At 39.5% G+C, this 72,089-nt stretch overlaps 1 pseudogene; it reads right to left on the reverse strand.

Moving 5' to 3' along the window:
- Positions 1-5,022: 5,022 nt before the first annotated feature.
- LOC149265723 (CBL-interacting protein kinase 23 pseudogene) lies at positions 5,023-50,627 on the reverse strand (annotated as a pseudogene).
- Between the last annotated feature and the right edge of the window lie 21,462 nt (positions 50,628-72,089).

Genomic DNA, 72,089 nt, shown 5'->3' on the forward strand with positions numbered 1-72,089 from the left:
TTAAGGCGGATTTGCCAATGTTTTAGCGGAGGAGAGGGGGCCTTTACTCTATCAGAGAATTGGAGATCCAGGGAGGCTCCCCATACAATTTCTTGTTCACTGAGATCCGTCATGTCTAGCTGGTCTCCCAAGCAATCTTTGAGATGACTTTTAATTTTTACCCAGGTTATCTTAGGATCGCTCTTCTTATCCTTAAAAATCCTTTGGTTTCTTTCCAGCCAAATGTGCCAGCAGATTAATTTGGGAAGGGCGAGCCATGCTTCTTTGATATGGGGGTTCTGAGCAGTGCCACCAGGGTACATTCGCTTCCAATTTGAGAACAATTATGAGCAGTGATTAGGGGGAACGAAATCCATGCTCCATGGGCTTAAAGCCTCCTTCCACAGATCTGCAGCAAATTTACAGAACAGCATCATATGGGAGGCATTTTCTTCATGTTCCCCACACAGCGAGCAGCGAGAGGGCCCTATAAATCCTCTTTTCCGGAGCCTATCCTCTGTCAAAATTCTGTGATGACATAGAAGCCAACAAAAGGAGTCGATTTTGGGGAACGTTGTTGATGACCAGATCCCCTGCCAGGGCTTCGGATCAGGCGGAACATTAGGATGTTGAGAGAGCTGATTATATCCCTGCGAGACAGTGTAATTTCCAGGGGTCGGGCCCCATCCCCGGGTGTCTGCTTTCCTTCTATTCATTGGGGCTTTGCCTTTTAGGTGGGAGAGAAATGTAGCGTAGTCTTTGACAAGATTCGGTGGCACCTCTAAGTTTTTCCATCGCTACCAGTCATCGTTTTCCCAGTGGGATAAATCCCACAGCGTTTTGATACCTGCGTTGTCCAACCATTCTTTCAGTGAGACCAGAGATCGGTCATCAGCAAGTGGATCGCTGCCCATAATGCAATCGTCCCATATTTGGATGCGCTGTCCATTACCAGGAATCCAGTGCGCATATTGCTTAATCAAGGCGGAGGCTTTTTCGCACAGCTTGTGAATCATCGATCCTGTGATTGTCTTAGGATTGTCCAGGCAGCGTGTTCTCTGCCCACAATAGTATTTTTTCCACAGTGCAAGCTGCGCCCAACCCGGCTTTGGGGCGATGATCCTCCATAGCAATTTTGCACCCATGGCTATATTTTGATTGCTGAGATTTTTAAAATTCAAACCGCCTTCCATTCTGGGTAGAGAAATTGTGTTCCAGCTTATTAAGGGGATTCTCTTCTTGTTAGCTTTGCCACCTTTCCAAAAAAAGTTTCTTATGTAATCCTCCATTTTCCTCATTATGCCAATGGGAGCCATCATCACTCCTGTCTGAAAAATGGGTAGATTGTTCAATACTGCTTTTATTAGCATTGTCTTGCCTGCTAGGTTGAGCCAGTTGTATCCCCAGGATTTAATTTTAGTTTTGAATTTTTCTAACAATGGCAGCCATTCTCTGCTGAGAGCCTTTTTTTGAAAGACAGGGAGCCCCAGGTACTTAAATGATGTCCAAGAAGAGGTGGTTGCGAAGCCAAAACAGTTAGAAATGGCTTGGAGCGATCTGGCAGAGGCATTCCAGCAGAAGACATGACATTTGCCTTTATTGAGACTGCTTCCTGAGTCTTCACAATAGGCGTCCACCACATCTTTAAATCGTTTAGCCAAGGCCAAGGAGGCAGCACCCAGCAAAAGAGAGTCATCCGCGAACAGCGCATGATTTATGCTTTTAACGCCTCTTGCAATGTTTATTCCCATTATTTCTTGTTCTGACTGTTTTTTATTCAAGAGGAAGCTGAGTACTGAGGCTTGGAGGACAAAGAGCAGGGGGGAGAGAGGACACCCTTGCCTCAGCCCTTTAGAGGCTTTGAAGAAGTCAGTGGCTCTCCCGTTCACCAAGGGGGCAATCCATGGCTCACTGATACAAGCCTTGATCCATTTGATAAAATTGAGACCAAACCTGAATTTGTGAAGGACATCCAGCAGGAATCTATGTCTCACCCTGTCAAAGGCGCTTTCAAGATCTAGTTTGACAACCATTCCTTTCTCTTTCCGGGCCAAGCTTGAATGAATCGCCTCTTGGACCAGGATATAGTTGTCCACTATCTGTCTTCCCTAAATAAAGCCCCCCTGATTCTCACGGAGGATTGTTTTCAGTCTGTTTGCGATCACTTTTGTTATCGGTTTGTAGCCTATATTGCGAAGAGATATAGGACGAAATCTGGAGAAGGAGTTGGCACCTCTTTCCTTGGGGATAAGGGCCAGGAAAGCCGAGTTGGTGCTTCCCCCTATTTTCTGACAGGCTTGAGATTTCTGGACCATTCTGCATAAATCTTTTTCAACAATCTGCCAACAGTTCTACAAGAATCTGGCAGTAAAGCCATCTGGGCCCGGGGCCTTGTCCGGCTCCATAGAGAAGAGGGCGGATTTGATTTCATTATTTGTGACTTCTGCTTCCAAAAACTGATTCTTTCTGGCAGAAATCAGGGTGGGAACCTCATTTACTGACGTTGAGATTTGACCCTGCCCCTCTTTTTCACTATATAGATTTTTGAAATGGAGGAAGGCAGCATTTTTTATGCTTTGAATGTCTCTATGGATGATGTTCTCTTCCTTGATTTCTGAGATGGAATTAAAATTTTTCCGTGCTTGGGCTTGCTTATGAAAGAAGGATGAATTCCTGTCTCCTGCCTTAAGCCAAAGCCTGTGAGATTTGGTCCTCCAGTACTCTTCCTCGGCCAGGCTTGCTTTAAGCAGCTTTTGCTGAAGGTCCGCCTCTTTTTCGAGAATTTCTTTTGTGATCTCTTCATTTTCTGAATTAAGGTGATGGATCTCAAGATGTTCTTGCAACTTTTTCCTTTCCACTGCTGGGTTTGGGAGTGATTTTGCCCAATTTTTCAATGCAGCCTTCACTCTCCTGAGCTTTTCCTCCCATACAAAGAACGCAGAGCCATTGACTGGTTGCTTCCAAGTATCTTTTACTAAATGCATAAAGGTTTGTTCCTTGACCCATAGGGGGCTGAATTTAAAAGGAATGGGGCCTTGATCCCAGTGAGCCAAGAGATCAAGTTTGATGGGCCTGTGATCAGAAACACTACAAGGGAGAATATGCATTCTAGATTCTAGACCAAGTAGAAGAAAAGAACTTTGAACAAGAAATCTGTCTAACCTTGCAGCAATATGGCCCGGGCCGAGTCTTTTGTTGGACCAGGTATATTTTCCCGACGAAGGTTTGATGTCGATCATGTCCCAGTCCTGGAGCAGATCCTCAACCCATTCTCGCGCTGGATCCCTTACAATGCTCCCTCCACGTTTTTCATCCATAGTTAAAGTGAGATTTAGATCCCCGACGATGATGATATTTGATATGTCCTCAAAGTCTGCCAAGCCTCTAATAGAATCCCGGCAATTTTTTTTTCTCCTGCGCTGACTGGAACATACACGTTGAAGAGACAAAGGGTCTCATCTGAGTCAACGTTCTTCAGCTTTGAGAACACCCAATGAGTGTTGGCGATCTCTTTCACCCTTGTAAATTTGTTTGCATTCCAGAGGGTGCCCAGGCCTCCTGAGGCACCCCTGGCTGAGACAGCTTGCCCTTCACTTCCTTTCCACAGATTTTTGCCAATATGGAGGAAGGCCTTGTCCTCCATTTTAGTCTCCTGGATGAGGAATATGTCAGGAGATTCAGATCTTATCAGACTTTTGATAGCTTCTTCTTTTATTTTGCTCCCCATACCCCTACAATTCCATGAGATGATCTTCATCACTTGCTTTTGGAATGGGGAGCTCCTTTAGAGCTCTGGGGCTAGTTTCTATTCATCTTCGGAGTTTTATCCAGGAGTTTCTCGAGGGTGGGTTGACTTCCTTGCAGTTTGTCTTTGTAGGTCTCCTGCTCTCTTTTTTCACGGGCAGATTTTCGGCCTCTCAAAGATCTTCTGGCCGAGGTTTGCGATTCACCTATTTCACCTTCTTCTTCTGAGTCCTCTGAGCCTTGTACTTCCTCAGCCTCTTCTGAGGGTATATCTTCCATTCTGTCTGCTTTACTATCGGCTTGCTTTGATCCCTGGGGGGGCTCTTTTTGGGGCGATCCTTCATTTTGTGTCTCCAGATCTTGGGTAACCTCTAATGTTGAACTTAGCTGTATAAATTTATTTCCTTGCTCTTCCATGTGTGGATTTTGAAGCCCTGAGCCTGTTTGGGGAGCTTTACCATTAGTATTTCCTGTTCTAGGGGCTTTGCTTTTGGTCCTTTTAACCTGCGTCCATCCTTCCTCTTTGCCTTTCTCCGCTTCAGTATTTTTTGGGCATCCTCTAGCAAAATGACCGTAGACCTGGCACTTCCTGCACTTGAACGGAAGCTGCTCATAATCCAGCTTTTGAACATGCGTCCAGCTTCCAACCCTGATCTTTATTGCCTCAGGCAGGCCAACCTCGAGGTCAACTTCAACACAAATTCTAGCACAGTCGTATTGATCTTTACTGTTTGCTCGATCAATGAATTTGCCCAGGGTATTCCCGATGTGCTTAAGGGACTCCCAGTTCCAACAATGCATTGGCAGGTTGGGCAATCTAACCCACACAGGAACGGTAGTGGGCACGTCAACTGCTGGATCAAAGTCAGGCGTCCACTTGTTGAGATACAGTCCCTGGGGGCCCATGAAATAGGGTCCATTACGGAGGATCAGATCCTTATCTTCCTTTTCAGAGAATTCAAACAGGAAGAAACCCTTCCCCAGGAAATACGAAGTGACTTTGCCTGATATCAGCGGCGCCCAGTTCCTTGCGACCCAGCTCTCTGTGGTTTTGGGGGAGGGCCAGAGTCCTGTGAACTGTCCCACCAAGGCGCGCTCAGACAAGGAAAGGGCGACCTGAATCGGTTTCTCAGGAGGGAGCGAGATCTCTGGGATATCATCCAGGCGTTTCACAAATTTCGCAGCCTCTGTTGTTTTCTTTTTTGGTAGAGAATTCAGAAGTTTAGCAAAGGCCTCGGCTTCGGAGAGGGGGGGCGCTGAAGACTCCATTAAAGAAGCCTTAGCTCGACCGGATCGAGCTCACCCAAACCTCGACGGGCATAGTCTTTCCAGTCTGCTCGGAGAAGCGATCCGTCTGATTGCAGGGGCAATGCACCGTAGGAACGCCTTGCAGGACGAAGCACCACTCGGGAGAGCCTCTGGGGCGGCCACAGGGCCGAGAATGGCCTCAGGCGCAGGCGTAGTTGCAGAGCGGCGTTCAAGCGCGGCTAGGTTTCGAAAGCATCCAAATTTTAAGGCTCACAACAATTTTAATATAAAAAGAATTTTTAATTAATATAATTTATAGCATTAATAGCTAAAATTATTTAGGAATATATTTTTATTTGGAGATGGAAATAAGATTATTTTTTTTTCCTTATAAATGAAATAACAATTTTTTTAAGGGAGTTTAAAGAAAGAGGAGGAAAGACAGGAGTGAGGGCGGAAGGCGGAAGGGAGAGGGGGTTAAGAAAAAGAAAGTTATGGATTATAGGCTTCCCGGAGTGGCTAAGCATATAGCCATCTTCCCTATTGAAATTATTGGGATGCTTTTCAATTTCTAAAACTTCCCTGATGATAAGGGAGTTATGAACACGTATATAAGCTTGGGGACAAACCTGATCAAAGCAAATGAGATGCTTTGTATTATGAGAGTGCTTAGCTATGACATATTTAGCCACTCTTTGGTGGGTGTTTTCTGCAATTTAGCCACTCTTTGGTGGGTGTTGTCTGCAATGTGCTCCTTGAGGTGGGCAAAGATTGAACATATATTCCTAAATAATTTTAACTATTAATCCTATAAGTAATATTTATGGGATTAATATTTCATGAAGAATATATGTTCAAGTCATTAATAATTTCAAATATTAATATTTAATGAGGAATATATGCTATAAAGTATTTAACCAATATGGATTAATATATGATAATATATGCTATAAATATATGTGATTAATATTGGTTAATATATGATAATATGTGCTATAAATGAATTTGATATGGATTCAATATTAGTTAACATATGATAATATATGCTATAAATATTAATAGCTTAAAGTGGATTCAATATTGGTTAATATATGATAATATATGCTATAAATATTATTAATTAAAAATATATATATATATTAAAATTATTCTGAGCTTTTTCCTCATGGGGATGAGGAACGGAGAGGAGGATGTTCTCGAGGGAACATGTGGGCACCTATGGTAATCACGTAGCTACAAGATGGCAGGTTGGCCTCACGGCCCTCCCATATTACCTTGAATATGAGAGACAGTAATATTGATGTGGGAAACCTCAAGTCACATTGGGTCTTGTAGAGGGTGGTGAGCGCATTAACTTTATGGAGGGTGGTGGGGGTGTTTGACAGTCATTCTGCAACGGTGAGAGTTTTGGAACCTCTATTTGGATTGTTGGGAGAAGATGAGGGTGTTTCAGAAGTGCTTTGGGCCAGCCGAAGGGTTGGCATTGTCATAGAAGGTTTTTCCACTGTTGTTGCGTGTGGGTAGTTGTCAATTACCGAATTGGGCTTGGAAAGAGCAAGTCTGAAAGGAACGTGGTGTATATGCATCTAACAGGGGTGGTTTGTTGTGGCTTTTGGTTTGCTTAGTGCGGTTTCAGTCTAGGTTGGTTGCGAATTTGCTTTTGGTGGAGCGATATTATTGAAGTGTGCCTCCCCAGCTAGTTCACAGGGTCTTAAGCTACAGGGTGGTGCCATTAGCAAGCCTGACGTGGGTTTTGGTTTGCTGGAATTGTGAGGGGTCACTTTAGGGGAGGAATATGTTGCTGGTTCGAGGTGGGAAATAGATTTGTAAGTTGTAGGTGTCCGGCACCAGAGGGACAGGAGGTTCAACCAGAGTTGGTGGTCTTGACCCCTATGTGGATTGTTTGGGAGCTATTGGAAGGGTGGTCTTCATCTTGCTTGGGTGGTGTCAGGGTTTCAAGCATGCAGTCGGTTCCTCACTCAAGGCGGTCCTCATCCCAGGTGTCGCCTAATTCAGGCAGGCCAAGTGTGGATAAGTCCTGACCTCTACTCGAGCAGTGGTGGAAGGAGTCTGGAAGGTCTAAGTGCAGCAGGTTCGAGCCGTGCAGCTTCAGGGGGCAGAGGTGGTGGTTGGTTGGGGCGTTCTGAACGTGCAGGATCAACAGTTCAAGGTGGTAGACACGAGGGCTCAACTGGGAGTCAAGACCACCTTGCTCCACTCGTTCTGCAGCGAGGGGGTTCGGTTCGTCATTGTGGTTCCGGGCGTCGTGTGTCGGTGCATAAGGGTGGTCGTGGTCAGTGACAAGGCTAATGCATGGAGCATTGTTGAGATGAGGTTCATTCAAATCTGGATCTTCTGGAGAATTCAGAGCGGGTTAGACAGCAGGAGCACGTCGAATTGATAGCAACTCTGAAAAAAATGCATTATTTCCAATGTCATACCTAGGAGCATGTTGTGGTGGTTTGGTGTGGCCAGAATTTGCTATCAGAGAAGGTCGAGAAACTGAAGGCCTAGATGGCCCAATTTGAGGAGCATGTCCAGTGCTCCTTTCATCCTTCGCCACCTCCTAGTACAACTTCAGACAACCCAACCTCCATCACCTCTAACGACTAGCATGGATACAAGTGTTTTATAAGTTATGTCTATTTACTGGGGCCTATGCCCTTTGAAATTCTAGACTATATCTCTCTTTTGTTTTTTATTTCATTGTCATATGCTTTCGGCAGTAGTCAAAAAACCAGGTTGAGGTGAGACTACTTGCGTTTTTCCTCTAATGTATTACCTTTTGAAACTATGAATAGAAATTTGACTTACAAAAAAAAAAATTGAGCCTTACTCAATTCTTACTCTTTAGATATATATATATATATATAGAGAGAGAGAGAGAGAGAGAGAGAGAGAGAGAGAGAGAGAGAGAGAATATATAATTTAAGTTCTAAATTCATGTTTTTGTGATCCATATTACATTAAGAAGAGTCTTTTCGGTAAAAATTACATAGGAGAAAATTTTGCCAATGCGTTTCGAACCAGCTATTGTGGTTCATCATCACCACCAAATGAAGATGCAGATCATGGCATGGGCTTAAATAAAGGGCAATGAAGAGACCAAAAGATCATATAATGGCTAGTTTATGAAAATTAATATTTTAATAATGATTATTAAGATCAAATAATATTCTTTGATAATAATAATTAAGAAAGATCGAAAAATGTAAACATTAATAAGAAACAAACAATCCAAGTCAACCAAATACAGGGAACGGAGCCTAAATAAATAAAATAAATAAGAGTCAAGACAATGAGTCAAGATCTTATAACAAAAATAATAATTAAAGGAGACTAAAATTAAACAAAGCAATCAAAAGGGAGGGTAAAATTATTATTAAGCCTTTGCCATGATCTGCATCTTCATCCCTGCTGATGAACCACACTAGCTGGTTCGAAACACCCACACTAGCTGATTTGAAACGCCCACACTAGCTAGTTCGAAACATGTTGCCAAAATTTTATCCTATGTGATTTCTACCGAGAATCTTCATAATTTAAGTTATTAATCTAAATATATATTTTTAGGTTATTATAAATAAATTTATTTATAAAACTTTCTCCTTTGTCCGCTATCATTTAGTCTATTTATTATAATTTAGATAAACTATTAACCATTTAATAATATTTAAATTTGCATTTACATCGACAAGCTAGAAGGTTGTTTAGAGGAAGCAAGATGTGCTAGCACGATCTTAGCTGGGATAGTTATCATCCTTATTCTCTATGCTAACGATATTGTTCTTCTCACAAGGTCCCATCTGATCTTGATAAGCAACTTATACTTCTTAAGGATTTCTGCTCTTCCACGGGTATGATTGTTAACACTGACAAAACAAAAGTTATGATTATCAAATCCAAGAAGGACACTTATGCTAATTTTATGTATGACAATAGTAACTTGTAGGAAGTGTCTTCCTACAAGTACCTAGGAATTGATATTCATCACAAGATCAACTGGAACTATAGCATTGAGAAAAAGATTAATGGGGGATGGAAAGTTTATTTTGGTCTTGAAAATAATTGTAAAACGGCAAACCTCGTAATGTGGGATAGAAGGAAGTTCCTCTTTGAAACTTTAGTCACTCTGGTTATCTTATATGGATGTGAGGTTTGGGGTTGTAGCATCTCTAGAGAATCCTGGAGAAAGAGTAAGCAAATCCATAAGCATTTTATAACGTATAACCTCAAAATTAAAAGCAACACACCCTATCCTATTCTCCTTATAGAAGTGGGTCTTTCCCCTATCGCTAGGCTTCTGTTGTACAAGCACAAACTCAATAACATAGGAGACCATAGACTTCCTATGCTAGCTTTAATTCCAACCAAAACCACCTAAGGCTCAAATGAGGTTGGTATAAAGACAATAGGGCCTGGTTAAGCCATTGGGAGATCGACGAGAATGTTGCATTGAAAAACATTAATAACATTAAAAATATTGTTACTTCTAAGTTCAAAGAAAAAATGTGGTGTGAGAAAGATTTAGCAGCTAAAAGAAAATTAAGATATTATAAGGAGGTCATCAACCCCACCCTAGAAGATCAAAAGTATCTCTCTATTTTAACTAGCTCAAAGAAGAAAATTAATATAGCCAAGATTAGAACGAACTCTCATGAGCTCCATAGTGAAACGGGTCATTGGGCAGTTCCTAAAACACCATGGATGGAAAGGTTCTGCCATCTCTGTGAGAATACGAACATCGAGGATGAAAATCACTTCCTCCTAGAGTGCCCCGTGTACAACCACATTAGATCTCAGTTTCAAAGTCCTTGTTGTGATACTGGCCTTCCTAGCCTTTTACGTTGTCAAAATTACAGTGAGCTCGGGAGGCTTCTCTCCAAGATTTTTGAGCATAGGAATAAAATCTTAAATCAAACTAAATAATTCGTTTCTTTAGGTCCTATACACTAAAGTTTGGTCTGAGTGGACATTAACCACCACCACCACCACCATCATCAAAATTAATAATATATATATATATATATATATATAGATATATTATATCTTCAATGTTTGACATTCTTCTTATATTAAAATTATTCTTTGTTTTGAATATATATATATATATATATATAAAATTTAGGCTATTAATCTAAATATATATTTTTAAGTTATTATAAATAAATTTATTTATAAAACTTTATCCTCTGTTCCTTACCAATTTAGTTAAACTATTAATCATTTAATAATATTTAATTTTTTGGATATATATATATATAGATAGATAGATATATGTATATAATTTAAATTTAAATTTCTATACCAAGTTTCAAATAATAATTCTCAATAATAATAATAATTTATCGGTGAATCATAATGGTTAATGGAATATACTTTCTTAATTTTGATCTAATTCTCATTTATTTATTTATTTCGGTATGCAATTCTTTGACTTTTAAATTTGTTGGCCCTCCATCTCTAGACCATTCATAATTTTTAAATTTTTAAATAATTATTAATATTTTCGCTTGATTGAGCATTATGCCAGTGTTTCATTATTTAAAAGGTTGATCAGTTATCACGCTTAATATCTATGTGCTTTTCTAGTACCTAAAGATGGGTGGAGTGTCCACTAGAAACGTGGGGCAAGGAAAACCTCTACACAATTCATATCCAAAATTCTAAAGCAATATGAATAACTGTAGAAATCTCCACTATCAAATAAAAATTTAATTAAAATATAATTAAAAAATAAATAAAATATAAAAATACAAAATACAAAAAACTTAAAATTAATCATTATAAATATTGGTACTAATACTTTCTTAAGGATTAGCTTTATTTGTGAATCATAATTAATGTTTAAATTATGTGATGAAAATGTAAAGAAGTAGAGTAATTAAATGATTGCAATTGTTAAATGCATTGAATTTGCAATATATAGAAGCAACCTAGATATATCTTAATTTCCTATCTACTAAGTGTCGAAAGGGATCAAACTTGTTTTTGTATTCAAAACTGATTTGTATAACCAGGATTTGATCCCTAGAAGGCTTGGTGGATCTGAAATTAAAATGGATCTAGGTTGGTTTTATTATTAATCATAAATAATTATATTTATAATTATAACTATAATTATTATTATTTTTCTTTTTGTTTTGATGTAATTTGACCAAGTCATAACTCATATATATATAATTTATTTTCACCTAGTCAAATATTTTGATTTTGAAATGAATTATTGTTTTTGGGCATGTGGTATTGATAAGCCATGGTATTGTAACAAAACCTATTTAGAAGTGAGTAATATCCATGGTAAAATGAGGGTGAATATTCATAGTTAAGAATCTTGTTATATTGTAAGATTTTTGTAATTATTAAGTTTTTATAGCTTATTATTTAGATTTAAATATGGTTATAGAATCATTATTTTACACCCTATACCTTTTTGCTTTTAGATTTAATTTTAAAAATGCTATAAAATTAAATTAAAATAAAATATTTAAAAAATATTGGAGCAGATAAGAATTTTTACAAAAAGAATAATTTTATTTGTAAACCATAATTAATAATTAATGTATAATTATAAAAATTTAGTGAAAATTAAAAAATTAGAAGATGTTAGAGATGAAAAATGCTTAAAGATTTATAAAAATGTTCATAGAAATATTATGAATAAAGTTAAAAAAAAATATTATTTAACCAAAAAAATATAATTTTGATGGTCATATATCATCACATACATTATAAAATATAAATGGACATAGAAATCTTTATTTAATATAGTTCCTCTTTCAATTTTTTTCCCTAAAATTTCAATATTCCTTATTTTGTAATTATGAATACACACGAGAATCTTTATTTAGTATTATTTCCTTTTGAAAAAAATCCCTAAATTTTTTGTGTTACTTGTTTAGTAATATTCAATTTTTTTTCAAGGGTGGCAAAGAGGGGAAGGGGTTATACACGACCCTCATGGAAAATTAGTGATCAGTTATTCCTGGGGACTAGGTCAACTTTCATTAAAGATTTACACATTCAAAATTTGGCAATCTTGGGGGACTCTCTCCTAACAATCCAACATTTGTAAAAGGACACTTGGGCCCAAGGAGGGACAAGAAAGTTTTTGGAAAAAGGAGAGATTCAAATAATATTAGGATGATGAGGCTAGAATGCCACAATTAGAAGATTACCATGTTCAAAACTAAGAGGAGCGAGAATCAAAGGAAGAAGAAGAGGTTTTTCATTCACCAAAATATCCTTGAAACCCTTAAGATATATCTTCAACCACAAATGAGAAATCTAATGGTGAGATCGAAAGAGACGCTAAAAATTGGTGAGCCAATAAGAAAATAGGTAGGAAATTTAATGTTTATCTAGATTTATGAAGGAAGGAAATGAAATACAGATTTAAATAGAAACACAGAGATATAGTGAAACTGAACTTCAATTAATAAATAACAAATGTTGAAAATCGTTTACGTGCAAAATCAAAGCAAACTAGCTTAGGTAATGGTAGCATATCTCTGAGAAGAGATGTGATGACTACATGTCTTCTGAACTGTGTTATAATGAGGTTCGTAGGCATTTTTATTATGAAGAAACAATGAGAAACCCTAAACATACAAAAACCTAACCCTAGGAGATGAAGCACCAAAATTTATGGGCCCCGATGGGGTTAGTTCGAATGTCAACTTCTCGGGGTCGTGACTTTGGCATATGATCTCTATTTTGCATACATGATAACCCATTAGAAAATTCTATCCGAGGACAACAACTTTTGACTGCAAACATGAATCTTGTTTGTTTCCCCAAAAAATTTCATTGAGGGCCTCAAAACTACTCCAAAAGTTCAGGACCCAAAAACTGCCAAAAATAGAAAATTGTGATGAAAGAAACTGCTAGAAAATAGTGTTGGGAGGTCCAAGTGGAATAGACGGGGGCCACCAATATCCACTTGGATCAAATGTAGATCTATGAAATGAAAAAGCTAATAAGGATAAATAAATGGGGACTCAGTTGACCATTAAAATAACTTTGAACAAAGGTATGAGAATGCCAAAGAAGTTGAGTGGAGCAATCCCTGCATAAGGCGGTAATAAAAAAATCCTCAAGTAAGTGATGAAATTAGTCTCCTAGAATTCTAAGGGGGTTAGAAATGACAAAAATATCGTAGAAGTTAGAAGATAAGATGAGGCTTAATAGAAATAACACAAAATGAATCATAATTAATGGGCAAATTTTCTCCTCCTTTGACAAAATTAAGGAGGTTTCCTATGATAATATTGGGAATTTATACTCCAAGGTGGCAGGAGGGGGAGGGGCATTATTTAGCATCAAAAAACACTTGGAATTTAACTTTGCATGGGGTCTTAGATGAGCAACCAACAACCAGGCGAAGTTTTGGGCCCTTTGGAAAGCCTTGGAGCTAGCTAAAGAGTGAGATTTCAAAAGTTTGATGATTGTGTGTGATTTGTTGTTGGTTATACAACAGGTCATGAAATCCATTTCAGGTCTATGACATGATATCCCCCCTATTGCTCAGATAATTTCCAATCTCATGCATCATTTCAAGGACTTCCACCTAATTCATGTTCGGAGATAACACAATTCAGTAGTGGACAACCTGGCAAACCAAGGCGCACGCCTGGAGTAGGGGGAGTTATTGCTGCAGAACGATGAAATGAGTTGGCCGCCTATATAATCTGACTTAAACAAGAACGCAACAACTTATAGATATAATCATAAACACAGAGATGCAGCAGAAATACACTTCATTTCATTAATAGAAAAATATTGAACTATGCTTACAAACAGAATGGAAATAAGATAGCTCAAGCGAAGGTAGCTTATCTCTGAGAAGAGATGTGTCGGCTACATGCCTCTGAACTATGTTACAATGAGGATCAAGGGCCTATTTATTATTATAAAACATGAGAAAACCCTAAACAACCAAAACCCTAACCCCAGGAGATGTAACACCAAGAGTTTGTGGGCCCCATCGGGGTTACTTGGGCAACTAACTTCCAGGGGTCATAACTTGGTCATATTATCTCCTTTTGGCGCATATGATACCTTGTTGGAAAGGTTTCTTTGAGTATTATAGGTTTCATTATAGGCCCATACGTATTTCTATGGGTGTATCGTGGACCAAAAAAAAAAAACGTCATTTAGGGGGTCAAAACTGCTCCAAAAGTTCAAGACCCAAAAAACTGCTAAAAATAGTAAATGCTGAAATGAAGAAGGAAACAGATGAAATTAACTAGGGGTCTAGGTGGAATAAGCGAGTTGCCACCAATATCCACCTTGATCATTCTGCCCCCTTAGGAAGCAATGGTCCCCATTGCGTGCAGAGCCTCCATGAGGTGAGGAAATTTATGTTAAACCTAGTCCCTGGTGAAGGAGTTGGCCTACTTTGAGAACACGATATAGCTATATCCTTTGTTGGCGACTGTTCTCGATCTGAGTGTCCATGATCTAATCAGTTGTGGCATGTTCCATGTAGTCTGGGTTGAGCTCTATTGGTGTGAGTTGTTCTTCAATGTCAGATGTGTCCAACAATGGTGGAAAGTATGGCCGAAGGTGATCTACATTGAACATTGGGTGCAGATCAAGGAACGGTGGGATGTTGAACCCAAAGGCACTGTAACTGATGGCCTTGGTGATGGTTTATGGCCCATACTGTTATCACAAAACCAGTACTAGGGACTGCAACCAAGCAAGGTCTCATGTAACTGTTTCAGACCATACTTTAGATTAGGAATTAGCCTTCCTAATCAGAGAGGGCTCTCTCACAACTCTTGACAAAATCCTTCAAACACTAGATGGCTAACTCTTTATTTAGTATTTACTTATGAAAGCATAACTGGTTGGAAACACATCAAACTAGCTCTCATTGGGCTATGGAGTCTATAATATCAAGTAAACAAGGAAAACACAGTGACCTCATAGAAATCAAGGCTCTTAGCATTACATGTCAAACATATTTCACCAAAACATAGCTTGCTGTATACACAGGAAGTCAGAGCATATATTTATGAATTCTGAGTGATTGCATACAACAAAACCATAAAATACATAAAGTACCACACATCATCACTACATTTGATCATGACAATCCTTCGAGAATCTTGAGAAGAGAATAACTCTGTTTTACTGTTACTGTCAAAAAAGGTCTTACAATGGCCCAAAGCAACACTGTTTTTCTATTAAGTATCCAACCCTTTCTACATCTAACCTTGGCCCATATATAGGCAAGCAAAACTAAAACACCTCGAGCTTCCTCCTCCAGCATGAGGGGAGCCTCGAAGGTGGCTATTAACTATTCCTATATGCTATTTAATGTATTTATTACAAAGTGCTGAAATGTAATTGCACACAATCCTAATCAAACTAAAACATTAATTCCTTTCTCCTCGTATGCTTGATGCTTTCTTGAATGCTGTGACAGCTGTCCTCCTTTAGTTAAGTTGAGATGGTTGAAGGAGAACGTACTGAATGAGCTGGCCTTGGATTCCAGTCATGTAGATGGCTTCATTAATTAACTAAGGGAAATGCCCTGTTTGCACGGCTTTTGTCTCCCATCACTCTTCATCACTTTAAAAACAAGTCTGTTGTTCTTTAATTCTTCCCAAACACCGCATATCACCACACCTTTCAAATGAGCTGGAAACTTTATGAGCTGGAAAGGTGTCTGCAGTTGTTTGTTGGTCCTTAACATAATATGTTTTCCATCACCCTGAAATATAGGGAGCTGTTCCTGTTTGTCGGCCCTTTGTCTCCCAACATTCTCCTAAAATATAGCAGCCTGCTCCCAAATCCTTTAATGACCCCAAGTATGGAGTAATGCCAGATTTATGATGTGCTGGAGGTGGTCTTTGATAGACAGCTGTTCCTCTTCCTCAACTCCCGCTCACCGTGTTAGACTAGCTGCTCTGCACTTTAAATTATCACCTACAGCAGTTTCGTAGCGCGCTACGAAACTGCTGTGTGATTTAAAAACACAGTCCCCCTCACTGGTTTTCTGCTAACACTGTGCTACATTTATTAATGATCTTCCTCATTCCAACAAATGAACAACAATTTGCAAATAATCCTGTTTAGCTGCCAGGCTTCAATGTCAATAGCTTTTCCTAAAAACAAACTCAAACAGCATGCCCGGATTCCTCTGCTTTCTGGAGATACTTTTAGGCCTGCCGAAAGGTTCTTGTAAAACTTGTGAAATTCCAAGGTATCACCTCCAGCCTTGCGGACTTCAACCATAAAAAGAGAAGGAGCTACTTCAAATACCTCTGTAGCTACATTCAAATGACCCTTTCTTCCAGTCTTTGAACCTTGCATCTTCATCTTGTAATTTCTCTTTTGCACATTGAATCCAAGAGGCTTTGCAGCTTCCTCAATTTTTGATACTATCTCATTTGCAGGGCGTTTAGATGCAAACCTCGTTTCTCGCTTAACCATACCCATGTCCATTTCAAAGAGATTGCCAAGATTGAGACCCTGGGACATAGAGATAAGTTCAATGCATTCATCACCTCTGGAGTTGTTTCCTTTTTTTTCTGTAACAAGATGTTCTTCTGAATCATTGAAAACAGCATCAACATCATCCAGATTTACATCTTCATCTTCATTAAACTTGGGTGGCTTATAACCTTTCTTGAACCATTCATTGTCTAAAATCTCAGGTACTGTAATTCGTGTCTTAGGGTTTGGGTCCAAAATCCTTGTACTTAATTTCTTTGCACCAGAAGAAAACCATGAAGGGCACGTAAAATCTGCTTTATATATCTTTTTATACAATGTCATGAGGTTTGGATCATCAAAAGGCAAGTAACCTGCTATTAAAACAAATAGGATGACACCACATGACCACAAGTCTGCAGTTGCCCCATCGTATATCTACCCTTTTTCCAGCCACTATAGTGAGCAAATGACTGCATATGGAGGTCATCATTCAGAGTAATAATATCAGCAATTACATGCAGTGTTCAACAGAGATTTAATAATTGTTTTTCACCTCCCAACACTTGGGTATACTCAGGAAATCAACACAAAGGTACTACAGTATTTAATCTAGCAAATTTCAACCCAGAAATGACAAATTCGTGGCACCTTCAGATCTGAGATCAACATGAAAATATCAGTCCCTAAGACAGATTTTTGGCCCACTAGTTGTAGTAAATTCGACCACAAGTTCAGCTCCAAATTTTGAAGATAGACTTGGCACAAATTCTTGAAATGCAAGTAAATCATTTGTCCTCCTCTAGGGTGTAATTAGCTGATCGAAACCTTGCTTTGAAAGGCAGCAATATGGACAAATATTCCAGAACTTGGCTGAGCGAATGATTTCTAGGAAGACCCTACACGGTCTCTCCAAAATTGGCACAACAATTCAACCTCAACTCCCTAAAAATGCACTTCGACTTCAACTACAGGAATATTACTTCATTCTTGGGATCTAAAATAATTAATTAGCTCTGCCTCCCTGAAGCAAACCGTCATCCCTGACTTGTTGAGACAGTGCACTTAGGCCAAAATCTGATACTTTAAGATTTCCATATGTATCCAGAAGCAAATTTTCTGGCTTCAAGTCCCTATGGTAGACACCCCCCCATTCGTTTCACCAGAAACGGATCCAATTCTTACGCTGCTCGATAGCCGAGGGATGAGCATCCATGGAAATATCTTTTCAGTGGCAGGCGCACCTCTGTGTCTTATTTGGAATAACGCCATTATCTAAACCGCGGTGAGCTAAACAAAAAACATCGCTCAGCACATCATCCTTATAAGTAGCATCTGTCGTGATTCTGGTGATTTTGCTAATGCAGGTGGCCATCAGAAGTGCCACATCTCAATCCCGGTGTCAATGGCGATCTTGTGGCAATCAAACCTTTATAAAGACCATTTGACACATGGCATTAATCACTGTATTTCATAAGAGCACTCTCATATCTTTAATATGCGCATTAATGCTGAACCAACATGCTTTATAATATTCATGACACTTGCATTTATATCGGTCATCTTAAAACCCATGTGCCTTGAAGAAACGGCTACAACGCATTTCGCATAAGCCAGGTAATTACGATAGCTCCAAAACATTTTTGTTTCAGAGAGTAATATCAAGAAGGAGGCGCTGTGTATCCCAGTCTAAAAAAATGTGATCCCCTGCAGTAATAAACACAACGCTGCCTCTCTGTAACACTGCCACAAACTTGCTGAGCACGCGCTTTGATAATGGTGGAGAAGTAATTTAAAAGTTCCACAAAGTAGTTCAACTCTTAATAGGGGTAATCTCTGTTCACAAGTGCATACCTTGGAGTATGAATGCGAAATTTTTGAAGGCGCTCACATTTAGCCAATTGGAAATGCTATTTGCAAGCGCAGCCCCTTTATTACCTAATCCAACTTTGAACACCAATACCCAACAAACGGGAACATGAACTTTATCATAAATATTTTTCAAATCTTTCAATCCATTGTGGCACCCTGCTTTGTGAAAGAAGTTATAGATTGTGAAAAGACAATCCCAAATATCAAACACTCTATGACTTATAAAATTTAATAGATTCTTTGTCTAGAGGATTCAACACAAAATCTCCTGCAATTCTCCCACATTAGTATGTACATCTTTCACAATCACCCATGAGCCAGAATCCAGAGATAACTCCCTTAATGTATTTGATGGCAATCCTACAATAGCTGCATCATCATAAGGTGTCTCCTTAAACATTCTGCCACTGCTCTCATCAACATTCCTGGAGGGAAGTAGAACTCTGTACAATAAGCATGCTAGGATTTGGACCTTCACTGAAAACTCAAACAAATCCCCAGTTTCGTAGCACGCTACGAAACCACTCAAACAGGTAGCGCTGCGAAACTGCTAAAAAGAATTCTGGCGCTGCGAAAATACCCTGACTTTAAGCCAAGCTAAAAAATTTTGACAACTGCATTTTCAGTGATGAGCTTAACGTGATGTGCCCCTTCTGCAATAGTTCCTAAATCTGCCTCTTGATCTCCTCATTCTCTAGAACAGAGCATCTATAGATCAATCCATTGGCCAGTGGCGCGCCAGGGGTCAGATCAATTGAGTGCTAGGGAAAATATCCCTGTACTCCTCCACGACCTTATCCATATGCTGATGCTATGCAGAAGAGCCTTGCCTAGAAGTTGTGACCACAACTTTCTTCTTGCCCTGGGGTGAATCATAAGGAAAACAAATTTCCTGGTTTGGGAAATGATCTTACTGCATTGCTTTGCAGTGATCAAAGAGATGGCGGTAGGCGGGGCTACCTCCGGTATCCTATACAACTTATTAGACAAACTAATAATCACAAAGTGAGGTCTAGACTCATATAAAACATGTCGCTTCCACAAGTATGGTTGTCCTAACAATACATCACAAACTTCAAGAGGAGGAGCGTCACTCAGTACCTCATCTGTGAAGCGCTTGATGTTGTAGGGCAGGCAACACTGTTGGTTGACGCAAAGATCTCGTCCTTGGTGAAGACACCCGATGGTGTACGACAGTGGATGTGTTGTATTCTTTAGGCCTCGCTGCTTCACGATCTATGTTGAAATGAGGTTCTTCTAGATCCCACTTTCGACAATGAACTGTAGTGGAGAACCCTTCACCCACATATGTGAGTGGAAGAGGCATTCCCCCTCCTCTAGATCTTCAAGCTCAATCTTTTGGATCTTCGTTGAGGCCACGGTGGCACTAGGCTCCGCATCAATGATCTTCTTCCCTTTGTAAGTTCCCTTATCGGGTTCTGATTCAGAGTCGGAACATGTGTCTATTTCGGAAGCCTTCATCTCAGCCACCAGTGATTACTTGGCCCGACACTCACTTGTATTGTGAGTGGAGCTCTTATGGAGCTCACACCATTTTCCCATGTCCTTCTTCATCTTCGAGGTTTTTTTATTTCCTTGCAGCTTTAGCGAGTTGTCCTGGGTAGCCCTGCCTTGGCTTGGTCCTTTGTTATGTGGTTTAGGGGCGCATTTTCCTTGATTTGGATTCGCAGATCAAAATTCCCGCTTCTTCTATTTAAACTTCTGCTCAATCTTGACAGTGTACTGATACATCATGCCAGGTGAGGAAATGTCCAAGAACTCCATCTCGTCATGGATGTACTTGTGTAGACAGTCATGGTACTTGAGCACAAAATGCCACTCAGCATCCTTAATACCCAGCTTCGTGCGAAGGGTATGGAAAGTATTTGTGAACTCTAGCACATCTTGGTCCCTTCCTTGCCATAACATGGTCCACTTTATGTATTTGTCTTCATAGCTCTCAACAGGGTAATATTGTTCCTTGATGACGTCTCGGAAAGAATTCCAAGTGGGTGCGGCTGAAAACAGTGAGGGTTCACTCTCGTCCTTTTGTTCACAGTAGGTTTCCCACCAATCCTTGACATGTGGGGTGGCTTTAAGAAGTGCAAAAGTAATCTTTTCCCGATTGGAAAAGTCATGAACTGAAAAATATCCTTCCAATAGATTTAACCATTTATCTATGGTGTCTGCATCTATCAAGCCTTCGAATATGGGAATATCAAAGTTAAATTGTACCTTAAAAGGAGTGGCACCTCCAGAGTGGCTGTTAGATGAAGATGCATCGCCTATGGGTAGTCGTCGAAGGATCTGGGCAAAGTTATCCATCATCGCGTCCCTCTGTCGCTCGAGGGCTTCCTCGAGCAACATTTTGAAAGGATCTCCTGCCCCCTCATCTTTCTTTTCTTCCACCATGGGAGGTCGTTGGGTTTTGCGAGGCTGATCTTGCAATGGTTCAACCAGATCAAGCCCTAACTCCTTATACCCTGACCTCGTTGGGGACATGCAAAGAAAAACAGAGAAAGAGAAGACCACTCTAATACCACTGATCCGAACTTAAATAGGAATGAAAAAACTTACAGATATAATCATAAACACAGAGATGCAACAGAAAAACACTTCATTTCATTAATAGAAAAATATTGAATTGTGCTTACAAACATAATGGAAATAAGATAGCTCGGGCGATGGAAGCTTATCTCTGAGAAGAGATGTGGCAGGTACATGCCTCTGAACTGTGTTACAATGAGTTTCAAGTGCATATTTATTATTGAAAAAAATTCGAAAACCCTAACCCCAAGATATGTAACACCAAGCATTTGTGGGCCCCGTTGGGTTAGTTGGGCATTGAACTTCTCAGGGTCGTAACTTGGTCATATTATCTCTATTTGGCGTGTGTGATACCTTGTTGGAAAGGTATATAGATTTATGAAGGAAGGAAATGAAATACAGATTTAAAATAGAAACACAGAGATAAAGTGAAACTGAACTTCAATTAATAAATAACAAATTTTGAAAATTGCTTACATGCGGAATGAAAGCAAACTAGCTCAAGGAATGGTAGCTTATCTCTGAGAAGATATGTGATGACTACATGTCTTCTGAACTATGTTACAATGAGGTCCGTAGACCTTTTTATCATGAAGAAATAATGAGAAACCCTAAACATTCCAAAAACCTAACCCTGGGAGATCAAGCGCCAAAAGTTAAGGGCCCCAATGGGGTTAGATGAAATGTCAACTTCTCGGTGTAGTGACTTTGGCATACGATATTTGTTTAGAATACACAATAAATCATTAGAAAATTCTATCTGAGGACAACAACTTTTGACTGCAAACATGTATCTTGTTTGTTTCCCCAAAAATTGTCGTTGAGGGCCTCAAAATTGCTCCAAAAGTTCAGGACCCAAAAACTGCCAAAAATAGAAAATTGTTGAAATAGGAAATTGTGATGAAAAATATGAAACTGCTAGAAAATAGTGTTGGAGGGTCCAAGTGGAATAGGTGGGTGGCCACCAATATCCAACTGGATCAAATTTAAATCTATGAAATGAACAAACTGATAAGGATAAAGAAATGGGGACTCAGTTGACCATTAAAATAACTTTGAACAAAGGTATGAGAATGTCAAGGAAGTTGAGTGGAGCAATCCCTGCATAAGGTGGTAATACAAAATCCTCAAGTAATTGATGAGATTAGTCTTCTGGAATTCAAAGGGGCTTAGAAATGACAAAAATATCGTAGAAGTTAGAAGCTAAGATGAGGCTTAATAGAAATAATACAAAATGAATCATAATTAATTTGCAAATTTTCTCCTCCTTTGACAAAATTAAGGAGGTTTCCGATGATAATATTGGGAATTTATACTCTAGGGTGGCAGGAGTGGGAGCGGCATTATTCATCCCCAGCAGACACTTGGAATTTATCTTTGCATGGGGTCTTAGACGAGCAACCAAAAACAAGGCGAAGTTTTGGGCCCTTTGGAAAGCCTTGGAGCTAGCTAAGGAGCGAGATTTCAAAAGTCTGATGATTTTGTGTGATTCAATGTTGGTTATACAATAGGTCACGAAAGCCATTTCAGGTCCACGACATGATCTCCCCACTATTGTTTGAATACTTTTCCAATCTGATGGGTTATTTCGAGGACTTCCACCTAATTCATGTTCGAAGACAACACAATTCAGTAGCGAACAACCTGGAAAACTGTTGTAGTGGATACAACCACCTTCCAAAATATTTCCTTAGCCCATTTTGGAGCCTCCCTACCAACCTTCCACTGCACTTTGTCTTGCTTCATCAAGTACACAAGCTTCATTGTTTTTCATACACAAAGGCAGCCTATCGATCATAACTTGATCCACTTCCCTCATATGTTGTCCACCTAGACTTGGTCCAGCTACAGGCTAAGTAGCTTCCCCAAGAAAAATGTGCATTTTTGGAGGGCAACCAGCCTTCCCTCTAGAAATTATGCAATTATGTCTGGCAACCTGATGGGCTCAAGAATTGCACAATTTTTCCAGCCAACACTCCCAGCAGAAATTGCGCAAATTTCCCCAGCAGGGCTTCTCAGCCCAGAATTTGCACAAATCTAGGTAGCAGTCAGCTGCTCTACCTAGAAATTTCACAAACCTCTTGGGTAGTCAACCCAGCTCCCAGCCAGAAATGCGCACTTTTCTCAGGTATCTGAGCAGCTACAAGCATGAGCAATCTGGGTGACTAGTGGCACCTGGGACCAAGGAAACTTGACTTGCATGCATACATGACTTGTTCTTCCTGGAATAGCAAAAGGAAACATGAAAAAGGCCTCCCATGATTCAGGGATCTATTTTTAGCAACCAGAGGTTACATGCAAAGTTGTTTTAGAAGTTTCCCTCCAAGTGTCGTTTTTTCCTAGATTTGTGGCATGCGCGTCATGAGCCCAAACTTATTTATTCGACACATCAGAGCTCATTCTTTCACATCGATCTTGGAGCTCTGACATCCCACAGCACATCCAGGACTCTTCGACACATCCGGCTCAACTATTCATGAGTAAGTGGCCTCAACTTGTCTTTTTCAGCATTTCTATCACTTTTTGTGTATTTTCTTGTGTGAGTGTTGTTTGCTTGATTTCTTTGAACGATTGTTGTCATTTACATGTATACTAGCTTTTCCTAGCTCTGTTTCAGTTTTCATTGCTATCTCATTATTGTCGCATGCATGAAACTGTTTTGCACGAACGTTCACCGAACCGGTGAACTACTTCACCCACATGCATGTTGATCTGTTTGTTGAATCTTTCATTCATGTTTTGCATGCACTGTCAATCACTTATTCTTTCACTTATTGTCTCCATGCATTCGCTGTCTTATTTTCTTTCAATTGCCATCGTCAAGTTGGTCCAACCTTGGCCCGGACTCTGCCTTCACTGAGACTGCATTGTGCAAACTGGGGAAGGAAGGATATGCCTTCCTCTCCATAAATGCGCATTTTTTCCCAGTATTGGCCTCCTGGACTGTTTTGCACATTTTTGGAGGACAATGACTATTGGACCAAGAAATTGCACAATGCAGTCCCTAGGCATGCTGTCCTTCCCAGATGGAATTGCGCATTGTGCAATCCCAACAGCCAGCAGCCAGTATACATTGCGCATTGCGCCGATAAAACAGCCAATCTTTCCTCCCAGACAACCCAGACTGCCTTTTGCACAGTTCTGGCAGCTAGTCACCTAGCCTCCCAGAAGAAATTGTACAATCTTGCTCATCAATTTCTCGGGTATGTGTTGTGTCATTCCCAGAATTTGCTTTGTTTTCACTGACAGATTTCTTGCCATGCATGTTGCTTGTCTCTAGATCTTTCAAGTGTTCATCTATCTCAATGGCTTCCAAGAGAACAGGATCTCAGGACACTGATGGAAATGCAGCTGGAGCAGCAGTTGAGCAAGTGTCCTCTAGTTTGTCGATCTATGAAGATACAAAGTTGTATCCAGACAAGGACATCAAACTGAAGTAGAAAGAAGTCAATGAAAAATTCGTAGGCACTTTTGGGGAACACCTCGAAGACCGTCAGGTGTACATGAACATTCACAAGTCCATCTTATACCAGATTGCATGAAAATATCCCGTGTTCCCATGCGTGGAAATGATACACTGGATTGTCTCTCACACTAATCCTGAGACAATGACCTTGAGCAGTGTCAGTGGGATGAAGCTTGCGACCTTCTGGGAACAGGATTATGATGAGATGTATCAGATGTCAAAGCCTGTGACTGTCATGGAGACTCCATTCAGCTTACCCAACAGTAGTGCTAACTCCAGAGACATTCTGAAGGATTGGGTAAAGGAGCCAACTCGTTTTAGGATGACACCCAACCAGGTCTACAAGACAAAGATATTGAGGAAGGTGTACCAATACTTGATCATATTTTCTTATCGACTGTATGTCCAAGCAAGCACGAAAAACTTCCCACAGAGTTGGGTGGTTGTATTGGACAAATTGGCTAGAGAAGGAAAACCATGTAACTAGTCCGGCATACTGGCTCATCAGCTGAAGGAACAAGTCACGAAGGCTCGACAGCCACCTGGAGGTATGCATGTAGAGATTTACATGTTCGCCTACATCCTAGATGTAGTTTGTGCCCGACAAGAGTTCTCAAGTTTGGAGTGGGCATGGTCACTGGCAGAGACTGTTGTGAACACATATTTCAAGTTGTTGTTCGAATGCAGCTTCAAAGGAGTAATCACACAGTTGTCCGATCAGTTTGCCGTCCTTGTGTACAAGATGATATTTGAATAGGATCCACCCCGCATGTCAAAGGAAGTAATGGAGGCATTGATAGGCATTGCAGATTGGTATGCCTCACCGTTCGGCACTTTCATCAGAATGTTCAGTGTGGAGAAGCCTCTGCATGTTCTACCAAAGTTTTCCTTGGATGTACTTGTCATGCAGGAAGTAGCATATCACATCTCGGCAAGATTGATAGCTAGACTATGGTGGAAGAAGAAGGCACCTTGTCCCACTCTTCCATTTTGGATTGGGTTATATCAGATCCGGAGTATCAAGCAAGCGGATGTCAAATCAGAACTAATGAATAAGTACCCGTCCAACCTCCGAAGCTACAATCTGTATGACCCAGATTGCATTGTGAAGGATCACTGCACAAGAGTTCAATTCAACTAGATCTACGGGGCATTTCATTGGGCCGAGGAGGACCCGTGGAGATATTGCTACAGTTTCTCCAGACCCAATGAACCAGCGGGATTCATTGTGAAGTGGTTAGTGAAGCAGGGTGAAGTAGCATCACGGAAAGCACCAGAAATAGCAGCAATGGCAACAGAGCCAAGCATACCATTGCGTGACAAAGGGAAGAGGAAGATTATCGATCCACTTGTAGAGACAAGTGAATCGCGCAAAGGAAAAAGGACAAGAAGAGAATGGAAGAAGCAGAGAAGGAGTTGCATGAGCGGAGAGAACAACTCCGAAAGGAACAAGAGCTGTGCAAACAGGAGAGGGAAGCGCAGCAGTAGCGGATACAACAGAGGGTGCAACATGTGGAAACAGATGAAGCAGTGCCCGTAAAAGTAGTTGATTAATCTAAATAACTGGCATTAGGTGAATAGGGTGAACCATCGCAGGGGCAAGACTTTGCTCATGAGATAGAATAGGCACTTCAATAGTTGGATGCAGACATGGAGCAGCAGGAGTTGGAACAGGATACCGACCTCATGCCTCACCACAAAGAGGTCGACTCACCCGCTTCAATGCATCTAGAAGAGGAGCAAGTCTCGAATGACCAAGGAGGCACTAAGATCCTTGGTGATAAGCCAAAAGAAGAGATGCACAACATCTCATTTGATGAATCCCAAGATAGAGTTGTGTAGTCTCGCAGAGTGTCAACTCCAAAGGATCAAACATCTCATGCGCAAGTTGAAGAACGAGTGGTCGTGACTGATGTGCGCAAGCATCCAGCTGCTTTGGTTGATGCAACCAAAGTGTATGCCGAAGCCACTAACTCAAGTGTTCATTTTCTTATAGCTAAGAATGAGTGAATGGTGAAGGAACTACAGGTGGCCAAGCAAGGATGAGAATTGGTGACAATGTCTGACTGAGCTGAACTGAAGAAGGCAATACTAGATGAAGTATTGTTCCTTAACGCAGTTATGCAAGCATTGTACTCCAAGTTTGGTATCGTGCACAAGGCGGTTGTCCATGTCAACGGATGGCAGCAACAATGTGCTAGGAGAGCACGCATCTTGAAGAACATACATTTTGTTGTTGATGACATGCAAACATGGACAATGAAGTACAAGGGAGCCCCCACTTCACTTTCCAAAGATGATGAGGCCAAATGCGATCGATATAAAAGCACATATTCGGAGTCAGATCTGGAACTATGAGGACCACCCGCAACTCATCACTAGCATACACGCTTCCCATGCACGAGTACTCAAGAGCATGGATGTTGTGGTGTGCACACATGTGATCCCATCAGTTGGGACTCTCACCCAGGCGAAGACAAAGAAGTAGGTCTAACTAGAGCTTGACTCGTACTTCGACGAGTTGATACTTATCGCCACCAGCCCAGACTTGCCTATCAGGGTAGATATCATGCACGAGTATGTTGTTGGTCCAGCCACATTGAAGACAATGATGCGCATGCTTTCAGACGAGTTGGACAGAGGAGCCCGAGTAGTGTACCCAGATGCTATGGAGGCGAAGGTCAGGTTTCAGACGAATGTCACCGCAGAACACACGGACACTATCAAAGACTACAAATATTGGCATCAATATGTTATTGTTGATTAGCATGAGGATGTTGAGCAATTGGAATTCTATAGTTTTCTAAGTCATAGTGATGTCTAGTTTGGCTTGCTCAAGCCATTGTGTTATATTGGGTACATGTGCATTGTAATGTTGAGTCATGTCAAGTGTAAGTCAAGTGTCAATAGTGGATGTAATAGTCATAGAGTAGGTGAAGAGTCATGAGGGTAGTTGAACAATCACAAAGGGGAATGTCAAGGGCCACCCCACCCTTTGCTATAAATAGTCCCTCATAACTCATTGTATAGGATTTTGGTCAGCCAAGCTTCTGATAAGACTATCTTGGAGAAAGCTTGGATAGTATTGTAATGCGCCTTGGCTTCTCCACTGCACAGAGCTAGTTCATCTCTTTGGAGGAGCAGGCGGATGTGGTTGTAACGTTCCACTGTTGGGGCTAGCAGGTTTACATGGATGTATTGTATGATTAGGACTTACACTTCTTTATATAATAAAAGCCAGCACATTTTCATGCATATGTTGTTATTGTAGTTGGACTGTTTCAGTTGCTTAGTAATGTATGTTGTTTAACTTACATAGTTGTGTATGAACTGCTTCGTATGCGATTATATGAATCTTGTTGCAGATCTACTGTTGGTTTAACCATCACTTTGGAATGCCGAATGATCTGCTTTCTAGCTTATGACGCATCTTCGCTCGTGTTTTCCTTTCTCAGTTGAGTACTGCTATAGGTTTCCAAGGGGTGCACTCATCTCACCCCCATGTGTTAGAACCTCTCATTCACCTTCCTTGACTCATTGCAGCAGTCACACCCTTGCTACTTACAAAGTTATCTTATTTGCCTCTGTGTGACATCGCGGTTAAGGCATTACCTTACGACCCACTGCTGGGACTCCTACACCAAACAGTTTGAGGTCTAATTGGGACTTCTTACCAGGGAGATCCCCTTGACATGTTGGTGGGTCCAGCACCGTCAACACAAACCAAGGCGCACTCTTGGAGTAGGGGGAGTTATTGTTGCAGAACGACGAAATAAGTTGGGCGCCTATCTGATCCGAACTTAAACAGGAATGCAACAACTTACAGATGTAATCATAAACACAGAGATGCAACAGAAATACACTTCATTTCATTAATAAAAAATTATTGAACTATGCTTACAAATAGAATGGAAATAAGATAGCTCGGGTAATGGTAGCTTATCTCTGAGAAGAGATGTGGCGGTTACATGCCTCTGAATTGTGTTACAATGAGGCTCAAGGGCCTATTTATTATTGGAAAACATGAGAAAATCCTAAACAACCAAAACCCTAACCCCAGGAGATGTAACACCGAGATTTTGTGGGCCCCGTTGGGGTTAGTTGGGCAGCCAACTTCCCGGGGTCGTAACTTGGTCATATTATCTCAATTTTTCACATACGATACCTTGTTGGAAAGGTCTCTTTGAGTACTACAGGTTTTGTTGCAGGCCCATTTCAATTCTCATAAGCTTGTCGCGGACCCCCAAAAAACATCATTTAGGGGGTAAAAACTGCTCCGGAAGTTCAGGACCCGAAAAACTACTAAAAATAGTAAATGCTTAAATGAAGAAGAAAACCGATGAAATTGGATGGGGGTTCTAGGTGGAATAGGTGGGTGGCCACCAATATCCACCTAGATCACTATCCCATAACACAAGTCATCAATGGGAAATCATTGAAAATCAGTTAAGGTATATTCGTTGACAAGTGTATTAACTAAAGCCAAGAGCCTAGATGAATGGGAAGCAATCCCAAGAGGAATGGGAAATCACAAGTTGTCCTACACCTGGGTTATTGCATGAAAAGGAAGGATACATCTGGAGCATTGATAAAGAAAGGTGGTAGGGATTAAAGGCATGTTGGACCTTGCAAGGGCAATGTTTGAGGGAGAGGACGGTATTAGTCCCATTGTGAATTAATGTGAAACAAAGTTTAAAGCCGAGGAAATCTGCATTGGAGGCTCTCACCTCCTTGGAATTAATGTTGACAAAGAGGGGAACGTACGTAAAAGAGAAAAGTATGGTTATAAATCCAGCTCTCCGGGAAAGAATAGAATTGTTAGAATTATTTGATAGCAGGATTTTCTTGTTGCGCAGATGGGCATTAGTAGATATGGTAAACAATGAGATTCCAAAAGAGTGTCGACATTGGAGGAAAGCGTCGAAAAAAAATTTCAAAAACTTATTGGGAATGTACAAGATGATGGACATGCATTTGGCTCTGCTGGAGCAGGGGTAGATTGATAGAGTTGTGGAAATGGAGCATAATATGGAGTAGCTGAGTGCAAGGACAAACCATCATCTTCAATGCTTAGAGTCAAAGTTTATAATGGTGAAGATTAGGAAAAAGTTAGCTAAGTGGGACATTGAGGAGGAACTAGAGTAGGATGCGAAAGAGATGGGATCAAATATGCAGGAAGAGCGTGACAAGGAGAGTGGCGTGTCTGGAGTCGAGGAAGCCAAGCAAATTACACTAAAAGGGAACCTGGATTTGGATCTCGACCTCTTTAGGGTTTAAAAAAAAATTAATGATGTATTGTAAATGCATACTTCTCATGGGAAAATTTTGTCGAATTTATGTTTAGTTTTAGCATAATAGGACAAATAAGCATGTCCACAGTTATAGGAACTTCAAAGTAAGAATAGTATGTTTTTTATAAAGGTTGATGGGAGCTATGATTGTAAGTGGTGTTGGCTAAAAAAATTCAGCCTTTTAATACAAAACTAAATACCCATTTTGTTTAAAAAATATTTATTGGGAATTTATACTCCAAGCAAGATTTGGTGCAATCAGTGGAGGTATAATTGATGGTTGAACACATCCCCAATCCTATCACGTCATAATATAACTCTTATATAATGTGGTTGATAACAAAAGAGGAAGTTTGGAAATTGTTATGATCCTTTGAATGAGATAAATCCTCGAGCCTAGATGGTTTCTCTACTCATTTATACCAAAAATGCTAGTATATCATCAAATTTGATCTATGTGGGATAATCAATTTTGTACACAAGTGTGCTACAATGGGAGGTGGAGTCAATTCAACCTTCTTAATTCTTGCTCCAAAAGAGGTAAATCCTCCTTAATTTTCAAAATTTAGGCCTATTTCATTATGTAATGTTTCCTAAAAATAATTTCCAAAATTATTACTTCTTGTCTAATGCCTTTACTCCCAAAATTGGTCTCTAAGAACCAAGGGGAATTTGTAAACAAAAGATAAATCATAAACAATATCATTTTAGTTTAGGAATACATACACTCAAGCAAAAGTAGTTTGGAAAATGGAATGATCATCAAGCTTGATATGGGTAACTCCTTTGGCAAGGTTAGGCATTCATTCTTGTTCCCTATTTTGAGGAGATTGGATTTGAGAAAAAATTTATTAGGTGGATAACATCATGTATCTTTGGCCCTTGGATTTCTCCTCTCGTAAATGATAGATCTATGGGTTTTTGCAAAGTCTCCAAAGGTCTAAAAGAAGGATTGCCTCTTTCCCCTAACTTGTACATCCTGATTGTGGATTCCTTTAGCAAGAAATTGAATTTTGAAGGAAGATTAAAATCCCTTCCTAGTATCAGGTACATCGGAGGGGTCAAGAATATCAATCATTCATAATTCATGGATGATACCATGTTACTAGGAAGTGCTTATGTTATAATTTTTACTAGGTTTAAAGCATTTTTGGATTGTTTTGTATTAGCCTCGGGAGGGCTATTCAATTTCAAAAAAAAAATCATATTTATTCTTGGAATATAAGCAAGTGAACTCAATGATTACATCTTATAACTTTGGGATTTCTTGTTTTAGATTCTTTGTGATTTACTATTTAGTACCTAGGTAATTGGGTAAATATATGAGTAAGGGGGTGGTCAAGTGCCCTTAGTTGTTCCCTTAATAGATTGGGTAGAGTATTGTTGTTGGACACTATATGTATATCAAGGAGTTATATCATGTGCCACTCCCTTGTCCTTAAAACCCCATAAGCCTCGTCCTCCTTTTCTAATCCATGAAATTCATACCTAAATTGTTGAATTGAGAATTTGAGAATTTTAATAGCACAATAATATTCAAGTGGTAGTACAACTTTGTCAAGAGTAGCCAAAAAAGGTCTATGAGATTAGATAGAAATTACATAAAGAAATATAGGAAAGATAATGAGATTTCTTGTCAAGCATATTGTAAGTGTAGTTGTGTTTAGTTGGAGGTTTCCCCCTTAAATAGGTAGCTGGGAATTACTTTCATCAATAAAGGTATAGCACATGCATTCTTGAGATATTAAAGAATACCCCTAATTTCACTAAATATTGATAAATATCTCATATAATCATTTTGTTTAACCCCATTCCCAATACAACTTTCCAATACTAATTTTAAAAAGCCCTATTTTTACTAAATACCCCCCTTGATACTGATAAATCCCTTGATACTGCATGTCCCCCTCCCAATACCTACAATAAATTAACTTTATTTTTCACAATGTTAAGCCCCCTTTTATGAACGAACATGATAAAATATTGGTCAACAAGGTGAAGTCCCCATGACTCTACCTTACCTCCCCGTGATAGGATGACTAACATGTGGCGCAAACTTCCTAAAGTTGACCTCAAAAAAATGTATGGGTTCAATCCCACAGGAGGAATCACTCAAATTTAACATTAATTTCCCCTGCATGGTATCACAAATGAGCTAATTAAACTTTGCATGGGTGTCTTATGTCCATATCTTGAATGTTGACAACGATATAGGAAATCCCTCAACGGTTGTATTTCCTTCACACAATGTTCCTTAGATCTCCATGCGCACTTTGAAACGGATGTGCATTACTTGGGATGATTGACCAATAATATAACATAATTGAAGATATCATATTTGCTTTTGAGTAGCTAGCCATCTACACCAAGGACATGTCTGATACTTTTTTTTCAATGAAGGATTTATTGGTAGTTTGAAAGAAGAGACATGTGCATGTCTTAATAGCTAGTTCTATTATGTGGTTGGAATCCTCTCAAAGATCCCAAGAAACCTAAAAGTTGGTGAATACTAAAATAAAAAAGACCCCATTTATTCCACATTCGCATCCTATTGTTCCTCCCCCAACACCACCCCCCCCCCCCCCCCCCAAATCAATGCCTCCCTACCCTCTCCATTCCTTAAAATCAATAAGTTAACAAGAGTTGAAATTATAGAACAAAAAATTAAATGTCTATACTACAATAATGATGAACAATATTCCCCTATGCATAAATGGTCATAAGAAAAAACATTTTAAGGCCATTTTGGAGGACAATTTTAATGATGACATTGAACTTGTACTCGTGGAGGCTCTTCATATATCACCTAAAGATATTCCCCTTATTGATTCATAGGATGTTGAAACCCAGATCTCCTTGCATGCCTTGACTAATATTTATTTTCCCTGAACCCACAAATTGACTAACTACATCAAAAACAAAAATAAAAAATTCATTGTCTAAATTTATATTGATAGCACCCATAACTTCATTCCTTGATGTCTAACCTAAGAAACACACTATTACATCCATACTATGAACAACTTCCAAAACATGATTACAAATGGAAGTTCTATGAAATGTGGTGGTCATTGTGAAAATGTAAGGCTTCAAAACGGTAATTATTCCTTGAAAACTCAAATGTTTAGTGGTTGTGACATTGTCTTTGGTGTTGAGTGATTACGTACATAAGGTCCCATATCCATGGATTTTTGTGTGTTATACATGAATTTCTAGTAAGATTGCCATAGCTACAATTTCAAAGGAATTATAGATGGCTCTCTAGAGATCATCAATAGCCATTTTATCAAGAAGATATAAAGGGGGGATTTAGGAATTATAGCCTAATTTAATGTCATCCAAGCCTTTAAGGCACCTTCTCAACTCATTCATTCTAAGGTGCAATTAATCTTAGCCAAATACCAATCCATATTTAAACCTCCCCAAGGACTACCACCCTCCCAAGGTGAGAATGGTCATTCTATTTCCCTCATAATAGATAGCCTCCCAACCATTGTAAGCCTATACAACCATCCATTTGCACAAAAAAATGAAATAGAAAAGATAACTTAGGTTTTGTTAGCCGTTGGTGTCATTCGCCCTAATGCCAACCTTAATTTTGCATTATTCATTATGTTCCTCGAGAAAGAAGGCACCTGTTGGATGTGTCTTGAATTCTAATATCTATATAAAATAATGATTAAGGATAAGTTTCTGATTCTAGTCATTGATAACCTTTTGGATGAGCTCAAGGTGCTTAATTCTTCACCAAACTTGATCTTTGTTCGATCTATCACAAAATTTGCATGAAGGAGGCACATATTCCTAAATTTTGTTTTCACACTTATGAAGGCCATTATGAGTTCTAGTGATGCCCTTTAGCCTTTGCAATGCACCTTCCAGCTTCCAAAATATAATGAATAAAAGATTTAAATCCTTTTACATCATTTTGTCCTTGTCTTTTTTTATAACATCTTGATCTATGGTACAACTTTGTAAACCATGTCACCTATGTGGATCAAGTCTTGTATCTACTTGTTGTCATCAACTCTTACTTAAGAATTCCAAATGTGCCTTTGATCTCTTTGAAGTGGAATATTTGGGCCATGCTCTTAGTCATGATGGTATGCATGTGTATTGAAAGGAAATTGAAGCAATGAAGGATTGTCCTTGCCCCAAAAACTCTTAAAAATTTAAGAGGTTTTCTTGGTCTCACTAGCTATTACAAAAATTTCAAAAGGGACTATGGTAAGACTACATCTTCCCTCATAACATTGTTAAAAAAATGCTCACAGTTGGAATGATCCCATAGAATAAGCTCCTGGGACTTGAAGAATGTTATATGTACAACCTCGTTACTTTCTCTTTCCAACTTCACTAGGACCTTTGTCTTGGAATATGACACCTCATGTAAAGGCATCCGAGAAGTACTTATGCAAGAGGGGAAATCTTTGGATTTTACCAACAAACATATATGTGAGAGACACTTGGACAAATCAACTTATGTGAAGGAGATGATGAATATATTGCATGTTATATATAGCTAACATCCATACTTGCTAGAACAGTGCTTCTAGATTAAAATTGATCACTACAACCTAAAATATGTCCTCAAACAAAGGATTTCTTCCCTTAAGCAACAAAAATGGGTGACCAAAGTGTTTGACATGGCTATGAGATAATTTATAAGAAGGGCAAGGAGAATGTCATCATAGGTACTCTCTCTTGAAAGTGTGAGGAGGAAGTGTCCCTCTCTTCGGTATCCTTCACAGCAACAAACTAGTTGACTAATGTTCACAAAGAATGGTTAGTATATTTCAAGATCACTTGCATGATCCAATAACTTTTAATGGAACCTTGTGGATATTAGGGATGCACTTGGCAAATGAAGAGTTTTTTCCGTAAAGGTAATCTTTGTACAAACAAGTAATCATTGGAAATTGTATTCACTAGAAAGCAATTATGAGGTTAAATAGAAACTATAAAAATAAGTAGAAGCAACGTATTCAGATGCCTTGTGAACCATATTATAATTGGAGCTCTACTCAACTGGAGGTTGTCCCCTTGAAGAGGCAAGTGAACATATCTTTCATTAATAAAAGTATTGTTATTTGTGGTATTTTACTTATTATACAATTGCCTATTATTGCTATATATTGTCATTTTCACTCTAAATATTGTTATGTTATGTTATTTATGCTTTGAATCTTTTATTTTTCTAATAAGAAACACTACAAGTAGTTACAGGTTTCTGCCATTGGATTATAAAAAAATTCTCATTTATTTTTGTTGCTCTAGTGAGGTGGAGAGGTGTCATTCTTGGAAACGATTGGATAATGATACACAATGGTAGAAGTTGTGGAATACTAGAGGATGGATACATCTTATTTTCTTATGGAAAAGAAGATATATATCTGTGTGTGTGTGACTCTAGAAAACTCAATCAAAGGGAAAATGTTATATTTTAAAGCTAATTTAGATGATTAAGTGAAAATTGTGTTAGATTTTCTCTAATGAGATATTAGCATGTAATAGTTCGGTGGTAAGGTTGAGGGATTTATTATTAACAAATATATTCCATTTTTCCATTTCTTAGCATTTTGATTGTAACTTTTCTAATACCAATAGCAAGTTGTTTTAGAACCATACTACATTTTTATTTTAGTATTTCAGGTAGAGCTATAGTGCTTGAGCATGTAAGTTACATTTTTAGTGGTATATTTTCTTCCTTGGCTTTTAGATTGATTGGTAAAACCTTGAGTAGTTTTTATTTTTGAACATGTTAATTGTATTATTCTTTGCAAACATGATGTGTATTGGGATAAGAGTTTTCACTTATTGCATTTTGTTGTTTGCATTCTTCTTATGTCTGCATGATATTACAGAATGTAGAACTAAGAATCCACTAAATCTCGATGATGCAATTCAATGCAAATAATGTGGTTATTACATAATGTATAAGAAACATATCATAACAACTAAGATTTCTCATTAATGAACTAAATTGTATTTGTAAGATTGCAAGGTATAGTTGTTTTGAGCCTATATTCTACTCATCATTTTGATTGTGTCATTGCATAGATTATTCTCTTGGTTTGTAGTTTAATGTGAGAATTTGCAAAAAGAAAGTTTAAGGTGAGTACAATGATAAGAATGATAACTTTGGTCTTCACTTATTATATGTGCATCATTCTATCTATGAATAATCATGTCATGGTAACACAATCTTTTCAAAAGCTTATTTCCCTATCTCATTGTTTGTTTGTACCATTGTTCAATATGAAGCTAGTTGAGATCATTTTGTAAATGTCATAATGATCATTGAGGCCATGATTTGGGACACTAATGGATTTGGGGATGGATGAGAATGTAGACTTTCAATGTTGAAATATAGAGACTTGGACACACACTTTTGGTTGATAGTCATGTCTTTATTGCTATTACATACAGATTCTAAGCCAGTATAGAGAACATTATAATATTATATGAAGTAGGTTGTTTGTGAAATGTCTTTATGTACTTATGTGTATGATTCTTTCTAAGGAATAGAAGCATAAATGGATAAGGTAATACTTAGTCATCTGGATCTTTATTTAGAATCATGGTCAATTTAAATGATGCAATAATTTATTTTATCATAAAATAACATATATGAAGAAAATTGTTAAAATGGCTCAAGAGAAATCTCACTAAAAAAACATACGAGGCATTTCAACAATATCAAATTTTATTTACAGACAATGTTTTCTATGTATGTTTCAATAATAAATTTCATTTACAAACCCATCGATTGAATTTGTTTAAGATTTCAAACACCTAAAATCTCAAACTTGAAAACACTATGACTATCTACCACTCACTTTTTCACTACTTTAGCTCTTTCTATTGTTATGCTATATGGGTATAGCCACTTCGTGACTCCTTTTTTTTGTAAGCAAAGTTATTATACTCTATTGTATTTACACCATTAAATACATAGTTACAGAAAATTAGAGGGGTGTTAAGCCCTAGACGAACCCCATGTTAACCCTAAAACCCCTTATTAAGCCCTAGATATTGAGTTACTACATTTTTATTGTTATTTTTTATATAGGACAGAACCTTTTATTGTACCTTTTCATTATAATTGTACCCTTTATTTCCTATATATATACACCAAGGAGACCTAGTCTTATGATCACTGTATCTTGTCATGTATTGTATTCAGCATAAAATAAGGTTCCGCCTCAAAGTGGGCATTCATTGATTTCTTATCATTTTTAAGGTGCATGGTTCATAACAATTGCTATCAAAGCTATGATCCTAGGATTTTGTTGTTCAAAACAAGACATATTGGCATTTTTGCTATACCATTTTTTTAGGAATATTCAAACAACAAAATTTGGAGGAGAATTAGGCACAATATCTGTTGGGTGATTTAATTATGAGTTAAATCCTTGTCATTAATTGTCAACCCAGGGTTTGTAGAATTGACGAGGTATACATGTACTATATGTACTAGGTAGTTATTTATCAGAATAGATTAATCTAATGCAATTGAAACTAACTACAATGTTAATTAAATCAGTCTAATCCAAATCAAACCAAACATAAAGAAATTGAAATCACACTTGCATAAATGAAATCACACCACATTTGCATAATGAAATCACACCACACTTGCATAATTGAAATCACTCTTGTTGAATTTAAATCACACCCACACTTGCATAAATGAAATTCACACCACACTTGTATAATTGAAATCACACTTGCTCGAAAGTAAATCACACCTGCTGAAATGAAATCACACTTTCTAAAAGTAAAAGCACACTTGCATGAAAATAAATGAAAAAAAAAAACTATACTATGTTACCAATATGTACAAAGATGTACAAATTGTGGTTGATAGGGGCCCTTCATTTCTCAGCAACCACACTAAACAAACTATCACATCTTGGAGATCAAAGTGGCAGTATGTATTTCATAAAATGAGTTACAAAATATTACAACAATTCTCTCTCCTCACTTTACAAACCACATGGATGGAACTTGGAACCTCCAACTAGCAATTAACACTAACACTCGCAACCTTCAACTTGCATCTAACCATTTAACAACCCTTTCTATAAAGGGAGCACTCTTATTTATGCAAAAATTAAGGATAACTATACAATAAATATAGATCCTTAGATCTCTCCCTAAATCCACACTTATCTCTTGTGGTTACAGCCAATCTCCTAAAAATGTAAATACAAATCCTCTCAAAATCCTCTCATCCATGATTCTTCTCCTTTGGATGTGCCTAGTTAATTATCCACATATTCTACAATTATTCCACAAATCCTCATGACTTGGAATTTGAAATTCGAATTTGTGGCTGGATGGCCAAGTAGGACCCTTCTAGAATCTCTAAGTAGGCCTACAATATCACAAAACTCATAACACTTTTAGATATATATGAAAACATGTTAATTTCCTAATATTTAATCACAAATTCACTTATAATACTTAAAATCAATGACTTGGAAAATAATAATAATAAACCCATATGATTATGAAAATGGTTAATAAATGTAGGGTTATGGAGTTATAGAGTTATGGAATGGGGGTAAAATGATGGAAATGAAGGTGAAAGTGGATGATATTTGGGAAACCCAACATACCCCCCAACTGAAGATATTGCATGTCCTCATGCAACTATTACATTGATTCACTTAATCATAAGTTTATCTTCTTGAAATGTTTTGCTTCTTTATGAGCTTTGGCTTGGTATTGATTCTTTTTTAACTTTGTGTAATCATATCATTTGATAACTTTATTATTTTTGCAAAGTGTACTTTGAAATACATTTGATTGCAACATATTTTTTTATGGTTGGTTCTTGTGTGACAACCAAAATTTTATGAGTATTGGTTCTTGTGTAATAATACTTGTTGTTTTTTGTTGCATCAAAATACTTTTTTTCTCCTTAGGGAAAAATCACAATTTTCTATTAGATAAAGAAAATTGCATGTTGCAGATGCTTGTGTAGCATATTCATATTGGGTTGTAGCCATCAAAAAATAGTTCTTACAAAAATACCCATGCAGGGTGTACTGTAAATTGTTCTAAAGAAAGTTTTAAAAAAGTATGTATATGTCATGTACTGTAAGGAAAAAGACAAAAATATACTACAAAAATTAGGGTATGTTGGCCCTCAAGTAGTTTTGATCTATGTACGACTGATGATAGTACTGGAAGTGTTCATCACCCTGTTGTTCCTTTATGAGCCAAATTCCCCTGGGTTGGACCGTGGCCGCCTTGGAAAGTTGGTCAGCATCCTGATTACGTTCCATGTAAATATGTTGACAAGAAATATATTCAAATTGGGATTTAAATAACATGACTTCATCCAATATATTTCTGAGAGTATGCATATGACATGTAGATGCATTGTTGAACTAGTTAATAATGATTTTTGAATCCCCAAAAATTTGTAGATGTTTACAATCATGAACAAGTTCAAAATGGAGAAGGTGACGAAGTGTGATAAGTTCAGAAAAATTATTAGTGCCAGTCCCCAGACCCATTTGAATGCGGTAAATATGGTTTTCAGTTTGGTGTAATAGAATACCCCCCCCCCCCCGCATCCATGTTCTTGTGCAACACCATCAAAATAGGCCCATGACATATTGTGATTTATGACTTCTGTGGTCACTGCCCGGACAGTAGGTGTGTTGTCATTATTTGGAATTTCGTGAAAATCATTTAGGATACAGGAAATGGATACAAGCTAGCAGATAGCTCTGTCCCTGAAAATAAATCCATTTTGATTCAACCATATGGTCCAGCGAATGATCAAGGGTAAACAATGATGTTTTTGGTTCGAAGTCTCCATCCTCCAGTGATTCCATGCTTCCATAGTAGTATTGCCTATCTATCGAAAAGTAATGGAGAGGGATGTGAGAACCTGTGACCATAAATCAATCACTGTGGAATAGTGAATAAAAGGATGGTCATTTGTTTCCTCAGCCTGTTTGCACAAAATGCACCAAGAAGGGTCGTGAAAAGACCTATGCTTCAGGTTGCTCCCAGTGGGCATTTTGTTCTTTAATATGTTCCACATTAGTTGCCTAGTGTGAGGAGGGGATTTGAGCTTCCATATAAACCGCCGCCAATCGATGAGCACATGTGGAATGTGTGAGGCATGGATGACGAGATATCCTTCTTTGAGATTGCAACAAGATGATGGAGCTTAGTGAAAAGAGTCGCCTTCACTAAGTGGGCCCGCAGGCAAATTATGGCACAAGTTCTATTTTTTATCACAGTGTGGATGATCACAGTGTGGGTGACCACAGTGTGAGTGATCACAGTGTGAGTGATCACAATGTGGGTGACCAAAGTGTGGGTGACCACAGTGTGGGTGATCAAAGTCTATTTTTAGACTGGCTGTCAAAAATAGAAAAGTCAAATATTATTGTCTTATAACAATATTTGGACTATAAACTTGATCTTATTCTCTTGGAGCACTTCAGTTTGAGCTACAGATGTGGCCCATGCAGCTGTCAGAAGGAAGTATGCTTTTCTTATGAGTCAGTTGAGTTGTTTCATGCATGAATTCAGTTAGAACTCAATCAGTTGAGTTTGTTGGAGTTGATTGTGGAGTTGATGGAGTTGTGTTCAGTTTGACTTGGTTAAACTAGTTGTAGTTAGTATAACTGCAAATAGACTAATGATGAGTTGTTAAACTAATTATTAACTCATAATACAACTATAGAATACATCAGTTAACTCAGTTGCATGTCAGTGCATGTTCAGTTCAGCAGGGACAGGTGTTAGAGAATCAGATTGCTATCAGTTGTGACTATAGTTGTGCATCAGATCTTGCACAATCAAGGGATTGAGTATGTCAATGAGTTTGCTCATGTATTTGCCCAGTTTGTAGCTTCTGCTCACGTCTTACACATTGTGAGTGATTCTTTGGAGGTGAAATACGAGTTTGGTAGGCCATTCTCATTCATTCTTGAGCAGGTATTGAGCAGTGGAGACAGGCAAGAAGTGGAATAGATTTGGAGATCAGATCTTAGCTGTATTGTGTGTAACAGGTGGAGCTGGTACTGGATTGCTTGTGATAAGCATTGTACTTTGTAATGTTACATGGTCTCAATCATTAATATATAGATAGTGTGGGGTTTTTAGCGAGATGCTTTCCCCAAGTTACATATTGTGTTAATGTGTGAATGCTCTTGATGTTTTATTGTTATTGATGCTGCTATATTGATGATCAACGTAGAGGAGCTTATGTATTGTGTATGTATTCCGCAATAGTACATGATCAGGATAATCTCCATTGAATATGTGTTAAATTATTCAAAATTTATACATGGTATCAGAGCGAGCTAGATAATTGTAGAAAAAATTTCTACATGGTATCAGAGTTGTTGATCATCAGATCTACTATTCAGGAAGTGTTTACATTCTATTTCTTCAGGCAGAGTCTATAATCGGGCCAAGTAGCCTCTAGATTCATCCTTCCTTTGGAAGGTGAGATATCCGGTGAATGCCCATACAGTCAATCTCTGTACGAGAAATATTGTGTTCTCACGAATCTTAGATCCGAGGCGATTGAGTTGGTTGCTGGTGGAATTCAAATTTGCAGCAGTGTTTTCTTGGTGACAACGCAACAATGTCTTTCAACGGATTGCGATTGGAGTATGCTCTTGAGGGCAGCTCAAACTATATTGCATGGAAGGACAGGATGGAGGCAGTATTGGATGATAACAGGCTGAAGGATTTCATAGATACGGATATCCCAAAGCCTACTGATGCTGCTGAGGCGGAAGTTTGGCAAAAGAAGACCGCAAAATGTCGAAGGATTCTGTTGGAGGGCGTGAAGGATCACATTGTGTCCAGCCTCCATGGAAAGGCTACTCCATATTTGATGTGGAAATCATTAACAGAATTATTCCAAAGCAAGAGCGATCAGAGGAAGCTGGCGCTCAAAGATAAACTTAGAAACATCAAATGCGAGAAGGGTGATAGTATTCCCAAGTATCTCACGAAGTTCACTCAGTGTCGAGATGAGCTGGGAAGTGTGGGGGTTACTGTCGATGATGAGGACTTGGTGAGCTTGGCTCTCCTTGGTCTTTCGAAGAGTTGGCATTCCTATCAGGACTCTGTCAATGGTCAGTAGAAATTGCCAGGATGGGAAAGACTATGGTCAGATCTTGTGCAGGAGGAGATCAGGCGGAGTACCAGGGACGGATCTTCGTCAAAGGGAACTGATGAAGAGAATTGTGCTTTGGTTGCCAAATCAAAGAAAGGGAAGAGCAAGAAAGCTTCTCAGTCTGGTGCGAAAGGCAAGAAGCAGGATATGTCCAAGGTGAAGTGTTTTCACTGTCACCAGCATGGACACTATGCCACTAATTGTCCGCAGAAGAAGAAGAACAAGCAGGCTGCTGGATCTTCAGCAGGAGAGGATTTAGCCTCACAGTTTGAGCTTGATTTTTCATTGATCGCATGCTTGGTTTCAAGTGTGACGGGATCAGTGTGGTTCTTGGACAGTGGTGCGTCTTTTCACATGATGGGAGATAGAGATTTGTTCTCTGATCTGGAGGACAAAGATCTTGGAGTGCACATCGAGATGGGCGATGATGGTAGATACAGTGCGACCAGTATCGGTACCATTTCCTTTAAGAGGGAGTCTGGTAAACCCTTCGTATTGAAGGAAGTCATGCATGTTCCAGGATTGACGAAGAATCTCATCTCAGTGGCGATGTTAGAAGACAAGGGGTATGATGTTATTTTCGGCGAGGGAAAGGCTTTCTTGCGCAGCAAGACAACTGGTGAGACCCGGAAGATAGGGGTTCGAGTGAGGAACCTTTATCAGTTGCATGTAGATGGATGCGCAGCAATGGCGGGAAAGGCAGAAGGATTGGTGAGTCGGGATGATGGCGAGTTGTGGCACAGGAGATTAGGTCACCTTCACCATGGAGCCTTGAAGATACTGCAGCAGATCACTACAGGGCTTCCTAAAGGCACACTTGCGCAGTCAGATCAGTGCAAGGGGTGTACTTTGGGGAAGTTTGTGAAAGCCACCTTTCACGAGAAGGATAGTCGCACCACGACGATCCTTGAGAGAATTCACATAAACGTGTGTGGACCTTTCTCAGTTGCTTCGACAGCAAAACACAGGTATTATGTGATTTTTGTTGATGATTTCTCTCGTAAGTGCTGGATCTTCTTCACGCAGAAGAAGAGCGAGACATATTCAAAGTTCTGTGAATTCAAAGCACTGGTCGAGAAGGAGTCGGGGAAGAAGGTGAAGGCTCTTAGGAGCGATAATGGTGGTGAATACATCTCGGACGAGTTCAAGGATTTCTGCAAGGCAGAAGGGATTCGTAGAGAGCTCATAGCTCCCCATAACCCACAGCAGAACAGGGTAGCTGAGCGGAAGAACAGAACGATTGTGGGTGCTGCACGGGCAATGTTGCATGATCAGGGCCTACCCCTTCACTTATGAGCGAAAGCATGCAATACAACAATTTATGTGCAGAACAGTTGTCCTCATAGGATACTTGGCATGAGTACACCTGAGGAGACTTATTCTAGTAAGAAGCCTGATCTTTATCATTTGAGGATTTTTGGTGCTAACATTTACATGCATGTGACGAAGGATGCCAGGAAGAAGTTGGAGCCGACCGCAGAGGTTGGGATATTTGTGGGGTACACTGATACGCCCCACAACTATCGTGTGTATTTGCCAGACAGTAGCATAATTGTTGTGCGACGGGATATAAAATTTCAGGAGGAGAAAGCCATGAAGTGTTCGCTTGAGAGGGAGCTACACTTGCATGCATATGAGGAGCTATTAGTTCCTAAGTATGAGCTTCAGGACGTGGATCAGCCACAGGACGAGGTTCATGGAGTGGAAGAGACCACTCATGCAGCGCCAACCATCAGAGGGCAAAAGCGCTTGATAGAAGCTGAGCGACTGGCTCAAGATGCAGAGAAAGTTGTAGGACCACCTACAGCCCAACGCAGGCAAAGACAGTCACCTGATCGGTACACTGGATACATGGCTCTGATGAGCAAATGTGTTGTGACTGAGCCATCCTCTTTCGAGGAAGTTGTGGAGGATCCGGCATGGGTAGACACCATGGTGGAAGAGTATGATTCTATTGTCAGAAACAGTGCATGGGAGATTGTTCCTAGACCGAAATGGAAATCAGTGGTGGGTTCGAGATGGATCTACAAGGTCAAGCAGGCAGCTGACGGGAGTGTGGAGAAGTACAAGGCAAGATTTGTTACCCGAGGCTTTTCACAGATAGAGGGGATCGATTATGAGGAGACCTTTGCACCTCTCGCAAGGTATTCTTCCATACGGACGATTCTTGCTCTCTCAGCGCAGATGGGTGGCACATTCATCAGATGGATGTGAAGACTGCGTTCCTCAATGGAGTCATTGAGGAGGAGGTGTACATTGAGCAGCCCGAAGGCTTTGAGGTCTTCAGCAGCAAGTCGCATGTGTGCAGGCTCAAGAGAGCGCTGTATGGGTTGAAGCAAGCACCACGTGCTTGATACACACGGATAGACAACTATTTCACAGGACTTGGATTCTCTAAGAGCGAGGCGGATCCTAACCTATACCAGATTGTGGTGGAGGGTAAGTTGCTTATCATTGTACTGTATGTTGATGATTTGATTCTAACGGGTGATGAGTTGTTGATATTGTCACGCAAGAAGGATCTTGCTACAGAGTTTGAGATGAAGGACTTGGGCCTCCTTCACTATTTCCTAGGATTGGAAATATGGCAACGCGGTGGTGGACTGTTTGTTTCTTAGGGAAAGTATGCTTGGGAGATACTGGAGAAGTTCAACATGCATGGCTGCAAGCCTGTTGATACTCCTCTTCCTAGAGGTTGGAGGAAGGAGGATGCCACTTCGGGAGAAGAAGTGGATGCCACTGTTTATCGACAGTTGGTGGGGTCACTGATGTATTTGGTCAATACACGACCTGATATATGCTATGCAGTTAACCATCTTTCACTAGCTATGGTTAAGCCTACCAAGCTCTTCTGGAAGGTGGGCAAGCATGTATTGCGCTACTTGAGAGGCACATCGGGATATGGTTTGTGGTACAGACAGGAGGATGAGGTGAAGCTATGTGGCTTCACGGATGCAGATTGGGCAGGGAGCCCAATGGAAAGAAAGAGCACATCAAGAGGGGTCTTCAGTATTGGATCGACAGCAGTTTCTTGGTACAGCAGGAAGCAGAGATCTGTGGCACTCAGTTCAGCGGAGGCCGAGTATATGGCAGCAAGTTTGGCTGCATGCGAGGCTATATGAATGAGGAAGATCCTGGTTGGTTTGTTCGGTTCTCATTTGGATCCTACTGTGATTTACTGTGATAACGAGAGTTACATTAAACTCTCGGCTAATCATGTATTTCATGATAGATCTAAGCATCAGGTACCATCATATCAGAGATTGTGTGCAGCGGAGGATCATGTTGCTTTCATACATTCCAACGGAGGATCAGGATGCTGATATTCTGACGAAGGCTCTCACCAGGAGCAAATTCAAGTACCACCGAGGCAGGATAGGGGTTGTTGATAATCCATATCTTGTCGAGAGGGAGTGTTGAGATTGCAACAAGATGATGGAGCTTAGTGAAAAGAGTTGCCTTCACTAAGTGGGCCCGCAGGCAAATTATGGCGCAAGTTCTATTTTTTATCACAATGTGGATGATCACAGTGTGGGTGACCACAGTGTGAGTGATCACAATGTGGGTGACCAAAGTGTGGGTGACCACAGTGTGGGTGATCAAAGTCTATTTTTAGACTGGCTGTCAAAAATAGAAAAGTCAAATATTATTGTCTCATAATAATATTTGGACTATAAACTTGATCTTATTCTCTTGGAGCACTTTAGTTTGAGCTACAGATGTGGCCCATGCAGCTGTCAGAAGGAAGTACGCTTTTCTTATGAGTCAGTTGAGTTGTTGCATGCATGACTTCAGTTAGAACTCAATCAGTTGAGTTTGGTGGAGTTGATTGTGGAGTTGATGGAGTTGTGTTCAGTTTGACTTGGTTAAACTAGTTGTAGTTAGTCTAACTGCAAATAGACTAATGATGAGTTGTTAAACTAATTATTAACTCATAATAAAACTATAGAATACATCAGTTAACTCAGTTTCATGTCAGTGCATGTTCAGTTCAGCAGGGACAGGTGTTAGAGAATCAGATTGCTATCAGTTGTGACTATAGTTGTGCATCAGATCTTGCACAATCAAGGGATTGAGTATGCCAATGAGATTTCTCATGTATTTTCCCAGTTTTTAGCTTCTGCTCACATCTTACACATTGTGAGTGATTCTTTGGAGGTGAAATACGAGTTTGGTAGACCATTCTCATTCATTCTTGAGCAGGTATTGAGCAGTGGAAGCAGGCAAGCAGTGGAATAGATTTGGAGATCAGATCTTAGCTGTATTGTGTGTAACAGGTGGAGCTGGTACTGGATTGCTTGTGATAAGCATTGTACTTTGTAATGTTACATGGTCTCAATCATTAATATACAGATAGTGTGGGGTTTTTAGCGAGATGCTTTCCCTAGGTTACATATTGTGTTAATGTGTGAATGCTCTTGATGTTTTATTGTTATTGATGTTGCTATATTGATGATCAACGTAGAGGAGCTTATGTATTGTGTATGTATTCCGCAATAGTACATGATCAGGATAATCTCCATTGAATATGTGTTAAATTATTCAAAATTTCTAAAAAATGCACCAAGAAGGGTCGTGAAAAGACATATGCTTCAGGTTGCTCCCAGTGGGCGTTTTGTTCTTTAATATGTTCCACATTAGTAGCCTAGTGTGAGGAGGGGCTTTGAGCCTCCATATAAACCGCCACCAATCAATGAGCACATGTGGAATGTGTGAGGCATGGATGATGGGATATCCTTCTTTGGGAGTATATTTTCCATGACCAGCATGTGCCCAGATGAGTTCATAAGTACCCTCCTTGATGCACACATGTGATTCTATCAAAACATTTATGTAATCAGCCCATGATTGGTGCCATTGTTCAGGGATGCCTAACAACCCTGTCGATTTCCATGCTTGAGTGAATATGGTAGTATTCTCCATATCAACTATGGTTGCGAGCCTGTGTATGTCATTGTGCTTGAGGAATTGTATGAGGTCAGGTGGGAGCCGGTGCATATTACCACAGCCTGTCCATGGGTCTATGTTGATCCGCACTGCTTGACCATCTCTGATGCGCCAGACAAGACCATTCCTAATGGTGGGTAGATCATGTCGGACAACTCACCATATTGAAGAAATACCCAATTTGTGCCAAGTTTGTGGTCGAATCCAATCCATGATCTGTAAGGGCCAAATATATTTGTAATGCACCACCTCTATCCATAAACAATGAGATGTAAGGATTAGTCAACCCATATTAGCACCTAGAGCATGAGAAAATGATGGTAGGTATTTTAATCCCCATCCACCCCACTTTTTTGGTAGTGCAATTTGGGCCCATCCCACCCAAGCAAAGGGTCTCCCTTCCTTGTGTCCGTTCCAAAGGAATCTGTAGCATAATTTTTGTATCCGACAAAGGATACGTTTTCTAATCCAAGATAATGACATCCAATACACTGGCATAGCCTCCAAAACTGATTTGATGAGAACAAGTCGCCCTGCTCTTGATAGAAACCTATGGTTCCAGTTGAGAAGTCCCTTTTTGACCTTGGCCACCAGCCATGTCCAATCCATTATTTTGTAACCATGAGGTTTTATCCGGAAGCCAAGATATTTAAGGCCTGCCTCCAATTGTAATCTTTGAAAAGGAAATTTTTATGAGGCTATCTACATTTCCTGTGGAGAGCAGGCTGAGAAGGTGATTGTGGATTTCATCCTATTAGATTCCATACCTGTAGCAGCTAAAAAAAGCATCATAATATCATGGAAAACAGATGAGTCTCGAATACTACCATTCAAAAAAATTAGCACATCATCCACAAATAGAAGGTGGGTGATAGTACAATGTTCAGTGATCTTCAGACCAAGTATACTCCCCTCCCTTTTGGCCTGATGAATAAGTCTGTTGAGTCCTTCCATAACTAGGAGAAAAAGGAGAGGGGATAATGGACAGCCTTGCCTAAGCCCACGCTCTGCATGAAAGAAATAGGAAGCAGAGCCATTAATGAGAACACTGAATGAAGTTGTTGTGATACATCTCATGATCCAGGTGATGAAGGATAAGGGAAAGCCCAAATGAGTAAGAAGCATTCTAATGTATAGCCAGCTGACCTGATCAAAGGCCTTGGATAGGTCAATTTTGAGGATGGCACCTTTGAGCTTCTTCATCTTGATGGAATGGAGGGCCTCTTGAGTAGTGCCTACAGCTTCATGGATTTGTCGATTGTGCAGGAAAGAAAATTTCTCAAGCAGGATATGGTTTGATAGGATGGGCTTAAGGCGATTGGCAATAATCTTGGCAATGATTTTGTAGAGGCATTTATAGAGGGAGATGGGCCAAAAATCATTAAATGAACTGGGAGAGTCGACTTTGGGAATAAGAGCTATAAAAGTGGAGTTGATAGCCTCATACATATGACCAGTAAGTCTACATTCCTCCACAACATTGAGAAGATCCTATCCAATGGTATCAAAGAAAGCAATATAGAATTCAATTGTCCACCCATCCGGGCCAGGGCTCTTATCTTTTTTGAACCATTTAATTGTGCTCTCCAGTTCACCCATGGTAACAGGTTTGATAAGGTCATCAGAGTCTTCTTGGTCAACATAATGAGGGAATAGCCCAGCTATCTGAACTATTTCAGCTATGGTTGCACCAAGGGGGGGGGGCTTGAACAATTGTTGGAAGTGAGAATTGTCGAGATGGGCCAGCTGGTGAAAGGAGGAGGCAAATTGACCATCTTCAGTGGGCATTTTCCAAATAGTGTTGCTGGCCCTTCTCCCCTTAGCAAAATTATGAAAAAAATTGGTATTGTCATCTCTGACCTTTAACCATATAGCTCGACTCCTAAGTCGCCAAGTTTCCTCACGGTCTTTAAGAATATTGGACCTTGGTGTCTTTAGGTCAGTGAGATGAGATTTTTTATCATCCGATATGACTCCTTTACCTTGCTCATCCAGAAGATCGGCCAACTTGTCTTTTGTGGTCCTGAGGGCTTGTTCATCCAGATCTCTTTTTTCCTTGGCCCATTTAATTGAGAGGCTCTTGATTTCAAGTAGATTTTGACAAAATCCTTTAGATATAGATCTCCCTCGAGATGGTGGATGTGCTTGCCAGTAATATGTGACCAATCTGGTGTATTTAGGGTTCATCAACCAAGTAGAGTTGAATTTAAAATGAGCCCTTGGCTTTGGAAAGGGCCTAGACAATTCAAGGTAGATAGGAAAATGGTCAGAGATTCCACCCACTGAAGATAATTTGACAGAGCCCGAATAAATTGTTCCTTGATGAGAAATTGATCTAATCGCTTAGCTAAGGCAGCATATCCGATTCTTCTATTGTGCCAAGCTGGCTAAACCTTGTTCATGGGTATATCAATCAGTTGGTGTTTCTCCATGAGATGGGACATAGAATCCGAAAGTGGATCTATCTGGGCATTACAACCTTAGGATTCCCCATAACCAATTGAGAAATTCAAATCCCCTCCTAGAATGAGGTTGTCTGAGTTGACAAGGGATAGATTGAGCAAATGAGTCCAGAAGTCAGCTCGGTTGAGACAGGGAGCGTATATATTTATGATTATGATCTCCATCCTTAATTCAGAGGAATAGATGTCCATTCTGATAAACCTAGCTCCACCCAAAGTAGTGATAATATTAATAGTACACAGATTGATGCATAATGCAATGCCTCCAGATCTTCCAATGGCATCATGTGCATGGAAAGTCTAGCCCGAATTCAGAGCTTGTAGTATAGGGATGATCTGGTTAGCATTGCCGAGGGTTTCTTGTAGATAAATGATGTCAATGGACCCATAATCCAATAATCTTCTAAGGGCATATTTTTTTAGTATGGTTCGCCATACCCCTACAATTGAAAGATAGCCATTTCATGATAGTAACCAGGTGAGGGTGTTCAATGCTCTAAGAACCCTGTCGAGTGTGGATTGCCTGCCCAATGCCACATCCACCCCAACCTGAATGATAGCCTTGGAGATATTTGAGTGTCTACCTCTAGAGGACTTGGTAGATTTAGGAGGGGAAATCAACCCAATCCCAGAATGTTCGGGAGGATGAGAAACCCTAGAACGGAGGTTGTATGAGTGGGAATGACCAGAGGAGGTAGAAATATCTAGGGAGGGATTGGTATCCAGTTTAGGAATGGAGGGTGGAGTGGTAGATATAGTTGGAGAGTGCAGGTCCAGTGGACAAGATAGAGGGGATGATGAAATGCCAGGGATGGATGCAAATGCAACATGATGGTGCAAAGAAGAAATAGAAGAAATAATTAAAGATGCAAAGTAAAGAGGTAAAGAAGTACCTAATGAATGAGCAGCCGCGGCAGTAGCCCGAGATCTTGTCATAGGTGGAGAGGGAGGCTTGGGAGAAGTCGAAGTCGGGATCTGTGCACCACCGCAAGCTGTGCGACTCGGTCCCAAAGATCGAGAAGATGGTTCATCAACAGATGATGGCGCACTCGGAGCCACTGCAGCCGAATCTTTGGAGGGGAAACAACAGGATTTACCAGACGGAATTCTTTGTAAAGGTGACCCACCTTGTGACACCTCCGGCATCGGAAAGGCACTCCTTCATAGTCCAGGAGCTGGATGCGGGTGAATCTTCGCCAGTGCAGAGTAATATGTTCCTCCAGTCCCTCTCTGATGTACAAATATACCAAAATTCGCGCCACGGATTTATTGCTGGATGATTCATAAGACTTGTCAAAATCAAGAAAGGCACCAAGCGCATTCCCAGTTCGCATAAAAACATCCTCAAACCAAAAATGAAGGGGGAGGCCCGGTAGCCTGACCCATATCAGACCTGCACCGATTTGTTCAAGCTCAGGGTCGAACAAAGGGCTCCAGTGCTTGAGCAGAACAGGGCCCATCTTGATATTCCAATAGCACGACAGGACTCATGTGGTTTGATCCTCCCTTATAAAACTTAGAGCAAACCAAACTCGAGCCAAAGTAGTAACAATCGGGAGTTCCATGAGGATGTGCCCCCAAATTTCCATAACCCATAGGTGTAATCTAGCAGCAGAGTAGGCACGCCCTCGAACCCTTCCTACCAATACCTTATTGGCGGTATCCACCACCTCCCCCATATGCACTCCAACACCGAAATATAGTTGCAGTTTCTTATGGGAGGCTTTAAGGCACTTCTGTTTCTTTTCTTTGCCTGTTCACGAAGTAGTAGGGTGTTCCTGAAGAGGATCCTGAGTTCTCGGTGTGTGCCATTGAGGTAGATGGGTGTCGGAAAGAGGGTTTACAATGGGGATGTCAAAACACCTAGACGGAGAGGTAGAGAGTCTGGGTATAGCCAAGGAATGGGGTGGGTGTGGAAGATTAGCTGAGTGCAGAAGGGAGGGAAATGTAGAGGCATGTCCAACCGCATAAGGGTTTACAGAGGAGGGAGTTGGATGGGGGGATTCCAATGACACAAAGTCAAATGTAGGGGATGGTGGGATGCAGGAAACAAGATAATGAAGGGTAGCCGGTGAGAGGGGAGGGAAATCGAGACCTGACGACCCAATGGAGAGGTCGGTAAATGGAATGGAGTGAGTGGAAGGACCCGGGTCAAAATGACTATAAGACAAACCCTGCAGTAACGAATGTTTCGTGCCCAAAGGTCCATTAACCATCATCTCCGATGCAGAATTAAGGCTCGTCCAGATGGATTCATTGGGGTTGGGATCCTCTGAGTAGTTGACCATGTCCACATCCATTTCCGACATACTATAGACAAAAGCAGCGACATCAAGAGATGGGTAGGGAATCCAAGTGACAACGCAAGGGGAGAGGTCTGTCTATCGACCGTAATGGTGATACTGATGATGCAAAGGGCGATGGGTAGCTAGGGTGTCTACATCAGTGTGATAAGTGCAAACCCTAACCTTTCTCAATCAAGGTTCTAATGTTGCGCGTCCGCTCCATCCTCCCTCACCTTCAATCTGTTGCATAAAAATACTTAAAAACATTGAGAAATCCTTTTTAAGTTCCCATAGTGGATGTCAACCATTTAATGTGATCATCAATTGATCATTGCAAAACATATAAATTTTTTGAATAAAAATGCAGTAATAGTGGATTGGGAAAGATATGTTGGTTAGGATGAAATGAAATGTGACATGTGGCATGAAATATGAATATACCTTCCCCCCAACTTAAGGTGTTTTCAGTTTTCTTTCAAACCAAAAAGGGAATATGAATGTGGTGAGGGATTTTCCAAAATCACAATTTTAGCATTTAAGGAATTACATGATTAAAAATTAGAAAATTACATACCTTCACCTACCTAAAAAGTGGACAAGCTATGTATATCGAAGAGTGTGGTTGTTGTTGTTGGATCATGGAATATGAAGTAAAATAATCTGATCTTGCTTCTTCTTTCTCTTGGTTTTATGAATTGACGATGAGAGTGGAATCTTTATTTCTATGGTTGTTGAATTGGTTCCTGCTGCAAATTGTTGAAATCATGTAGTCTTCATTCGTTCCCACTCGGTGGCATAATTATTATCTATGTGAATAGATGTGTCGACATCGAACATAGAAAAGAAATTGTTGGATTACTGGCCATTAATGAATTCCATTAACCAACACAAGACTACTCACCATTGATGTCAATGAGAGTCAAGATGCCTAAGTACATCTTATTAGGTACAAATATATGTGTCGTAGTCGAGTCACCTAGAAGATCCAACAAACAGGGGACATTGATGTATTCCCACTATTTATTGGCAACAGAGCTTGTCATTAAGGCATGCAAGCCTCAAGGTACTTGAAAGATCTCTTGTTTTGATCCCAGATGGTGTGTCGGAGTCGATGGTTCACAACTTGTTAGAAGGGAGGCCTTAATGAATCCTCCACCATCTAACACGAGTATGAATAATAATTTGAAGGACTATAGATGGAAAATTTGCATTGAAGCAAGGTTTATTTGATCAAAAGGAAAAGCAAAAATGGGGTGACTCAGATTTGTAAGGGAGTTGAATGAATTTATTTATGGGTTAAGGGTGAGTGAAAATGAGGCAAGGAAATATGAAGATTGCAAAGGGAAATGAGTTTTTGGTAGAGGAAGATGGACAGTTATGGATCGATTGCAGGCTTAAAATGTGTAGAAATATTAAAAATGGTATGTGTTTAGTAGCAATGGTGTAGTGGATTTGATTTTACATTGAATGATTATTCTCTTCTGAAAGAAACTTAGTCTTTAAGTACTCATGCATATAGTTTCATCTTCCTTCATCGTCCTAGAACCTACAAAAACTTAGCAATTTTTCTGTAATAAAATGTAAGATTATTGAGAGAGAGATGATTAGTCTCTCTTCATCTGATATATACACAAAAAAAACTCAAAAATAATACTAATAAAACAAATTCAAGAACGAAAAACTAAATGCACTTTTACCTTATCAGTACCATGGATCACCTGTTATTGTTTTGTTGATGACTTCTTCATTGTGTTTCTAACCAATTTTGAGCTTGAGACCTCTTCTCCACACACTTAATGCTTCACCAATGGACCATAAACCAAATTTGCATAAGCTACTGAATGTGTCGATTCTGTAGCTACCAAAAATATGGATCGTTGCATTGCCTTGTAACTTTTACGACTTGCATTTAGACTCAGATGGTGGTTTGTTAATTATCACAGTTGAGTTTTTAGTATTTATAGGTTTTTATGAAAGTCTAATTCCGTAACTATGTTTGTCCTTTTTCTCTAGCGCTCCACCCTTGTCCATGATCTCGTGGATCAAGAAAATGCTCAAAATTAAAAATTCTTGGATTAGCTTGAAACCAGCGCCAAAGCGTAGATCCCGTCGCCCTTAATCCAACACAATTTGTTTCACTCAATCCGACTTCAGATGCTCCCAAAATCGTGTTCTAATCGTTTTGTGAAACAAATAAAAAAATGAAATTTTGAGTTGCAGGAATGCCCAATCAGCAGTCCGTACGTTGATTGGGTGATGATACTTGGCATTGTTTAATTGGTCATTAATTGGCAAATGAGTGATTGACACTTGTCACAAGTTGATTGGTTGACACGTGTTAATTTTTTTATTGGTTTTTGTGGTGGGCCAACAAGGAAGTGCCACGTGGACCAACCGTTGGTTGTCATGTGGCATCATTTATTGGTTTATTGGTTGTTGTGGTGGACCAACGAGGAAGTGCCACGTGGACCAACCATTGGTTGCCATGTGTTATCATGTGGCATCCTCATGACAGACTAAAATTTTATGAGGATGAACAACCTCCACATGACTTGAAACTACGACCTCCTAACAATCAACAAAGCAATTTTACCAATCCACTGATCTCATTCTTTGTTAATTAAAGTCCCAATTTTTGTATTTAAGTTTTATGAGTACGTTATTTAGGAAAGGGACTAGGGCTAAACCCTAGCCCCTGGACCTCCAACACCATAGGACCACGGGCGAGGGCCAAGGGCTAGGCCTTAGCCTGGCCCATGGTCTCATGTATACCTCGATATGACCAGCGCTTAAGTTAGAGGTGCCAGTGAAGGAATGGGGATTAGCTCCTGATTTTCGACACCCAATGTGGTCGCATGGTGCCACGTGACCAAGATTTTTGGACCTAGGGGCTAACTTTAACTATCCTACAATTTTGACCATCGATCGAGAAGGCCATATTCTCACATTGTTCTCGTTTTCTAGGCACACTAGTCGGGTTTGGGTCGAATTGTAGGCTTATTAACAATAGAATAACTTAAAATAGTGATATCTTTCTCAATTTTTGGCCAAATGAGGTGCAAAAAGAGTCCAAACAGGGGTTTTCGACAATGTTGGATCCATTGGAGGCATTAGTTTTTCTATTTCAGATTTCTAAAAGCCTATAATTATACTTTTAATTATGAATTTAGATTTCTTATCCAATTTTTATTGCAAAATTTTAAAACTAACTTTGTTCAATTGTCTTTTCTGATCTTCCAGGTCGCAGAGAGCGCAAGAAGAGAGCATACTCAGCAATATTGAAGCTCTTTATTCATTTAGAATGTGAAATTAAAAGACAAAACAAAATGATTTGGTCTCTAAATTCAAATTGTGGCTCTCAAAACTCTTATTTATTCTCCTTCTTCTCAAATATTCCTTCTCTTTCTACATCTTCCTACAATTGATTAGTGAGATGGGTGGCTCTTACTACACCACCAAAAACAAAATTGCAAATAAAATGAAATCTAACTTAAAAACTTAAAAAAAAAACACATTACCAAACTCGGTTTTATTCATTGATTTTATCCTACTCTACTCTACTGGAAATATAAAAATTGTGTCAAGTGTATGCATTTTTCCAGTGTAACCATGTGTGTAATAGAAGTAAAAACATATTCATGCTTAGTTCTGAAACATATGCATTAAAACACATCAAAGCATGAAAAACCAATTGTTTTGATAATGCAATTAAGAAATAAGGTGATTTGATCCTTGATTGGAACCATCTTTCAATAAGGCCATGACATTCTTGATTCCTTTATTAGTTTAAATCACTTTGAATATTCTCCTTTATTATGCATTCCGTATATTCTAGTAGTTTGTCCCCATCAACAGTATTGCATGATTCTTCAGTCTCTTCAATAAATTGACAAGAGGAATCAAAAGAGACTTGAAGATCTTCTTGTGGAGGTGGAGAGACATATGCATTTTTTAATGCAGTTAAAATATACTCTTCCTGAGACGCAAATATCCCAGTTGTTGCTAGGATTCGAGAGAGTTATTGGAAGGAAATTCTTCAAACTTCTTAATTGTCTGTGAATTACTCCAACTGGTTAATACTTCCTGTCGTGCACACAGATTAGTACAAAGTTTTGAAATTTTATTAAAATCTAAAATGCAAAATGATTTTAATATGCTTTTAACCATGAATCTAAAAATGAATGCAACTATAATGAGTTGTCTAGACTTCAAAATAAACACCTGTGTATACCTCTTCAATAATGACACCAAAATTTTGGGTGATTTAATTATGAGTTAAATCCCTGTCATTAATTGTCAACCTAGGGTTCGTATAACTAACGAGGTATACATGTACTATATGTCTAGGTCGTTATTTATCCAAATATATTAATCTAATGCAATTAAGACTAACTACAAAGTTAATTAAATCAATCTAATCCAAATCAAACCAAACATAAAGAAATTGAAATCACACTCGCAGAATTGAAATCACACTTGCTTGAAAAAGAAAATCACACTTGCATAAATGAATTCACACCAAACTTTCATAAATTAAGTCACACCACACTTACATAATTGAAATCACTCTTGCTGAATTGAAATCACACTCACACTTATATAAATTAAATTCACACCACACTTGCATAATTGAAATCAAACTCGCTGGAAAGTAAATCACACCTGATAAAATGAAATCACACTTGCTAAAAGTAAAAGCACACTTGCATGAAAAGAAATGAAATAGCAAAACTAAACTATGTTACCAATATGTACAAACATGTGCAAATTGTGGTTGATGGGGGCCCTCCGTTCCTCAGCAAGCACACCAAACAAACTATCATGTCTTGGAGATCAATGTGGCAGTATGTATTTCATAAAATGAGTTACAAAATATTACAACAATTCTCTCTCCTCACTTTACAAACCACATGGATGGAACTTGGAACCTCCAACTAGCAACTAACACTAACACTCTCAACCTTTAACTTGCATCTAACCATTTAACAACCCTTTGTATGAAAGGTGCACTCTTATTTATACAAAAATTAAGGATAACTATACAATAAATATAGATCCTTAGATCTCTCCCTAAATCCACATTTATCTCTTGTGGTTACAACCATATACATCCTTAGATCTCTCCCTAAATCCACATTTATCTCTTGTGGTTACAAAATATTACAGCAATTCTCTCTCCTCACTTTAAAAACCACATGGATGGAACTTGGAACCTCCAACTAGCAACTAACACTAACACTCTCAACCTTTAACTTGCATCTAACCATTTAACAACCCTTTGTATGAAGGGTGCACTCTTAATTATACAAAAATTAAGGATAGCTATACAATAAATATAGATCGTTAGATCTCTCCCTAAATCCACATTTATCTCTTGTGGTTACAAAATATTACAACAATTCTCTCTCCTTACTTTTCAAACCACATGGATGGAACTTGGAACCTCCAACTAGCAATTAACACTAACACTCTCAACCTTTAACTTGCATCTAACCATTTAACAACCCTTTGTATGAAGGGTGCACTCTTATTTATACAAAAATTAAGGATAACTATACAATAAATATAGATCCTTAGATCTCTCCCTAAATCCACATTTATCTCTTTTGGTTACAACCAATCTCCTAAAAATGTAAGATACAAATCCTCTCATCAATGATTCTTCTCCTTTGGATGTGCATAGTTAATGATCCACGTCTTCTACAATTATTCCACAAATCCTCATGACTTGGAATTTGAAATTCGAATTTGTGGTTGGATGGCCAAGTAGGACCCTTCTAGAATCTCCAAGTAGGCCTACAATATCACAAAACTCATAAAACTTATATATATATATATATATATATGAAAACATGTTAATTTCCTAATATTTAATCACAAATTCACTTATAATACTTAAAATCAATGACTTGGAAAATAATAATAATAAACCCATATGATTATGAAAATGGTTACTAAATGTAGGGTTATGTAGTTACGGAATTACGGAATGAGGGTAAAATGATGGAAATGAAGGTGAAAGTGGATGAAATTTGGGAGACTCAACAATATCGAAGTACAAGTGGTCAAAATTTTAGATTCTAGTATGTTATACTTTCATAGATATACCTCATGGAAGTTAGGGCTCATGATTGGTCCTAAAATCAATTTCAAATGAGTTATCTTGGAGTTTTTGCTATAACTCTTTTTTGGGAGGATTCAAAACACAAATTTTGAGTCCATAAAGGAGAGATATCAGAATATAGGTGGTCAATTTTTCAGACTTTGGTTCTCTATAATTTTGGACATATACCTTGTGGAAGTTAAAGTTTTTTACTAGTCCTAAAATCATCTTTTAAATGTGTCACCTTGATAAGCTCGCTATGAATTTTTCTTAGAGAAATTTTAGATTATAAAAAAAAATTAGTGTTATGAGGAGACATAGTGAAGTACCTTAGGTATAATTCCATAACCATATTTGAAAAATCAGATACGTGGCATGTTGTACAAGTTCTCTCTTGGGAAGGCCCGGCCAAAAATCAACAATTTTTGGGAAAGTTACCATAACTTTTACTTGGCACATCAAGTTTCGATCAAAGTTGTATAATTAAAATAAGGCATGTCAAAGTACTATAGGCCAAGATTTTTTACTTAGAAGGGTTCAAACTCTAGAGATATATTAGCACAAATGTTAGCCATCCAAATAGCCTACAAATTAGGGTTTTAAAAGATGTGTAACTTACAATTTTCCTAACTTTTGATTGGAATATCTACTTTTGGTATTTTGAAAATTGTGTTAAAGAGGAAGAAGAGATGTATTATTATTTTCTTGCATGGCTCCTAAAGGTGCTTCAAAATATACTTCACTAACTAAACCCCTAGAGAGACTACTATGACTTAAGAAGAAAGAGAAAAAAAAAATCAATATATTGAATAGGTAAAGAAATTGGAAAACCAAACGGATAAGATGGAAAGAATATGGATTATTTGAAAAACTTTGTGTCCACCCTCCCCTTACATGCCTTAGAGGATAAAATTCCTAGAGGAGATATCAAAACATAAGGAAATATTGAAAATGTGGGGGAATTAAAATTGAGTTCCAAATGTAGTCAAAATCTTGTCAACATAGGTTTCAGTTTTTAGGACAAGCGAATGGGAGCCTGGAGCAGCTTGCACGAGAGGAACCAAATAGCAAGAGCCTGGTGCACCCTCCAAGGTAGGTAGGAGGAAGCCCGGGGAGCGCGTAAAGAGACACAGCCATCCACAAGTCTGCGTGAAGCTCCAGAGTCATGGCCCCAAGAGGGGGTCGCGAAAAGGAAACTCCCTTGCCACCTGAGCTAGCTGCATTCCAAAATCTGGTTGCAGCATGCAATAAACGGCTAGCAACCGAAAACCAGCAGAAGTTTGTAAAAAAAATGGAATCCATCCCCACAGTTTCTCTACCGACTGAAGAACCCTGCAAAGCGGCATTAAACCTAGCAGAACGAGGGCTTATTGGCTAGTTCACAGGCTTATGGCCCTCACCTAAAGCAGTAGAAGCTTGGGTGTAAAGGAATTGGCATTCACTGGTCAAAGAAGGAATAAAAAGCCATTTCGTCGGCAAAGGCTTCTTTGTTTTGTATTTGAAGCAGTACAAGACAGGAACCTCATATTCAGAAACAACCCATATTTCATGGGACCTCAGGGTCTCTATCTGAACCAATGGAGTCCAAAATTCGACCTGACTCAAGATGTGCCCTTGGACATTCCAATCTGGGTGCGATTGCCCAACCTACCTCTGCACTGTTAGAACCCTAAATCCTTAGAAACCATAGGCAACAAGCTAGGCAAATACATCAACTGAGCAGAAAGAAGAGACCAATACTCATGTGCAAGAATATGTGTGTAGACCTGGAGGAAGGTCTCCCTCAAGCCATTAAACTCACGGTGGCTGACTAGACACACATACAAGTCCTATACTACTAGCAACTCCCATTTAAATGTCGGCACTACCATGGCTATGGGCATTTTTCCAAGCATTGCAAAAAGAAATCAGAGGATGGAGCTGAGAAGGAGAAAGGAGATCAATGGACTCAGGTTCAGAAATCAGGGCCAAATAAGCAGAGCAACAGGAATAAAGGGAAAGTCATATCCACTGGGAGGGTTGCTCCTCCTGAAACCCAAGTAAAAGGAATCTTACTCCCTCCAATAGTAGACATACCAACAAACTCCTTTGATATACTCAGCACACCAGAAAAACTCCAGGACCCAGCAGATAAAAACGATGAACAACAGGCAAATAACAAGGAAGAAAACAAAAGGCAAGAGGAATCAATCCAAATCGCATCCCCAAAAGGTGCCTCTAGCTCCCCAACCTATGAAGATATGATAAGAAAGAAGACCCATAAGATATTGGGATCCTCGGAAGATGAAACATCTGAGAGGCCCTTGAAAAGAGTGGGGAGGAAATCACACAGAGAAGCTAGATAAGAAGAAGCAAAGAGACAAAAAATGCAAGGCAGTCAGGCCACTATAGAGATGTCTATCGGCAGAAATACTAGAACCAAGCCTCCCAAGGGAGGTGCTACCCCAACAACTACCAGTAAATAATGCGACTAGTATCTTGGAATTGCACAGGACTGGGGAACCCATCAAAAGCTAAAGCAGTCAAGAGCCTATTAAAATCAGAACTTCCCGAGATCCTCATACTCCAAGAGACTAAAATAGAAGGCGAAGCCCTTCTGGAACTCAGCAAAGAAAAATGGAAAACAAAAGCTGGAAAAGCGATAAGTGCTAGAGGTACATGCGGCAGGTTAGCCACTCTATGGGAGTCTGACAAATTCCTACTTGAGAGCTCCTTTCAGACGCAGCACTGGATTTACACCGAACTCCGACACCTATCAAGTAAGATAAACATTTCACTCTTTAATCTCTATGTACCTGTCCTCTATGCAGAAAAGGAACAATGTTGGCAAACTCTGACTGATTTTTTGGAAGCATACTCCCTCAATAATATAATTATTGTCGAAGACTTCAATCTAATCCTAGACCCAAAGGAAAAAAGAGGAGGAACCAGCAGCAGGGATCACTTCCTTCCCTTAGTGGAAAACCTAATTCAACAATGGGATTTAATGGATTTCAAGCCAAAAAAAGGACTATACACATGGACTAATAACAGAATATGGGAGGAGCATATCTCAGCCAGGTTGGATGGATTCATGCTTCAAAGTTCCTTCTTCTCCAAGAAGATGATCATCTCCACAAAAATTCTACCAAAGTGGAACTTAGACCATAAAACCCATCCTCCTTCCGCTGGAAGAAGAAAAAAAACTAGGACCTGTTATCACTAAACAAATCTCAAAGGAAAAGGGTAAGGTAAGAAAGATTTGGTCTTGGTTATTGTCATGCTCCTTTCATGCATAAGAAGCACTTGGAAAACTCAGGGTCAGCATACATAAAGGTTCTTTGAAGGCTCAAGCAAGGTAAGCAAGTTTCAAGGCAGATGAGAAGGACATTTCAAGATAAAAAAGCTCAAGACAGTCAAATTTGGCATGTAAGCTGTGTTTTTGAAATCACACAGCAGTTTCGTAGCGCGCTACGAAACTGCTGTAGGTGATGCCTCATGCACAGCAGTTTCGTAGCGTGCTACGAAACTGCTGTAGCTACATATTATCATTCGATGGGCCAATTTTGAGAGACAAAGGGAAATATTTTCAAAGGGAAATCTTTATGGAAAAGCTTGTATTTGGCATATGTATGACTCATTTTCAATAATAGATGCTTGACTTTGCTTCTCAAGATTCATGAAGGGTTTTTCATGTTCAGAATATGTGATGTTGTCCTTGTTTCTTAATTCTTACTGTGGTATGGATGTATAATCACTCAGAATTCACTGAATGTGCTCTGACTTCCTGTATACATGCATAAACTGTGTGTCCCATATGAGTTTATGTTCTGAATATTTAAACGTTGAATGCCCTGACTTCCATGTAAGGTTGAGTTCATTGTTATATTGAGGTGTTGTTGACTCCATAAGCGCAATGGATAGTTTTGTTTAATGTGTTTCCACCATTCATATTTTTCATACTTGTTTCATAGAGTTAGCCATCTAATCTTTATCAAAATCATTAACCTTTGAGAGAGCCCTCTCAGGTTGAGGAGGCTAAGCCTCAGCCAAAAGTTGGTTTGAAATAGTTACTTGAAGTCTTCCTGGTCTGCAGCCTTCCAGGGCCTGATTTTGAGATAACATTTTGGTGCGTCTGCCGGGAGTTTGAAGATTACTCATTCCCGAAATCAATGGTTGAACTTCTGAAGGTAGCAGGAGCTCAGACTTCTATTTGAGGCTGCAAAACTACCTTGGCGACTCCACACATCGAATAAGAAATTGGAAGGTGACTCCACTGCTAGAAGATCAGTAGCTTGATGAAGTTTCAAGATGAGTTCCACTGCAAGAATGAATGCCAGGTATGCTCCTATGAATCAGTCTCATATCCCTGGTTTTCCAAATCCTATGCCAAAGGTTGATTGGTTAGAGGATCTTCCAATATTCAAAGATGAAAAGAAAGATGATGCTGCTCTTCATTTGGTTAGGTTTCATATGCATGTACGCAGTCATAAGGTTCATTTCCCTGAATATTGTCTCATGAAGATGTTTATGACCACTTTAGAAGGAAAAGCATGGTCTTGGTATGAAAATTTGGAAAATGGTTCAATATATTCGCTTGCTAGTTTTCATGATGAATTCTATGAGATGTATAAAGAATGTTATCCTTCCTTATTGTTGCTCAAAGATTGTTGTAGACATTCTTTAAGTCTTATTCAGTATTTGGAGGATTGTTATGATGATGATGAATTTATGGATGAAGAAATTTTAGAGGCTCTTCATAACAATGCATTTCAACACCAAGAAGAAAGTATCACATCTCATGAAACGCAGCATGAAGAGCAGCAGGGATTTACTTATGAAAACCATGTTTCATCCTTTGATATGAATGAAGAGATGCAGCAGTATTCTCAGTCTTCGAATCATAATGAAGATAAAAATGATTACAAACAGCAAGAAGAAATACCAGAAGATAGCTTTTACGACCCTCAGGCAGAGGAAAAGGTTGGTTTTTTATGTCAAACTTCTCAGCAGCTTACAGCAATAAATGATCATAAGAAAGAGGAAAATTACATTGTTTGTAGGCAGCATTTAGAAAAGCAGTTCGATAGCATATCGAAAGAATCTTGTGTGGTTGAGAATCAGTTGTCTAAAGATGTAGAATGTTATGATGATCATCAACATAACTATGTATTCTTTGACCCTATAAGTGAATATATGGACAAGCTTTGCACTCCGGTCTTTCATTTTCATTTGCATTATGAAGATCAAGTATATTATGGGTTGATTTGGTCATCTCACTACCATGGTTATTTTGAGGTTGAATGCAGTCAAGAGCCTCCAATATCAGAGAAGACAATTGATTGGCTTTATTGGAAATATCATGTTGCTTGAGCTACAAGTGGAGCTTGCAGCTGATAGGGTAGGTAGGTAGGAAAATGCAAATAAGCTCAAGGTTGACTGAGCATTTTTTTCAGTAAATATAGATTTCTTTCTCCTACAGTGGTCATCAAGCTTAAGCCCGAGGTGAAGGCCCAAGAAGCTTAAAGGGAACACTTGTCAAGCAAATTTTAGTTTGTCATAAAAGGATAAAGCACTGGACCTGCGAGTTCTTAGTGTGCTACAAGAGCACACTATCCCAAGTGGAGCCACTGTTATCACTAAACAAATCTCAAAGGAAAAGGGTAAGGTATGAAAGATTTGGTCTTGGTTATTGTCATGCTCCTTTCATGCATAAGAAGCACTTGGCAAACTCAGGGTCAGCATACATAAAGTTTCTTTGAAGGCTCAAGCAAGGTAAGCAAGTTTCAAGGCAGATGAGAAGGACATTTCAAGATAAAAAAGCTCAAGACAGTCAAATTTGGCATGTAAGCTGTGTTTTTGAAATCACACAGCAGTTTCGTAGCGCGCTACGAAACTGCTGTAGGTGATGCCTCATGCACAGCAGTTTCGTAGCGCGCTACGAAACTGCTGTAGCTACATATTATCATTCGATGGGCCAATTTTGAGAGACAAAGGGAAATATTTTCAAAGGGAAATCTTTATGGAAAAGCTTGTATTTGGCATATGTATGACTCATTTTCAATAATAGATGCTTGACTTTGCTTCTCAGGATTCATGAAGGGTTTTTCATGTTCAGAATATGTGATGTTGTCCTTGTTTCTTAATTCTTACAGTGGTATGGATGTATAATCACTCAGAATTCACTGAATGTGCTCTGACTTCCTGTATACATGCATAAACTGTGTGTCCCATATGAGTTTATGTTATGAATATTTAAACGTTGAATGCCCTGACTTCCATGTAAGGTTGAGTTCATTGTTATATTGAGGTGTTGTTGACTCCATTACCATAAGCCCAATGGATAGTTTTGTTTAATGTGTTTCCACCATTCATATTTTTCATACTTGTTTCATAGAGTTAGCCATCTAATCTTTATCAAAATCATTAACCTTTGAGAGAGCCCTCTCAGGTTGAGGAGGCTAAGCCTCAGCCAAAAGTTGGTTTGAAATAGTTACTTGAAGTCTTCCTGGTCTGCAGCCTTCCAGGGCCTGATTTTGAGATAACATTTTGGTGCGTCTGCCGGGAGTCTGAAGATTACTCATTCCCGAAATCAATGGTTGAACTTCTGAAGGTAGCAGGAGCTCAGACATCTATTTGAGGCTGCAAAACTACCTTGGCGACTCCACACATCGAATAAGAAATTGGAAGGTGACTCCACTGCTAGAAGATCAGTAGCTTGATGAAGTTTCAAGATGAGTTCCACTGCAAGAATGAATGCCAGGTATGCTCCTATGAATCGGTCTCATATCCCTGGTTTTCCAAATCCTATGCCAAAGGTTGATTGGTTAGAGGATCTTCCAATATTCAAAGATGAAAAGAAAGATGATGTTGCTCTTCATTTGGTTAGGTTTCATATGCATGTACGCAGTCATAAGGTTCATTTCCCTGAATATTGTCTCATGAAGATGTTTATGACCACTTTAGAAGGAAAAGCATGGTCTTGGTATGAAAATTTGGAAAATGGTTCAATATATTCGCTTGCTAGTTTTCATGATGAATTCTATGAGATGTATAAAGAATGTTATCCTTCCTTATTGTTGCTCAAAGATTGTTGTAGACATTCTTTAAGTCTTATTCAGTATTTGGAGGATTGTTATGATGATGATGAATTTATGGATGAAGAAATTTTAGAGGCTCTTCATAACAATGCATTTCAACACCAAGAAGAAAGTATCACATCTCATGAAACGCAGCATGAAGAGCAGCAGGGATTTACTTATGAAAACCATGTTTCATCCTTTGATATGAATGAAGAGATGCAGCAGTATTCTCAGTCTTCGAATCATAATGAAGATAAAAATGATTACAAACAGCAAGAAGAAATACCGGAAGATAGCTTTTACGACCCTCAGGCAGAGGAAAAGGTTGGTTTTTTATGTCAAACTTCTCAGCAGCTTACAGCAATAAATGATCATAAGAAAGAGGAAAATTACATTGTTTGTAGGCAGCATTTAGAAAAGCAGTTCGATAGCATATCGAAAGAATCTTGTGTGGTTGAGAATCAGTTGTCTAAAGATGTAGAATGTTATGATGATCATCAACATAACTATGTATTCTTTGACCCTATAAGTGAATATATGGACAAGCTTTGCACTCTGGTCTTTCATTTTCATTTGCATTATGAAGATCAAGTATATTATGGGTTGATTTGGTCATCTCACTACCATGGTTATTTTGAGGTTGAATGCAGTCAAGAGCCTCCAATATCAGAGAAGACAATTGATTGGCTTTATTGGAAATATCATGTGCTTGAGCGACAAGTGGACCTTGCAGCTGATAGGGTAGGTAGGTAGGAAAATGCAAATAAGCTCAAGGTTGACTGAGCATTTTTTTCAGTAAATATAGATTTCTTTCTCCTACAGTGGTCATCAAGCTTAAGCCCGAGGTGAAGGCCCAAGAAGCTTAAAGGGAACACTTGTCAAGCAAATTTTAGTTTGTCATAAAAGGATAAAGCATTGGACCTGCGAGTTCTTAGTGTGCTACAGGAGCACACTATCCCAAGTGGAGCCACTGTTATCACTAAACAAATCTCAAAGGAAAAGGGTAAGGTATGAAAGATTTGGTCTTGGTTATTGTCATGCTCCTTTCATGCATAAGAAGCACTTGGAAAACTCAGGGTCAGCATACATAAAGGTTCTTTGAAGGCTCAAGCAAGGTAAGCAAGTTTCAAGGCAGATGAGAAGGACATTTCAAGATAAAAAAGCTCAAGACAGTCAAATTTGGCATGTAAGCTGTGTTTTTGAAATCACACAGCAGTTTCGTAGCGCGCTACGAAACTGCTGTAGGTGATGCCTCATGCACAGCAGTTTCGTAGCGCGCTACGAAACTGCTGTAGCTACATATTATCATTCGATGGGCCAATTTTGAGAGACAAAGGGAAATATTTTCAAAGGGAAATCTTTATGGAAAAGCTTGTATTTGGCATATGTATGACTCATTTTCAATAATAGATGCTTGACTTTGCTTCTCAGGATTCATGAAGGGTTTTTCATGTTCAGAATATGTGATGTTGTCCTTGTTTCTTAATTCTTACAGTGGTATGGATGTATAATCACTCAGAATTCACTGAATGTGCTCTGACTTCCTGTATACATGCATAAACTGTGTGTCCCATATGAGTTTATGTTCTGAATATTTAAACGCTGAATGCCCTGACTTCCATGTAAGGTTGAGTTCATTGTTATATTGAGGTGTTGTTGACTCCATTACCATAAGCCCAATGGATAGTTTTGTTTAATGTGTTTCCACCATTCATATTTTTCATACTTGTTTCATAGAGTTAGCCATCTAATCTTTATCAAAATCATTAACCTTTGAGAGAGCCCTCTCAGGTTGAGGAGGCTAAGCCTCAGCCAAAAGTTGGTTTGAAATAGTTACTTGAAGTCTTCCTGGTCTGCAGCCTTCCAGGGCCTGATTTTGAGATAACAGGACCAATCCCCTTTCGGTTCTGTCCTCTATGGGAAAACAGGGAAGGGTTTTTGGATACAGTGAATAAGGCATGGTCCATCCATGTTCTTAGATCACCTAGCTTTGTTTGGGAGCAAAATATAAAAGCCACCAAAACAACCCTGAAGCAATGGATAAAAAATCCCATAGTCTCTCCCACTACCCTACGAAAACAGAGCACAAAGTAGTTATTGGATCTCCAAATAGGCCTAGAGACTCAAGACATAACCAAAGCAGAAATTCATAGTGAGCAAGAACACCAATTCAACACCCTCCATTCATTTAGAGAAGAGGAAGAATATTTGAGGCTCAAGTCATGCAATCTCTGGATTGCGTCTGGAGACAAAAATACATCCTTCTTCCACGAGAAAATTTGAACCCGCCTCTCCAAAAACCACATTGTTGAGATCACCTCGTCAGAAGGGACTGTTCTTAAAGGCACAACTCTGATAAAAAAGGCAACAACCTCTCATTTTAAGCAGTTGTTCAAAGAAGAAGGGGCGGAGGATGATGAGGAAGCTCACGACTTCCTCAAGCACGTTCCAAGGATGGTTAACGAGGGGGACAATGCAACTCTCCTAAAGCCATTCGCTAAAGAATAAATTAGTAATGTCATATGGAAGATGGAACCAAACAAGGCCCCAGGACCTGATGGATTCTCAATACACTTCTATAGACTCTGCTGGGACATCATCAAGGTTGATTTGTACCGAATGATCAAAGGATTCCTATGAAAATCCAAAGTGGGAGGAAGCACAAACTCCACCTTCCTAGGCCTAATTCCCAAAGAATCCAACCCAAAGGCATTCGACAGATTCAAACCAATCTCGCTTTGCAATGCGTCCTACAAAATACTCACCAAGTTACTTGCTAATAGAATAAAGCCTCTGTTGGACAAACTCATCTCTCCCAATCAAGGAGGGTTTGTCAAAGGTAAGCATATCCTAGACAATGTGATACTGGTGCAGGAAATCATCCATTCCAGCCATCAACGCAAAGAGCAAGGTATGCTCATCAAACTGGACATGGTGAATGCCTTCGATAGAGTAAGACACTCATTCCTCCTCCAAGTTCTTTCTGCATTTGGTTTCAGCTCTGAATTTGTAAAAATGATTAAAGCATGCATTGGAGAACCTTGGATAGCCCCTCTAGTAAATGGTAGGCCGACAAACTACTTCAAAGCTTCAAGGGGAATTAGGCAAGGCTGCCCTCTGTCCCCCTTCCTGTATATTTTGATGGCAGACTCTCTAAGCCAAAATCTCATAGATGAGAAGCTCAACGGGACTCTTCCTGGCATTAGGGTGATACCCGGAACAAACCCAATCAATCATGCCTTGTTCACTGATGACTCTATCCTTATGGGAGGAGCCTCCATTAAAATAGAAAGAGCCTTTAATGGAGTAATCCAAAGCTTCTGCAGAGTCTCCGGAGCTATGGTCAATAAGAGAAAAAGTGCAGTGTACGGCTGGTCAGTAGACCAGCAACCTATACTCAGTATTGCCCAAGCCCTAGGCTTCACCGGATATGCCTCTTGGGAAAAATTCAAATATATTAGCCTACCTTTAACCTTGGGTTCCACTAAGGCCCCTCATTGGATGGAAATTATCAGCAAAATTAAGGCTAAAATGACTGCTTGGGGTAGACAATGGCTTACCTCAGCCGGGAAGCTCACTCTGGTCAAGTCATTTCTCTCATCCCTTCCTATCTACCAAGCTTCCTTCCTTTTGCCTCAAAAAATGATCATCGAACAGTTAGCAAAGTTGATTCGAAATTTTCTATGGCAAGGAGGAAAGGGGAACCAAAAAAAAATCCATATAGTAAGCTGGGACATAGTGAAAAGGCCAATATCTGAAGGTGGACTTCAGGGAAGAGATCCTGTGTTGGCCAATCTAGTGATGCAAGGGAAGATCCTCTGGAAAATCTTCTCAAACCAAAGAAATCCTATAAATCAAGTTCAAATTAAAAAATATCTACACAGACTCTCAATAAAGAATATGGAAGAAGGAGCTTCCCACAAAGGAACCACGCTGTGGAAGTTGTGTAGCCAAGGCTGGAAATTCTTCAAAGAACAACTCTACAGAATTCCAGGAAATGGGAAAAGAATTAGACAGTGGGATGACAAGATCATGGGACTCCATCCCCTAAATCTTGGTCCGAAAATAGTAGATTTGCATAATTGGCTCATCCAAAAAGGCATCCACAAACGTGCTGACATATGCACATGGGATTCAGCAGGGAACTGGAGTAACTAGGACCTCCATCCCCCCCTAATTGGATGCTCCCTCAACTCCATCAATTATTAGCTAAACTCATTGGTCTAGCTCATGTGCACCCCCATTCAAGGGACAAGTGGGGCTGGGGGAATTCTGGAGCTTACTAAGCTCGGTTAGGTTTTGCAGCCCTACAAGAACAAAAACATCAGATCCATACTACAAAGCTTTGGCAGCATGTTTGGGACCCACTTTGTCTCCAAAAAATCAACTTCTTCTGCAAGATTCTCATGCACAGAAGGACCCTCACTGGAGACAACTTAGAGAAAAGAGGAATCATGGGTCCACACAGATGCCCTCTCTACTGCAAGGATAAGGAAACTATCGATCACCTATTCATAGACTACCCCTTTTCTCAAGAGATCTGGTTGCAAGAAATTATGGGGCTCAACACCCAAATCCCTCAGCAGTCTTCAGTTGTTAGTCTTTTCGCAACTTGGAAAGAACGCTATCCTCACTCTTTGAATAACAACTCAACATGGACTAAAATCTAGAATGCAATACCAAAATATATCTGTTGGGGAATCTAGTTGGCTAGGAATGAAGCCATCTTCAACAACAGACTTCAATCCACCAACACAGTGGCTGCCAAGGCCAAAGCTTTGCTGCTGGAAACTTTTGAAAATAGACCTCATAAGCCAGACAACTCCCTTCTCCCTGAAGAGCTCAGCTGGCTAGGTGAATCCCTGAGACGGGCCAGCATCAAGAAGAATACCTTCTTGTCTAGACATAACCCAGAGTGGCGTCTCCGGATCTCTGAGGCGGAATTTAAAAAATGGTGGAAAAATCAGGGCAAAGTCATGGTTTTCTTCGACGGAGCCTCCAAAGGAAACCCGGGGATATCAGGGGCAGGAGGAACAATTTACTCCACAGATGGACAAAAAAAATACAACTTCAGTTGGGGCCTAGGTCAGAGCACCAACAACCAGGCCGAGATCCTCGGACTGCTCAAAGCGTGTCAGCTGGCTCAGAGGAACAGAGGGAAAACCTTCAAATCTTCGAGGATTCTGAAATCCTGATTAAAATCCTTAACACGGGCGACCAAATTAATAGCTCTGCTCTAAACAAGGCCCTTGAAAGAATAACAAAGATGGCTCAAAACTTCACATCCTGCTCATTCTACCATGTCCTGCGAGCTCTGAACAAGGAAGTTGATATAATGACTAACAAAGGATGTCTTCTAGCTCAACCTATGCTGGTAAAGAATGATGAAGAACCTGAAAGGCACCCAATTCCTTAACAGACAAGGAGAGATGATCAAGGACAGAATTCTGCAAAACGAAGGCTAGCACAGATAGTCTTTCACTGTCGAGAAAGAGTGAGCCACTCTTCGACAGGCTATAGGTTTTCACATGGGCCAACAGTTTTTGGGTGTCTTAACAGGAGGCAGAATTGCATTCAATCAGAGGATCTGGGTGGGGGGTTGTTATAGACATTTTTGTGCCTTACAGCATGAAGCATGAAATGTCAATAATCTAAGGGATCCAAAGTCCCTAAACATGTTGTTCCTACCCCTAGAGGAACAAGGTCAGCAAACCATAGCACTAAATATCAGTTCTCCACCTGAAAACACTCAAAAACAAGCTAATTCTGGATCATGTCAACTGCTCCACTGAGCATCTGCGCTGAATGTCAACTGCTCCACTGTGTACCTGCGCTGAATGTCAACTGCAAAGAAGGCTACCTGCGCTGGGCGAGTTTGGCCAAGTGGCACAGTCATTCCTCAAGGTGTCAATGCCCAGGAAGCTTCCAAAATGGCACTTGGATCAGGGAATTCGCCTTGTGATGAGTAAGAGGGTCTAGATCTCCAAGTGGAAGCAAGAACCTCCAAGTGGACTCAAGAACTGAAGAATAACTGAAGTGGGAGAGGACACTAGTCAGCTTCATGCCAGCCTCAAGCTGACTCATCCTTTCTCCAAAACTCCTATATATAGAGCTCTCTCATGAGGTCTAAGGGGGCTGGAATCTTGTGAATGTAAGGAAGTGATGTTGGTTTGAGTATAGAACTATTGGGTGATTTGCTTGAAGGAGGTGAAGAGGAGATTTCTTTCTACTGGGAGGTGATGCTGGATTGGGCCTTTTATGGTTGTATCACTTCCTGAACTTTACTTCTTCCATTAATAAAGCATTTGAGGTTCTTCTATATGCATGTGTCTCAATGGCGTATTGATACTTGTATATTCGATTTATTCTAATCCTTGAATCAATTATGAATGTATGCTTCTTGTAGTTTCCCTCTCTTGCCATTTTGCAGGATCTTGGTGTAGCTGGGCCAGTAAAAGAGCAAGGAGCTGGGAGCAAGCAGCAAAGAGAGAAGATTGGATCAATCATTAGCGGAAGACAACGGTTAGTGGATCTCTTTCTCCCCTCTCTTACATCTCATAAAGAAGTAATCTCGAATAGCTTTGCTTTGATTGTTGCTGAGGTACTATCACCCTTAGAGTGGGATAGGGTCATTCCGTATTGGATACTTTTCCCAACAACAAATTGGCGACTCCACTGGGGATCGTATCTTGTTGGTTGTTTGTGTTTTTGCTATTCATTTCATAAACACAGGGAGTACCGAATCGAACTGCATTTGGATCTTTCAAATGCAAAGTAGAGGGCAGCTACTCTAGCTCAGTTACTGGGCATGTTTATGATTTGAAGAGCTGATCCACAAGGACTCTGAACAGCTCTTAGTGATAGCTTTTCATCCTCCTTTTCATCCCTTAGTGTGTACTTGACTGATAGCTTCTGATTTGGCCAAAAAATGTGAATTTTTGAGCAATCTGTGACCCGGAAACTGAGAAAAACGCAAGTTTGTCTCTTCAGTGCAGGCACTGTGAAGGCAGTCTGCATTTCAGCGCAGTTCCCGAAGGGGCTACCTGCGCTGAAGGTCAAACTGCCAGTGTACTACCTGCACTAAACCAGTTTTTCCTAGTGCTACTGGGGTTCCCTCCTGTTTATTGCCCTGTTTTCACCCTTGTTTTTGCAGCCTGTTACCAGTCAATGTACCTATCTGAAACCAACTTTCCTTGCCACTATTCCGCCTCGGTTGTATAAAGAAACTGTATTTGTTCTTTGTGTATTTCTTATATCATTTGTAGTTTCCCATAACGAAAGTGAACTAGTCTTGCTGTGGCCTCTTAGATCTAGACCTGTGATAAGTGTCGTTTTGATCTTAAGAGTTAGTTTATTTGCTGTTCATAGTTGATTGAGCTTTTGCTTTCGTCATATGGTTTGAATTTATATATTTCTAGTGTCGAAACAAGTAAATCTTAAGGTGTCTTTTGATTTTGGACAAGCTTGTTTGCT

This window comes from Pinus tabuliformis, chromosome 6 (genome assembly GCF_031772625.1).
Source record: "Pinus tabuliformis cultivar Carrire ecotype Pingquan chromosome 6, CPIR1, whole genome shotgun sequence".
Classification (NCBI taxonomy): Eukaryota; Viridiplantae; Streptophyta; class Pinopsida; order Pinales; family Pinaceae; genus Pinus; species Pinus tabuliformis.